The sequence below is a fragment of the Dipodomys merriami genome, unplaced genomic scaffold (genome assembly GCF_024711535.1).
Source record: "Dipodomys merriami isolate MVZ:Mamm:240054 unplaced genomic scaffold, mDipMer1.0.p SCAF_20, whole genome shotgun sequence".
NCBI classification, from domain to species: Eukaryota; Metazoa; Chordata; class Mammalia; order Rodentia; family Heteromyidae; genus Dipodomys; species Dipodomys merriami.
This window is the reverse complement of record NW_027203382.1, coordinates 4,661,077-4,733,165: the sequence shown is the minus strand read 5'-3', so window position 1 is coordinate 4,733,165 and position 72,089 is coordinate 4,661,077. Positions and strand designations below refer to the sequence as shown.

Below are 72,089 nucleotides of genomic sequence, written 5' to 3'. Positions count from 1 at the left end.
CATAGCATTCACAGGTTTCCTTAAATACAAGAAAATATGAACCATTTTCTGAAGACTGTGTAAATGACTTTTAACTTTGTAAAGTTATTTATGCTCTAATAAAACATATATGTACTTTAAATGATACACTTGAAGAAATTTCATACAACTTTAAATTAATCCAGCCATAGAAAAAAGAAATACCTATGCTATAAGAACCTGACATTTATTCTGACACAGAAACTTCTCATAGTAAATTGGAAAACACTGCAATAGATGTCAAATACACACTGCCCTTTCTCTAGTATTGTTATGTGAATCTCCCAAATTCATGATTGCATTCCTCTGGGAAGCTATTTTTATAATGAAAGTTGGATAAGACTACTGTTTATCTTGTCAAGTTTTATAGTTTTTTTCTGAAAGTTCTCTTCATGCCTTCTAAAACTTTTTATGTATTATGCACTTTATTGCTAAGATGGAGCTATTTTTGTTTATTACTTTACTAGTATTAACGTACCTAGTGCATTTTTAATATTTTTTTTATTTCAGGTTTTCTAAAATGAAAGTAAGGCTGTCAAATTCTTCTAGGCTGACTATCGAGGCCAGTATACGTTGTAAACATTGCAGTCCATAGGCCAACTGAGATGACATGCTATATGTGTCTCTCATTATCCTTGGAAGAATGGACTTACCAGAACATGTTAGTTTTGTAGAAAGATCAGAGCTGCAAAAGAGCAGTTGAATTGGCTCACTGATATTCTTCCCCATATATTATTCACTAAAACAAGTCATATTTTGACTGGGTACATCCTTTTAACCCCAGCTACTCAGGAGGATGGGTAGGAGGATGATGATCCTGGCTAGCTGGGGGGAAATACAAGATCCTACCTAAAAAACAAACTCAAGAAGAAGGACTAGAAGCTGTTGTTTGTACTATGTTTGTACTGTGTAATATTTTAGACTGTACTGTGTAGGGGTTACTAAAGAAATCAATAGAAAAAAAACAAGTAGAGGTAATAACATTTAAGAAAAAACTCAAATTGCAATATAGATTTGAGCATTGCCACTAGCTAAAATTATTTCCTTTTCATTCTCATCAGTTTGTGTGATTTTTTTGATAATGTAGGTGGAAAGACAGTTTTTGGAAACCAACAAGTAAAAAATAAACCTGGCCAGGTCAAGAGGAAGCAGGAAATCTTCTTGCCTAGCAAAGCCTGAGGCCATTAATTCAATGGGAAATATTGCCCAAACAACCCCACAACCAAAAACACAAAAAGAACCTAAATTCATGTGGTTAAACCAAGTATTAAAACATGTGACACCCATTAAGTCCCTAGAAGCAGGAGAGACCTGTGAAGTTAAAGAGCATGTATTTTTGACTCAAGAGAAGTACTACCATCCATAGGGCTAATATGCCAGACTTTGAAAAACAAAAGGGAAACATCTATTAAACAGTTTATTGACACCTGAGATAAGAAGAAATGAGCAATATCTGTTTTCTAGCAATCCCAAAATTTCATAGGCCATAGGCTATTTCTTATACTAGTCAGGAGTTTATGTGGACATTTAAAGCATTTATTAGTTAGAAATTTTATTTACATTTAAATCGAACAGATTGGTACTTTCTACTTGCAAATAAAGATTCCTAGGTGATAAAAACAAGAAAATAAATTGAAGAATATAGAGTCTGTATAGAGACTTTCAGATTCTTTGTGTGAGATCTTGGCTTGAAAAACAATAAACTTCCCTGCAGCCTTGTGTTCCCCACACTGACACTCAGAATCTTCCAAATAATAGTTTCTAAATGTGTTTAGATTTTACCATTTTCACCCCTTATTTTCTTATACCAGGTCTTCACTTTTTGAGCTTGAGCCCGTAAGGAAGTAAGAAATATATTTTACAGTAGGTATACCCTGGAGACAATCTGTCTTTTGGAAAACAGGTGTCTTGCATGCAGCTGTCTGGCAGCTGTGCATGGTTGAAAGAAATTGGCCCATCAAAGGTTGCAAAACAACTTCAAGGAAAGATCAGGGTCCAGTAATGGTTAATATAAGGTTGGGACATGCACTAAGTTAGAACTTCTATGAAGGGTTGTCCCCCACTCAGATATTCTGTGAGGTTGATTAAAGTTCTTTTCTGCTTTCTACCTTCCCTTCCTTTCTCCCTCCCCCATTCTTTCCTTCCTTCCTTTCTTCCTGCCTGCCTGCCTCCCTGCCTCCCTGTCATCTTTCCAAACTTGCTTCTTGTATTCCCTGACAGAAACTTTGCTTGAGAATATAACCCAATATACTTCTTTCATACAAATCTCTGTTGTTCCATTTGCTTTGTAGGCAACATTATGAAATGATTATATGAAATTCTACCAGCTAATATTGCAAGGAAATATTTATTCAGATTACACAAGAAATGTCAAGGATCTATATAAGAAGGGAATTCATCTTCAGTTTGAAACCCCAAATCAAAGATACCTCTGCTCTTCACTCTGCACCTAAGATGGCCAAAGACCATAAAGGAGGTAAGGAATGACTGTATATGCTGCTGCCTGGAAGTTAGGCTTACACTAATCTTGTGGAAAACAAGCGAATCTGTCAGTCTGCATGTTTTAGAACATTTCAGAGGGAAGCAGGCTTTGCTACGCATTTTCCTAAGTGAACTGTGGGTTTTGCTTTATGATTCCAAAGGCTAAGTGTTTAGTGGTAATGGCTCATAAAAATTATTGTAAATGGAAACAGATTAGTGATGTTAGGACTATTTAGTCAATTTTAATTAAGGAAATACAACATTTTTTCTATATTAATAAAACCTCTGTTAGATGCTGGGGACAAAACAAAGAAATGTAATTTAAAACAAGAACAAAATTAAAGAAACCTGTGCTTCACGCTGGGCCTGGTGGTGCATGCCTGTTTCCTAGCTGAGGTGGAGGATCCCTTATGCCCATTTGTGTAAGTCCAGCCTGGATCACAGAGATTGTTTGATTTTGTTTGATTCCATCTCATGAATCAAATAAAAACAAAACAAAACACGGCTGAAAACAATTTCTGTTTTATTACTAATGCTAAGCATTACAGAAACAAAATAAGACAAAGTCAGGAAAGTAATAGATAATTCAGGGTAGAGTTTGTAATTAAATTAGCATGAAGATGGGGAAGGCAGGACTTGAACTAACACTTAAGTGAGTTGATGAATATATGTAAAATAGAAAGTAAACTAAAAATAATTACCATAAAGATTTAATGAGAGGACATGCTAAATATTTTTATTTCTTGGTGAGGTAGAATAGAGTTCCCTACATGTTTATCTCTCTCTACCTGTCAAAATCCAAACCTTTGCTTAACTCCTATCTAGTGCTCCAACAGCCTTGTCTTCCATCCTTCCTATTCTTGAAGCTTGACAGCTAAATTTAAATCCCATGTTATAACCAAGAATGAGCTATTTTTGTGTGACTATTCAACCACCTCATGATGCCATAATTTCATTGTCGGAAACATTTTGTGAACATGTGTGAAATGCTTCTCTTCTGTAAATTTGTTTTAACTTTCTGGTATGATGGGGTGGATTCTAAGGTTTTGTTACCCTGAAATAAATATGTAGAAATGTGTTGTGTGACCAACTTAATGCTTAGCTTCTGAAAAAAAATGTCAATGCATTTTAAAGAGCACACATATAATATTTATTCCAATAAGTTATGTGTGGGTATCACAAAATGGCCTTCTTGCCATTTTGTCTTATTATTTTTAATTTTAATTCCTCTAGTCACTATGCAATGTATCATATCAAACTATAGTATGCATCTCACAATTACTGATGATGTTCATCATGTTTTTATTTGTTCATTGGCCAATCACATCTTCCTTACTAAGTTAACTACAAATCTGTCATCCTTAAGTTAATTTATTTACTTTCTTATTACTGAAAACTTTTTCCAACTATATTATGATACATATATGGCTATGTGAGATATATTATACAAGTATGTATGTGAATATATATCACAATATTATAAGTACATAGTGTTCTATGTACATATTATTGTTATATAATGTATAAAATATATTAATGGCATATATAATGTATGTTTATATACATACTAGAATATTTTTTCTATTTTTAAGCTATCAGATAATTTCTATACAGTTTCCCATGATTATAATTTTAGCTTGAATATCTCCATAAAAGGCTTGGAGAATCCCCACAAAAGGCTCATCTTTTGAAGGCTTGGTCCTAGATGCTAAGGCTCTCTAGGGATCAAGACAATTAGACTTAAGAGTGTTGTAAGTTCACACTGAATCAACCATGAGGATTTGAAGCTTGTTCTGAGGAAGGAGGTTACTGGAATATGCTTTGGAAGGGTTTATCATGACCCTGCTCTCTTCCCTGTCTCTCCTTGTTGCCTGATTACTCTGAAGTAAAAAACTCTACTCCACACTATACTCTCCATATTGACATTCTGTCATATTACAGGCCTATAAACAATGCAACCAGCCAATTAGGTACTGAAACTGTGCATCAGAATCAATCTTTCCTTCTCAAATCAGAATAATGAAAGAGAGACCTACCGAGCTATATTACCGTTGCTTTGTTTTCTTTTGTTGAATGTGGGTCCTGAACTCTGGGCCTGGACGCTGTCCCTCAGCTCTTCAACTCAAGGCTAGAACTCTATCACTTGAGCCACAGTGCCACTTCCAGCTTTTTCTGCTTATGTGGTACTAAGGAATTGAACCCAGGGCCTCATGTATGCAAGGCAAGCACTTTACCACTGAGCCACCTTCCCAGCCTTGTTCATACAACAACAACAACAATAAAAGCCAGGGACACTTTGCTATATAAAACTAGTCAGTGTAGCCTGAAGGTGAAGATAAGACTTCCAAACACAAAGTTAAAAGCCCTTTCCTCTAGGCCTCCTTTTCCCACTGTCCTCTCCAACTTCCCTGCTTTCCAGGGTGCCCCTCATGGTGCTCTGACTGTAATGTCCAGGTACTAATCCTGGCTGTGCTGATTCATGTTTCATGTGACCAGGTACACCTTAGGGAACTGAAGGAGGGAAACAACAACAACAACAACCCAAAAAAAGTGTTGAATATTCTGCTGCTGTTACTGTGGCCTTGAATTTTATGTCTGGATCCTGTTGGGGTTAGAGTTAGAAGAAATGAAAATTTTCTGCCTGTGGATACTGATATATCTGGAAGTCAAAAGTGTTCCATTCTGCAGTGGCATTCCCCGGAGTAATAAAGGATACCACTTTACTGCTGATACTTAATTGAATTAGGACTTGGAAGGCCAAAAGAGATTTTCCACTCCTGGAGGGAGGTAGTGTGGCATTTACTTTGGGTAGATGACACTGTCAAAGCATCCTTGTCACTGTTGTTGGAGAATGCCAGGAACAAAATGGCACTTACCTATGGTTTAGCTTGAGGAAAAATGGCTTAATTCTGCATGGGCTTCTGCCAAAATTGCTGGTACCTGCCATGTTCTTGATGAGGAAAAACAAAATAGTTCTGGCCTTTGGAGGCTGTCATGGCTGCTGAAAACAAATTCTGTTGGTCTTAGCTCCAAGTGAGATATTTGTGCCTTAAATGAGGGCAGTTTGAAAGAGTAAGCAGGATAAAAGGCAGACCGTAGGAGGCAGTGAACAGAAAGAGTGGAGTCGAGATAACTCCCTATGAAATTGTCTTTCTGGGAAAACAAGCTATAAAGGAAAGAAGAAAGGCTCCACAGAAATTCTGTTTGTGAGAGGAAAAGAAAAGAACAATGTTAGAGGATCATAGGTAAGAACTGGTTGATAGGACTTGGGAACCAAGGACACAATTAATAATATATAATTTAAGATTCACCCAGAGCAGACAGGGAAGGAAAGCCTGGAGCCCCAAGGAAAGCTGAGCAGAAATGGAACAGGCATTGTACATATGACCATACAAAATTGGAATTTTCTAACTAAAACATTTATTTGCAAATTTAGGTTTTTTTTCTGTAATTTTCAGCAGTCCAGATGCTCAAGATTGGACCATTTTGAGGTGCTATACATGAAAACACAGAAAGAATAAAAAACTCAAGATATCAATAAAAAGGTTAACTGAAGATCATGAATTAAGATATGAGAAATAAGTGAGATATTCTTCTACTACTACTATGTGATATCAGAAATTTCATCAGAAATGTGTGTATAATAAAACCCTGTACTTCTGGTAAAATATAAACACAGCCTAAATTCTTTCAGATTATTACATATAAAGTAAAAAATTAAGTGTCATAAACAGTAAGATATTTCACTTCCATTTTGATATTATATAAGAGATTTAAGTGAATAAATAGCTTGTTTAAAGAAGAGAGGATTTTTATGGCTAGAAAGAAAAAGCAGACAAGAAGTAGGGATAGAAATTAGACTTTATCCAACTATATTAAATGATGTGGCACAAGACAGAGAGAATCAGAAGAATGACATTACCCCATTTGTTACGAAATGGAAAGACTTGGAAAAAAAATATTAAATGAAGTAAGCCAGGCCCAAAGAAACATAGGTCCCATGGTTTCCCTTATTTGCAATAACAAGTATATGTCTGAAACAAACAGAAACGGTCAGATAAGTTGATATTAGGTGAAATGAACCCCAACATAAGGACACAAGTGTTTTTTTTCTTTCTTGCTATTGTTTCTAAGGTGTTTCTAAGGTGATTATTTTGTTGCTTTGTATGTTTCTCCCCCACAGTATAACCCCTGTTTTCACTGTTTTCGATGTTGGTATAATTTGGGGAGGGAAAAGGAAGGGAAAAACAAATTGTTTAAATAGGGATACAGGTAGACCCATTGCACCAATGAAATGTACAAGATGCTATGTTGAAAAATGAACTTTACAATTTAGGTAATGGGGGAGTGAAGAGGTGGGAAGGGCGTGTAGTGGTGGAGGTGGGAGGGAAGGGATGGTAGTAAAAAGCAAAAGAGTAGGCAACAATGCTTGATAAGAAATGTACTCATTACCTTGCTCATGTAATTGTAACCCCTCTGTACAGTATTTTCTCAATAAAAACATTTAAAAAAAGAAAGAGAGCTAGAGAGAGACAGACAGACAGACAGAACAGACAGAGAGAATCTGATGGACTTGTACTTCCTGGCTGATCTGTCAACCTCCTGAATTGCTCTTCCTGTATTTGATTGTGTGAGAATCATTGCTTTAGATTATAAGTATTTCAGGCTTTTCTCTTGAGAACATGTGGTTTAATGTGTTAATGGTGCCAGAAATTTAAATCTGCCAAAGAGAAGCAATAAAATGTTGTATATATTATCAAGGATTCAGTACTATCTGTGGTTTCAGACACCTACAGAAGGATGAATCTCTCACAGTTAGGAAAGGATTGCTATATTATTTTTAGTGCTACAATTATTAATATAGATCATGATGGAAGTCCTAGAAAAAATAAAATAGCTATCAGAGGACTTTTAAGAGGAAAAAACTCTGGATAAGCACGGAAAGTCTAGTAAAGAGATGAGGAGTTGAACTAGCAAACAACTATGAAAAGAAGCACCCAGCCTTCTCTTTTTTTGTTTTTTTTTTCAACATTCCTGACCACACTCCAGGAAAATACCATCAAAATTGAGCAATCTATTCTCCCCTAAGCAAAAGAGATTTAATCACTTTCAGAAATGTGGCTGAAGGAGAGAATGAGAAGAAGAAGTATTCCATCCCCATCTTCTGTCTTCCTCCTCTTTCTCAATTTCCTACTCTTTTGCCTCTGGAGGGCATGAGCCGAGGGACCTGGGAACATTAGCCCAGTTAACTGCAAGATTGAGAGTCAGGGGAAGGTGAGGAGGCATGTGAGCAGTACTAACTATAATTAGATTGACTATTATATTCCTGTGTATTAACTTTTCAAAATATAGCAGCTTCCTCATTCCTAGAAGATTTTCCTAAGTACTTATTAAAAAGATTAATGATACCAGTCTCCATACATACATCCATACGTGTGTGTGTGTGTGTGTGTGTGTGTGTGTGTGTGTGTGTGTGTGTGTTCTCAGGTCTTTCTATATTTGTGGTAAAAATTTGTTTCTTTATGATTTCCTGATTCAACTAATTCCTCTAGACATAATTCTGCATATTTTTCATGCTATTCATTAAATATTTTTGCCTCTTCACAAACATACCTGAAATAGACAAAACTAGATTGGTAGAAGGTCTCATATATGACATACTAATTCAAACTGTTGTTGTTTCCCATGAATATATTAATGTGAGCTATATATTTTCTTTCACAATATGCCCTGCACCATGCTGTCACCTCTATAATCTTCTGTGAGTGATTTTGCTTCTTTAGTGGATACTATTCTTGACACTTTCTTTTTTCATGAACTTCTTGTTGGCTTGTGGGCCAGGAGACAGCAAATAAATCATACTAGGTTTTCCAATGATATTTCAGAATGTCTAAATTGAATTTTGACATAAAATTGCCACACAGTGATAGAATGGCAGCTCAGTGTTGTACTTGGAAAAATAATCTAGTTTAATCTTTTACTGTCTAAAGAGTTGAGAACTAGATAGCTCTTATCAAACTCATTTAATTTTTTATTTCTATATTCCTCTGTATATGGTATTTATACCATCTCACAAGTTATTTCCTCTGTATGTATACACACAAAATATTATCTCTAAAGATTTTTGTACAAAAGTGTTCCATTTCAATGTGTCATTTGGAGATACAATATATCTTGATTGGAATCAACCTGCCCCTCCTCCTTCTTCCTCTTCCCTCTTCCTTTCCCAAACAGCCTCATGGAGATTCTTTCTTCTGTTTTCACATAAGATTTTAGAGTTTATTATGGCTATATTTAATGTTCTTTCCACTCCCCATTTTAATCCTTTCTTCAATTACTCACATGCCAGTCACATTTTTCAATTTGCGAAGGGTCTTTTCATTTCACTGTGTTAATTGTTCAAACAGGTTTTACCATAGTACCTCACACTTTCAAATACCATGTCTTAGTAAAATGTGTGTTATCTTTTGTGTGTTTTCATATATGTTTAAATTTTAGGTCTGATATCCGTATATGAGAGAGAATATGTGAGCATTGTTCTTCTGAGTCTGGCTTACTTCATTCATAGTATATTTTTTAGATCCATCCATTTCCCTAAAACGATATAATTCCATCATTGTTTATACTGAATAAAGCACCATTGTATATATACAAAGTGTATTTTCTGGATCCATTCATCAGTTGTAGGGCATGTGTTCTTTTCCCATACCTTGGCTATTATGAATATTGCTTCAGTGAATAAGGATGTGTAAATGTCTTTATTCTTCCTCCATTTATTTTTTTCCATTCATGTTTTTCTCCTTAATTTCAGCATTTTTACTTCTTTCTTTTCCATTTTTTCCTCTCCTTTCTTTTTAACAAATTTTTTGGAATATCCTTACCGAAATACTGAAATATAAGCAGGAACTACCAGTATTTTATTATATTCTTTATTAACTTTATAGTTTAAAATGATTGTTGCCTTGTGGAGATTTCTTCCTTAGAGTAGCAGGTAAAAATGCATGACTAAGTATGAAATAACAGATTTCAGTTGCCTTACACTACTTCACACATAGCTAGGATTACAATCATGAAACAACATACCTAGTTTCAATATAATATTTTTATATAGTTATATTTACATCAATTTTGTTCATGATTATTGCTTTTACACTATTTAGAGAGGATTGTTGGTTATCCATGAACTGTAAGAATATTTTAGTATACCTTTATATTTCATTATCTAACTTGAATTTAAACTTATTTCTTAAGTATTATGTAACATGATATTTTTCTTGGATCAATATGCTGTATTTCTGAAAACACTCGTATTGAATATTGTTTCCCTTATACTTTATTTCTGTGTATTATTAATTAAGCTTTTGCCTGAGTTTAACATTTTTCTTTCATTTTTTATTCTCTAGTGTCAAGTTGACTGCTTAATATGAAGAATATGCAATGAAGAATGTGTTAACAAGACAAATTGCTCTGTGCTCTTTATTACTAATGTATTGTGCTTCATTTTGTACACAAGCATTTGAAGATTGTTTTAATCCTAAAATTATTTTTCAATAATTAGCTTGGTAAGGCAAATATATGCATTCTAACTTGTGACACTTCTTCTCAGTTTGCTGTTATACCAGTATCTCCCCTTTAACTTGTAATTTTTGTCGTTATGGCTGCCTCACTACTGTATGATGGAGGAGAAACAGGACTTAAAAGTAAGATCCGTTTATGGATGTTTAATATATTACAGTTATGAAGATTGCCTGCAGTCACATTGTAAGCCCTCCCGGTGTCCTGGGCAACAATCTATGGATCACTAGAAATGGGTAGCTATGTTTATGCCCTCACTGATTACAGGTTGAGAGCAGTCCACCAGTGCTTTTCTATTTGGAACATAAATTTTTCATTATATTTTTCTGTTCTATTGAATTATTTTTCTTCATGAAAATACAACTGCAATAAATTATGAACTCACTTAGCATAGAAAGGATGGCACTGTCAAGCAATGCTGTATAAGTGAAAATATAATTACTGAATCTATTGACAAATTGTTCATAATCATACCAGAAATTGTGCATCTGAAAAAGTATCATCCCAATGTTTCTTAGATGACATAAACATTGTAAACTCTTATAAATACATGTGAAGAAAAATTAATCTGTTCTTAATATGTTGTTATGCATAGTTTTCCTTGTGAGACAATGTTTACTGTTTTACAAATTAATAAGAGTCTTTTATGCTGCTATTGTTGGTATGAAAGCCCTGGGTTAAATCCCAACATTATACAAAAATACAGAGCAAGAAGCAGAGTAGGAAAAGAGAGGAAGGGAGAAAGAGGAGGAAAAGTAGGAAGAAAAGGGAGAGACAAAGGAGGAAAAGAAAGTAAAAGAAGAGCATAGAAGAGGAGAAGGAGAACAGACAGAGGAAGAAGAAAAGGGAAAAGGAGGGAATGGGGGAGAAGAAGAGGAGACAAAAAGAGAAGGGAAGAGCAGATAGAAAAGGAGAAGAGAATATGTAGGACAAAGATGAGGAGGGATTGTAGGAAGAAGAGGAGAGGAAGAAGGAGAATGGGAAGAAGAGGACAAACAGAAGAAAAATAAAGTCAAAAGAAGTGCATACGGGGCTTAGGGGAGGCTGACAATATGGATGTGAAAAGCTGAAAATGATTTAGGCAAAGTTGTAAGTTTACAGCCAGAGACAATTCAACCCATAGTCCCTTATTTAACCTCTGAGCCTCTTCTCACACACATTGTAATTGTAAATGATAACACCCATTTGGATGTGTCGGATCTGTTCAGTTTGTGTAAACGTAAGTTTCCATGTTTCACTCCATACATTTTTATAAAATATTGATATATTCAAAGGAGATAAAACCATTTCCAGAAATTATTTTGCCTTTTTGGTATGTGAATTGATAATTTACTGTCCAAATCATGTCAAATTTGTCCAAGACAAGTCACACAGAAGGTGTGCTTTGAGAGGTAAGTGAAATTGGTAAACTGGTAAACTAGAAGATACCATCATATGTTCAATGCATTTCTCATTGCATAAGGGATTTTTTGTTTTGCTTTGTTTTCAAACTACATAGACTACTGAGGGAACATGAAGAATTGATGGAGGAAGGTATCTAAAGTCTTCCCATTAGATGCATCTATCTGAGACTGGTATGCTCTGCGATCAAGAACATTGGAGGCAGTATTGCCTGGTAAGCAGTTCATGTTTCAGAAGGATGCAAACTTATAGATTATTCATTACTGAGAAGAGATACCCAGCTTTCTCTTATCTAAGCTCTTTGCATCATAATTTATCAGCTTATTACCAGTTCAGGTGATATAAATCAGTAGATAATTCTTTTTGGCCTTTTCCTAACCAACACAGCACTTTTAGGATTCCAGGGACAGAGATAAATGTGGACTTGGAAAAGCAGTCCCTAGAGTTATTACAAAGAGATAAACAAGCACTTTAAGTACTTACTTTCTATTTGCAATTTTGAACCATAATTTCAATAATGTGAAAACAAAACATAGGCAAAGTTCAGGGTGCCACTGTGTTTAGAAGCACCTGGGAAGACCACAGAAATGGTCCCTTTCCTACAGGAAAACAAGCACAAATACATCCTAATGGACTGTGTTCCAGAACAAGATTGTTGTTGTTGTTAGCAACTGGTAATATCTTGTAAAACATCTAGCTATAGTAATTCCTGTAACTTCTGTTTTGATATTGTTTTCACACCAAAGAGATCACTCAAAAATATTTGTGTTCATTTGCAGACATGTTAGTCCTTAATTTATAATTTATTTTTTAAGACATTACTTTACTTTTAATAAATCGCATCATTATGTGACACACCATCGCCTGGGGTCTGTAGGACTCAGTAACTCAATACAAATTCTATAAAGGAGAGTTAACATTCATTTCAGCCTTAAATCAATATGTTTTCCTGATTCTGTGGAAGGACAAATCACATAAAATCACTTAACCAATCCCAGAAGTTCTACAACCCTAAATGAATAAACATTAAGTTCAATATCAGTTTGTTTTAAGAAATAGAAAACAATCTATTAAAAAAAGTTGACTACTTAAAAAAAAGTTGACTACTAATAACATTACACCATTTTACAGTGAGTTTGGAATAAATTATCTTCTAAAGATTAGAAAATAATAATAGGTACTTAAACATGGCATTGTAGTACATACCTATAATATTAGCTACTTGGGAGTTTGAGGCAGGAGAAACAAATCAAGGATAAAGGACAGCCCTGGCAAGTTATTGAGATCCTGTCTCAGAAAATCAACCAACCAAAATCAACCAAGTAAAAACCAGGACTAGGTTGTATGTAGTTCAGTGATAGGTAAGGAGCAGATATCAAACCCCAAGTACCCCCTCTCCTCTAAAATTGTACTTAAATTCCTTCAGCAATATTCTAACTTACTTTTAGTCTTATTTATAATTAATAAGCCATTTAAAAACCTTTTTGGATGAAGGCTTCATGGATAAATGCGTAAGTAAGAAGAGTTTCTTATAAAATTAAAATCAATATTTACTGTTCTATTTATAGGCATTGTTCAAATTTTTAAGTGCTGACTGGACAACTGAGTTGATTAGTCCATAGTGCCAACTAAATTAAACTTTGATGTCATGTTTGTTACAAAATCCTGTATGAAACTATTTTAATATCCAAATTAATTCTATAAATTTTTTTAAAAATGCAATTCATACTATGTTGTATGGAAACATAATAATAATGTACTGTGTACATGCCAAGAAATTAATTCCACAAATTTTCAAAATAATTGGTATTCAAACTACGAATGTTCATAGATCAACAGTATTTTTTGTGTAGGTATGCCTTTCCAGGCAAAATGTTTATTTTAAAGAGAACCCTGAGCTTATTATGATTGTTACTCAAGCAAAACCTTGTAAGTTATAATTTTTATTGAATATGAGTTTTGTTCTGTGAGTTTGGAGCCAACTATTAGCTGGGCTCAACTTCTTGCTTCTTTTGTGGTTACTGCCTGTTCCATTGGGTGTGTAACACATCTGCTTATCTTTTATAGAGAAAATAGTTATATTAGACTGATGAAAATTAAATTAGCCACTGTCCATATTCTATCATTGGCTAATTTAGAATTAAAAATGATATTAAGTTGTTGAATAAAAAACAAAAACCAAAAAGAACAAGTCCAATATACAAATTCCATAGATTTTTTTTCCCCCAAAACAATCTTGAGTTGAGAGCTGTAATGTCCAGAACTTGTATGTCCAGACCCTTCTCATGATTGTTCTGGACTGCCTAGGTGGTGGAGCAAGATAACACTTGTATTCATCCTTCTCATTGCAATATCCAGTGCAATTAACTTTTAACTGAGTAAGCATGCACTTACTCACTCCGTGGAACTTGCAAATAAACGCTAGCTTCTTTTTATTAGCATCAATTAGTTGTTCAATGCTGTTTCAAATGTTGGATGTCTGATAGAATTTTGTTCCCCATGGAACTTGAAAAAGTTTACCATTCACAAATATGAAAGGCAGATTTATGATGTTAAATATTCCTCAGATAGATTTTGAACTTGATGAAAGCTAAGAATTTAAAATTTTAATCCATAATCAAAATTCAGTACTGTGTTTCTCTCTGGAATATGTATATATATGAAGGAATGGATGACAGAATACAGAATATAGGAGAGTTATTTGGGCTCAAGAGACATTAATTCAAGGAGATGGTTTAACAGCTAACCACAAATACAAATATGATTCATGATAGCCAGGGCTGGCTGACCTTGGTGGATACATTAAAAATCATAAGTTAAAAACTACAGGACAGATCTAAGAGGTTATTTATTACCACCTAAAAAGGTTAGAAGTCAGAAAAAAGCAAAGTTTTACATATATATATATATATATATATATGTTTGTGTACATACATGAAAATACAGTCATACTGAGGAATCATACAGAGATTTAGTGGGAGATATTTAGGAAGTATTATTTTACATTTTTTCAAAATAATTGAACAATATTCAATATGATATTTACCAATTAGAATTAAGTTACCCACATCAATCATTCTCATTCATACAGTACCTCACTTATTTGTGTAGATTTTGATTTTCATCAGCTCTTGTCTTCTTTCACCCTAAGAGAATTTCATTGAACATGAGTGCTCTTAGGTTTACTCTGCTAGCAAAACTGACCTCTTCATTTCTATGTCATGATGACATAATGTAATCCTAGCTACTTCAGGAGGCTGAGAGCTGAGGATTGTGGTTCAAAGCCAGCCTGGGCAGGAAAATCTGTGAGACTCTTATCTCCAATAAACCACGAGAAAACCGAAAGTGGCGCTGTAGCTCAAGTGGTAGAGAGCTCGCCTTGAGCTGAATACTGCAGGGAAAGCACCCAGGCCCAGAGTTCAAGTCCCATGACTGACAAAAAAAAAGAGATGTTTTCTTTATCACAGATATGAAACCATACTTTTAATGATATTTGGTGTTTTGAGATTGTGTTCTTTGTGTTTGACCTGTGTAAATTGAGAGTGTGAATCTGGGATATTATAATTGTCTGGAGATTTTGAAAAAACATTTATTTTTTATTTTACTTTTTATTTTCCCATTTCCTTTACTTTCATGATAACCCTATTTCAGGTTGTCTAGGCTATTTAATATTTCCCCACAGGTCACTGAGGTACCATTTTGTCTCAGTCCTTTTAATCTCTTTGTTGTATAGTTATATAGAGTGTTACTTTTCTCCAGTGCATAATTTGGCTGTGAATCTCATATATTGATGATTGAATTATATATTTTTATGTTTGAAAGATCTTTTTGGCTCTGTAACACATTCAAATGATCATTTCATAAAATTTTCTCAATATTCTTGAGCAAATGGATTATCTTTATACTATCAATTTATAGTGTTTATGTTTATTATAGGGCTAAACCACTATTTACTAATTTCTCCAGACTTGGGGGAAAAATAGGCTGTTATCAGCTTTTAAATTTGTTTCTGGTGCATCATTTTCAAACATTAATATCTTTCTCCTGGATTTAGCAGCACTCATCGCATTGCCTAAGATCAATTCTGAACTGTGCAGCAAGGTTCAGGAATGCCTCCCAGCAGAAAGCTGTGTGATAACAGAGCTCTCCCCTAGTCCAAGTCATCACAGCACTGTCCTCCATATTGTAAAATAACTGTAAACCTTGCTTCATCTATTTTGTCCATTTTTGGTTTTGCTGTTCTTTGGAAAGGATATGTTGCAACAGTAAATCTATTGTACCTAGAAGGCACTATAATATTCTAAGTACTTGGAACATAATGAAAGGTAAGAGAGGGGAGATACCTTTACTTTTACATTTGAGTTTTGGTCAAGTATAAGAAACAATACTGATTAGCTTCAATTTAATTCATAGGTAGTGAGTGGAATATGACAATACACTGAAAGTTAAAACAGAAAGGAATAGTAATCAGTGGGATTAAAAGAACAAGTAAAGGGACTTACTTACATTTGAATGACTTTTACTAGATTCAATATATCTATTTGTCTGCATATCTGGTGTTTATGTCAGAGGTTGATAACAAATATGGTGTTTTGTTTGAGAACCTTATAGGCCAGAAAAGCAGAAATAGAGTTATACACTTTTACTTTACAGTTATTTTTTTTAAAAAAAAAAAAAGCAACGTGGGAAGGAAAGCTGGCCTCTGGTAACTGACACTTGTGATCTCAGCAACTCAGGAAGCTGAGTCATAGAAGACTGAGGTTTACTACCAGACTGGACAGAAATGTTTGCAAGACTTTCACTGCAATGAATAAAAAAAATGTTCTGCTGGAAACATGATTCAAGTGGCAAAATAGCAGCAGAGCCCGAAATCTGAGTAAGAGACCCTGGGATTAAGGCCACAAAACTAGCACACACACACACACACACACACACACACACACACACACACACACACATACACACACACACAAACACACATGCCTACACACACACAATATGTGAATGAGAAACGATTTTTTCAAAATATTTAATTTTAAATATCTAACCAATTCTGGGCACAGGTGGCTCATGATGTAATCCTATCTACTCAGAAGTCTAAGATTTGAGGAACAAGGTGAGAAGCTAATCTACCAGGAAGCCAATCTGGGCAGGAATGTCCAGATTGTCATTTCCAATTAACTACCAAAAAGCTGCAAATGGGACTAGACTCATGTGGTATATTGCTACCATTGAGCAAAAAAGCAAAGACATTGCCCAGGCCCTGAGTATTAGCTCCCAGTCTGGCACTAAAAAAATTATTTTTTAGGATCATTTGATAGGTTTATATTTTATTTTATGTATAGTTAAAATAAGTTTTTACTGCATTAGATTTGCTTCTTTTGCATTTAAAAAATGCAATCATGAATTTAACTGTATTTTGGTGCATAAGGTTTTTAGTTATAGATAAAATATTCATCACTGTTTGCAAATATTACCTGGCAAATGCTTCACTATTAAGAGAGAATATTGAGTATTTTAAGCTAAGGAGTTATTCTTACTGGCCAATTTCCAAACAATTTCTCACTTAAATGATTCATGTTATTCAGAATTAGTTATATCATTAAACTTCTTTGAATCTTCTGAAAGCATGTTGAGATAAATATGATATGAAGTGGAGTTCATTGTTCTCAGGATGTTCAGATTGGAAGTATGAATTATAAAGTCAGTTCATGAAAGGCCAGAAGTATGAAGTATAAATAATGTAAAATATAACAATAATATAGAGTAAAATAATGTAAAAATATAAATAAATGTCAAATTATTCATGAAAGTGTTCAACATCATGAAGTCAGCAAACTGAAAGAACAATTTTCACATTATAGTTTAATATTTTACATATAACACCATTGCAACTATATACATGTTTTGCATACATATATATGTAAAAGTATACATGCATGTGTATGCATATATAAATAATATAATAAATATATTTGTATCTATAACTTGCATGGTATGCAAGCTCATTAAGACTGATACTATTTTAGTTTAAGAAATGATTGAATCATTCATTTATTTTTTATTCTTTAAATAGTTCATATTTAACTTTTTATAAAGTCACCCTTTTAGGGTTAGGAAGTTGGCTCAGTGGTAGAATGTGCTTGCCTTACAAGCATGAGGCCTGGGTTCAATTCCTCAGCACCACATAAACAGAAAAAGCCAGAAGTGGCGCTGTGGCTCAAGTGGTAGAGTGCTAGCCTTTAGGAAAAGTAGCTCAGAGACAGTGCTCAGGCCCTGAGTTTAAGCCCCAGGACTGGCAAAAAATAAAAATAAAAAATCACCTCTTTTAGACACTAACTGCCAGTTACATAAAGTAGACAAAAACTTATGATGTTAAATAACTTATATCCTAGTGAAAAAATAGCAAAAAAAAGTTTATCGATTGAGTAATCAATCAACTCATCTTACAAATGGTGATCAATACTGTGCATAAAAGGGACTTAGGACTCTAATATCATTTACCACATCTCTGAGACATTAAAGGATTTAAGGTATCTGGAAGATTTTTTATTTGGGGTTATGATCTCTAGACTCTGTCTTTCATTTTCCTGGATCATTATTTGGATCAATCTTTAGTTATTGTTATTAACTCATTATTCAAAATAATTGATACTAATGGCATTATTGATAGTAGAAAGTATATCATTTTACCTTATGACAACTCTTACTTATCTATTAATGGAATTTAATGCATAAAATATTTTTTATTTCAGCATGGAAATCTTTTAAGAGAACTATATATTATTGAAAAGAATGATTTTTTTTATTTTTTGGCAATTATTAACATAATTGTAGTTATAATATTACTCTATGTTATTTTTCTTGATATAATAAGAAAGCTTTCCTGGATTTGACTGGTTAGCATGATACTTCTGTTCCACTTTGACCTGTTTTCACACAAGGACATAGTTTTATAAGTAGCTTCTAAGTTTTGTAAGAAGCATATTTATTAACAATGACATATTCTCAACAACTGTAATGTGATATCACTTAAAACCCATCAACAATTATTTCTGGAAAATGTATTGTAAATAGTATGGTTCCAAGTAAATGCACAGAAGATGAAGGATAATTTCTTTCTTGTTTTGTTTTGTTTTCTTTTGTCATGGGGCTTGAACTCAGGGCCTGGGCGCTGTCCCTCAGCTCTTCAGTTCAAGGCAAGTACTCCACCACTTGAGCCACAGCGCTACTTCCGGCTTTCTGGTGGTTAGTTGGAGATAAGAGTCTCATGGACTTTCCTGCCCGGACTGCCTTTGAACCATGATCCTCAGATCTCAGCCTCCTGAGGAGCTAGGATTACAGGTGTGACCAATCGGCTCCCTGTTTCATTTTTTTTTTTTTTTTCATATTTTGTCTTTAACTTGGAGGGAAAAGTGACAGTCTTGGTAAGGAGAACCACAGGAAACACACTGTGCCCAGGAAAGACTTAGGTAACAGGGGGAGGCTCCTTGGGGCTCTTGGGAGGAAAGGAAAAGGAGGAGCAGGGTACCCCTCTCCAGTTCTGAGCCATAGGCACTTGGCTCAGTCTTCTGCCCCATCTATGGAAAGCTGGGACATCTCGGTGCCTCCTTCAGTGGCCCAGAGGCTGCTCCTGGTTGGGCCTCCAGATGGCAGCTACTGTCCCTGAGATGCCACCAGCCATGAAGCTCATGCCCAGAGATGTCTGGTCCTTTGGCAGGAACCTATTCAGCCGGCTCTTCAGCAGCTCAGAATTAAAGCAGTAGAGAGCTCAGAAGGGCCCATCTCGAAGGACTGTGGGGCTCCAGCCCCCAGTGGGCGCCAGCCACCTTTAGCCACTGCAGCGTGGACGCAGGTGGGTAGCTCATGGTATGCGACATATGCTGAGCCTGCAGCTTGTCCTGCACAAGTTCCAGGGAGCTGACCACAGTCCCAGTGTCCATGAGGGCCAGTGCGCCAGACTCCATGGGCGCGTTAGATGTCAGAGATCCGGGCTTGGCTGTGTAGGAAGGCCTTGAGTTGGTTGCAGGCAATGAAAATAGAAGGCTGTCACTGGCACAGCCATGACCAGGCGGGGCAGAGAGGCCGCTCCATAGGGCCCATGTGCCCTCATGCCTTACAATCCTCACAAAGGCATCCAAGGTGCCAGTGAAGTGGGTACGATCTCCAAACCAGGTGGAACAGTGCGTACCATTTGGGCACAGGTATAAGGACTCTGGGACACCATTGAAGTATAGGAGGCACTTCCCCGGGTGGATTGGAAAGAAGAGGCTGATTTGGTGTAGGAGAGTCTCCAGAGTGTGGAGGGAGGCATCAGCTCGCTGGCTACAGGGGGGCGCTGACACTGCACGTGGAACTTGACCACATCCAGAGATGTCATGAAGAGGGAGGTGACCACAGCCCCAGCCCCTGAGGCCATCATTTGTTCCAGGAGGCTAATGCCCCCTGGGTTCTGGGTGAGACAGCTTGCAGCTTCAATTCTTGTTATAAACCGGTTATAAACCGGTGCGATGTCAGGGACCCAGAGGGCTCACAGCAACTCTGCGATGGGTGAATGGTCCCTGAGCGGCGGCTGCGCACAGAGGCTGATTCCGAAAGCGAACTACTTGGCCCTGCCCCGGATGGGACTCCTCAAATGTGTTTATATTTATGTTTTGCACTTGCTTCATCTTTCATAATGAACATTCATACTCAGATACATGAAAGTAAAAGATCATTTTCACATGAATTGGCACATGATTTGAGAAACTGAAATTTGAAATGATTGTGTGATGTCAAAAAAATCTAGTATCTTTTAAATCTTTAAGAAGTTGTGTTATATCAAGTTTCACAATACATGTGAGCTCAGTATTTGCATGGCTAAGATAGAAGAATTGTGAGTTTAAGGCCAGTCTGAGATCTATCACATGACCCTGCTTTTTGAAAATGGTAACACAAGATTCTGTTAAAATTCTTGAAGAATGACCAGATTAGATACCCATTGGTTTCTCCAAATGATAGCAACAACAATCTTCATACTATATTACCTGTATTAATCATGAATATTTATAAATGCTGAACTATGCTATTACTATGATGCACATCAAGTTCATTCTCATCATTCTATTCAAATTCATATTTTTGACACACACAGGGAATACTGAAGACTCCATAAGATATGTTATTGGATAGGAAACCAAGTCACTTTTGCAAGTAGGTATTTGACACAAAGTCAGTGTTTGTACTCACTGGGTTATTATACAAGATGTATGATTAAATATCAGTAAATACCTGGTGAATTGAATAATTATTTCAAATCTGTAATGTAAATGAAATAAGTTAACTATTACTTAAGACTTTTTTCCTTTTATTTTTAAATATTATATATATATGTATATAACAGTTTTGCATAGAGGGCATACTCTTGATGGGCTGTGTAAATGATTTAAAAAATACTCAAAGTAAATAGTTTTTCATACTCAGAGTAGAAAAGCAAATTAATTTTTAAAACCTGCAATGATAGTGATTGATCATTTAGTTGAGGCCATTAAATATTCACAAAAGTATTTTCATGTCAAATTTAGATACGTAGCTATCCTTTAGAAACTCTTCAAATATTAAATAAGCCAATAAGGGTCTTAAGTCTATTAGGCTTTACAGCAAGCACTATTGTTCCTTAAGTTTTCTAATCATTTTTTTTTGTCTTTGTCATGCAGTGATTGCAATCAACCCTGGTAAATTTAAACAGGAAAAAAATACCACAAAAATTTATTCTGCAAATTTGAAGTATGGGAATGTATATACTAGAAAAGCAGGTATCAGAAAGAATGGATTTGAGCAAGGTGCAGGTGGCTCTTAGTTGAAATCTGTGAATCAAAGTTCAAAGCCACCTGGAACAAAAACAATCTATGAGACCCTCATTGCCAATTAGCAAAAAAGTTATACCAAAACCTGCATGTGTATGATTTTTTTGTTTAGTTATTGAAATCAGCTGGCTAGGATTTTAAGAAGTTTTGTGTCTACATTCATCAAAGAGATAGGTCCATAGTTCTCTTTCTTTAATGAGTTCTTACCATCTATTAGTGAACATGAGCATTCTATCAATCTTCTACAACTGCTATCTTTTTAAATTAAAAAAAGAAATGAAGGATAAAAAACAAACTGTCTTCCACATAAACTGTTATCGATATTTCTATAATAGTTGTCTATTAAAAACTCATATATCCACTTTCCCAGCCCCATAATTTTCTTAATCCACTCATTTACTGAGGGGCATCTCGGTTGGTCCATATCTTAGCTATGGTAAATAATGCTACAATAAACATACCTGTGCTGGTAACTTTAGTATGGTCTTGTTTGTGATCTTTTGAGTAAATGCCCAAAAGTGGGATTGCTGGGTCATAGGGGAGCTCTATGTGGAGTCTTTTGAGGAACCTCCATACAGATTTTCAGAGTGGTTGGACAATTTTACACTCTGACCAGCAGTGCAATAGGGTTCCTTTTTGGCCACATCCCCTCCAGCATCTGTCATTAGATTTTTTTTTTTTTATCATAACCATTCTAACTAGGGTGAGGTGGAATCTCAATGTTGTTTTGATCTGCATTTCTTTTATGACAAGAGAAGTTGAGCATTTCTTTATGTGTCTATTGGCCATTCTTATTTCCTCTTCAGAGAAGTCTCTCTTTAAGTCTTTAGGCTACTTGATGATGGGGCGGTTGTTTCTTTGAGGATTTGTTTTTGATGCTAAGTGAAATGAACCCCAAGATATGGACACAAGAGTTCTGTCTTTATTGTTATTTTTTTAATGTACCATGTGATTTTTATTTTTTGTTGTTTCCTTTGTATGTTCTTTCCCCTATGGCCTATCCCCTGCTGTTACTGTACTTGATTTAGGTGCCCTGCATCTTGTATATACATATGTCTAATCTGGGTAGGGGAAGAGGAATAACCAAGTGCTCAAACAAGGACACAGGATGACCCATTGCAACAAGGATACTCACAGGACAGTACATTGGAAACCAACCTTACAACTTTGGGGAGAGGAGTGGGGTAGGGTTGGAAGAAGTGTGAGAGATCTGTGAGGGAAGAAATAGTGGGACAACAACAAGGAAGAAAAGGGAAGGGATAACAATGATTGATAAGTAATGTACTCATTGCGTTACTCATGTAACTGTAACTCCTCTGTAAAGCAAATTTACAAAGAAATAATATACATAAAAAAACTCTTTCAGAAAAAAATGCAATTTGTATGGTCAAAGTCTTTCCTCTCTTCGGTTAAGCTTCTTTCTAGATATATTATGAATGCCATTATTTTTCTGACTTTTTCTTAGCCTCTTCATTATAGAAAAACTACTGACATTTGTATGTTGACCCTGTATCCTATTACATTACCCAAAGTGTCTATTAGATCTAGGAGTTTTCTAGTATAACCTTCACAGTCCTTTTAGTATAGAATCATATCTTCTATGAATAAGGATAATTTAATTACTTCCTTCCCCATTTGAACTCTTTTTTTCATTTTGATAAATATTATTTCATATTTGATCAGAGGCTCAAGATTTTGGAGTTTTTGTGTTCCTCCACTAAGAGCATCCTCCTTTGGTCTCACTGTGTATGAATGCCTAGAATCCCGTGTCATTTATCATGTCCCCATATATTTTAGATCTAGCTTCTGCATATGACACAAAACAAAATCTTATCTCCAATTAAATGGAAAACATCTAGAAGTGGAGTCATGGATCAAATGGCAGAGTACCAGCTGTGACAGGGAAAGAACAGCAAGAGGATCTTGATGAGTTCAAGCCCCAGTACAGGAACATAAAAGAAAAAGGATTATCAAGAAAACTGGATAATCATATCTTGTTCCTAAATTTAGAGGAAAGGATTATAGACTTCCTCATTTAGTGCACTGCTGGATCTGGGTTTATTATTGCCTTTATTATGTTGAGGTATGTTCCTTCTTTTCCTAGTTTCATAAGGTTTTGTCATAAAATAGATGTTGAATTTTGTCCATACCTTATTTTCTGTATCAGTTGAGGTGTTCATGTGACTTTTGTACTTGATTTTGTTAAAGTGCAATATTATATTTATTGACTTCTGCATGTTAAACTTCCTTGTATTCCTAGAATGAAATCAACCGGATAATAATGTGGTTTTTAAAATATATATTTCTGGGCTGGGAAGGTGGCTCAGTGGTAAAGTGCTTGCCTTGCATGCCCAGCACCACATAAGCAAAAAGAAAAAAAAGCCAGAAGTGGCACTGTGGCTCAAGTGGTAGAGCGCTAGCCTTGACCTGAAGAGCTGAGGGACACCTCCCAGGCCCAGAGTTCAGACCCCATGACTGGACCCAAAAATAAAATAAAATAAAAAATATATATATATTTCTTATTGTAAAGATACTGTACAGAAGGATTACAGTTAATTAAGTAAGGAAATAAGTACATTTCCATTGGAGCACTGTTACCCCCTCCTTTATTTTTCCCCTACCAACACTTCCTTCTCTACCTCCCCAACAACTCCCCCCAACAAGCTGTAAAGTTCGTTTTCAACACAATGTCTTGTGCATCTCATCGTTACAATGGGTCAACCTGTATCCTTATTTCAACATTTTGTTATTTCCCTTCCCCTCTCCAAATAGAAACATGTATATACAATATTACAAGATGCAGGGCACCAGAATCAAATACAGTGAAAACAGGGGTTAGAACATGGGGAAGAACATACAAAAGAAACCAAAAAATCACATAATACATTTTAAATACATTAAAGATAACAGCAAGAAAGAACAAGTTTACACACCCACCAAAAATGCATTAGGGTTCCTTTTTGCCAACATCCCTCCAGCATCTGTTATTACATTTCTTGAATATAGCCATTCTAACTGGGGTGAGGTGGATTCTCAATGTTGTTTTGATTTGCATTTCTTTTATGGCTAGAGAAGTTGAGCATTTCTTCATGTGTCACTTGACCATTCTTATTTCCTCTTCAGAGATGTCTTTCTTCAAGTCTTTAGCCCACTTATTAATCAGACAGTTGTTTCTTTGAGGATTTGTTGTTGGGGGATTTAATTTTTTGAGTTCTAATTATATTTTAGATATGAGGCCCTTGTTCATTGTATGGTTAGTGAAGATCTTCTCCCAATCTGTGGGCTTTCTGTTAATCTTGCTAGCTATGTCCTTTGCCAGGCAGAAGCTTTGTAGTTTCATGCAATCCTATTTGTCCAAACTTTCATTGGTTAGTTGTGTTTCTGGGTCCTTTTAAAGAAAATATCAGCTAGTGCTAAGGAGCCCTAGAGTTACTCCTATTCCTTCCTGTAATGTTTTTAGGTTGTCTGGTTTTACTTCACAATTTTTCATCCATTTGGAGTTGATTCTTTTTGTGTGTGTGTGTGTGTGTGAAAGTACCATATAGAGGGGTTACAATAACATGGACAAGCTAATGAGTACACTTCTTATCAAGCATTGTTGCCTCCTCCTTTGTTTCCCCTTCCCATCCCTTCCCACCTCCCTGTCCCCTACCGCACATCTCCACCCCCCACCTCCAGCCAAAGTTGTAAAGTTCATTTTTCAACATAATGACTTGTACATCCATTGTTGCAATGGATCTACCTGTATCCCTATTTAAATTATTTGTTTCCTTCCCCTCCCCAAATTATACCAACATCAAATACAGTGAAAGCAGGGGTTATACCATGGGGGAGGGACATACAAAGCAACAAAGAAATCATCTTATAAATATGTTAGAAACAATTGCATGAAAGAAAAAAAATTGAATACTTATCTTGGGGTTCATTTCACCTAACATCAACTTATCTGACCTTTTCTGCTTGTCTCAGACATATACTAGTTATTGCAAATAAGGGAAAACATGGGACCTCTGTTTCTTTAAGCCTGGCTTTTCTGTAGGCCAACAATGAGAAAAGCATGGCTGAAATCAGGAAAGCAACTCCATTTGTAATATAACTAGGAATTAACTTAACCAAAGAAGGGAAGAACCTTTATAATGAAAACTTTAAAAACCTGAAAAAGGAAATCAAAACAGAACTTAGAAAGTGGAAAAACCTCCCATGCCCCTGGATTGGAAGAATCAACATCGTGAAAATGGCAATACTTCCCAAGGCTATCTACAAATTCAATGTGATACCTATCAATATTCCAACCTCATTCTTCAAGGAAATAGAAGAGGCAATCCAAAAATTCATATGGAACAATAAAAGACCCCGAATAGCAAAAACTATCCTTAACAGAAAGAACAGTGCAATACCAAGTTTCAAACTCTACTACAAAGCCATAGTTATCAAAACAGCTTCATACTGGCACAAAAACAGACCTCAGGACCAATGGAATAGAATTGAAAACCCAGAAATGACCCTACAGACCTATAGCCATCTAATCTTCGATAAGGGAGCTAAAAAAATAGAATGGAAGAAAGACAGCCTCTTCAGTAAATGGTGCTGGCAAAATTGGTTAACTACTTTTAGAAAACTAAAACTAGATCCTTATATGGAGTTGACCCTGCATCAGAATCAACTCCAAATAAATCAAAGACCTCGGAGTCAAAGCAGACACTCTGAAAACATTATAGGATGGAATAGGAGAAACCCAGGTCTCCTTGGCACAGGCCAAAAGTTTCTTAATGGAGACCCAGAAAGACAACAAATCAAAGAAATGTTGGACCAATGGGATTGCATAAAAATGCAGAGCTTCTGCATGGCAAAGTACATAGCTAGCAAGATCAATAGAAAGCCCACTGCTTAGGAGAAGATCTTCACTAGCCATACAACGGACAAGGGTCTCATATCTAAAATATACCTGGAACTCAAAAAATTAAAGCCTCTAACAGCAAATCTTCAGAGAAACAACTGCCTAATAAATAAGTGGGCTAAACACTTAAAGATAAACTTCTCTGAAGAGGAAAGAAGGATAGCCAATAGACACATGGAGTTGATTCTTGTGCAGGGTGATATATAAGGATCTAGCTTTAGTTTTCTACAGGTGTTTAACCAATTTTGCCAGCACCATTTACTGAAGGGGCTGTCTTTCTTCCATTCTATTTTTTTTAGCTCCCTTATTGAAGATTAGATGGCTGTAGATCTGTGGGTTCATTTCTGGGTCTTCAGTTCTATTCCATTGCTGAGGTCTGCTCTTGTGCCAGTACCATGCTGTTTTGATTACTATGGCTTTGTAGTACAGTTTGAAGTTTGGTATTGATATTCCTCCAGCACTGTGCTTTCTGCTAAGAATTGTTTTTGCTATGCAGGGTTTTTTTTTTATTGTTCTGTTTAAATGTTTGGATTGCTTCTTCTATTTCATTTAAAAAAGAATGAGGTTGGGATATTGATAGTTGTCACATCAAATTTGGCAGTATTACAATTTACACGATGTCAATCCTCCCAATCCAGGGGAATGGGAGGTTTTTCCACTTCCTTACTTCTGCTTTAATTTCCTTTTTCAAGATTTTAAAGTTTTCATCATAGAGGTCCTTCACTTCTCTAGTTAACTCCTATGTATTTTATTTTTTGTGGAGCTATTACAAAAAGAGTTGCTTTCCTGATTTTCGCCATGCTCTTCTTGTTATTGTCATACAGAAAAGCCATTGGTTATTTATTTATTTATTTATTTATTTATTTATTTATTTATTTATTTATTTATTTATTTATTTATTGTTGGCCGTGGGCTTGAACTCTGGGCCTGGGCGCTGTCCCTCAGCTCTTCAGCTCAAGGCGAGCGCTCTACCACTTGAGCTACAGCGCCACTTCCAAGCCATTGGTTTTTGAGGGTTAATTTTATACCTTGCTACTTCACCACAGTTTCAGATCAGCTGGAGTAAGTTGGGAGTGAAGTCCATGGAGTTCTTTAGATACAAGAACATGTCATCTGCAAAGAGGGAGAATTTTACGTCATCATTCCCTATTTGGATTCCCTTTATGTTTGTATCTCATTGCTCTAACTAGGCATTCTAATACTAAGTTGGAGAGGAGTGGAGAGTGTCGGGTGCCAAAAGTTGAGTCTCTCAACATAATAGGCTTGACTATCTCACTGGAACATCTTGAGGCTGAGTTTACAGAATCCCACCCTCACCCTGCCCTAAGTAAATATCCTGCAATTGCTAACAACCACCCTTTCCCCCTGCCCTAAGCAAACATCCTGTACTGCTATGGCCAATGAAAAAGCTTCCTTAACAGCCAATGAAAAAGCTTCCTTATTTCAAGCATATAAATACCCCTGTGTGAAAAATAAAAATTTGCAGCTTGATCAGAATCCCTGTCTTGCTGTCATTCTTCGTGTCTCTTGTCCCTTCATTCCTTCTTGCTTAGGTTCACTGCCCTTGTTGACATCCTGCGGGTCGGGACAACTGGTGCCCAATGTGGGGCATGAAGCTCTGACTAAGGAATAACGCCATCCTCCGGGGAAACTTGGCCAAGTACAGTCCGAGATCACCTCAACAGACCCCACCGAGAGACAGATCCAGGAGGAGAGTGAAGACAATGCAAGGTGAGTGACCCACCAAGGGACAAGCAATGTCATCACATGATCTATTTCTGTCAGACCTCAAGGAGGCCTTCAAGACACGGGGAACGAGGATTAAGAAAAGGGATTTACAATTATTTTTCTCATTCATAGAGGACATGTGTCCTTGGTTCCCCTTTGAAGGAATCATAGATGCAAAAAGATGGTAAAGAGTAGGAGATTGTTTAAAAGATTATTATGAAACCTTTGGTCTGGAAAAGGTTCCTGCTACCACTTTTTCCTATTGGAATTTGATTAATGACATTTAAAATGTTCTTTATTTGATAGTGGAATTTTAAAACTTGTAAAAACTGGAGAAGAGGTTCTCCAACATGCCTCTCGGCCCCCCTTGGCTTGCCCATCAGTTGTATTAGATATGCCTTCTGGTCAATTTACTGAAAATCCTGTTCAAAAATCTAAAACCTCCCTAAAATATCTTGAAACTCCCTCTCAAAAGATAGATGAACATTTTTATCCTGTATTTCAGGCTGCCCGATCCCCTCAGGATAATTTAAGTCCCGAGGAGGAGGCCACCCTGGAAGAGGAGGCGGCCCAATATCGTCAGCCTGATTGGCCCCCTTACTCAGTCACCCCTACCTCAGACTAAACCCTCTACCCCAAATATTCCGCATCCCTCCTATGCATCCCCTTCCTTTTGTGGCCCGGCCCTTCAAGGGCCCACTGCCCCTCCAGGTGTTTTTTCTCTCCCCCCTTTACATAACCTGACCCCTTTACACGAGACCCTTCAACATAGGTGAGAACACCTTCAACTTTTAAAAGAACTGTGGTCCCTTGATTATGGCCGATACGCCAAAACCGCCTAATAAAATTAAGGTTAGATCAGGCCATCAATCATTCTTGCCTTTCCAGTAACTCGGAGCCAGACGGATAGGACCTCAGAGGGTGAGGAAGATGAACCAGAAGAGGAGGAAAAGGAGGATGAGGAACAGGATACTGGGGATGAAGAGGAACAACCCACCCAGGGAAAAGGCCAACAAGCCTCCGGTTTGTTGAAAAACTTAAAAATGCATGTGCCCCAATATGGCCCGACTGCCCCTTATACCTTAGCCTTGTTAGAAAACCAAAGTGCGCGCTGCTGGCTCACCCCTAATGATTGGAAGTTTCTGGCCCGAGCCACCCTTAGTGGGGGTGATTTTGTTTTATGGAATGCGGACTTTAAGGAACAATGTAGAGAGACCGCGCAAAAAAATTTGGCTAAAACATCTTCAAAAACCTGGACCTATACTAAACTTTTGGGTAATGTGCCCTTTGATACCAATGCTAAACAGGCGCGCTTTCCTACCGGACTTTTGGCACAAATTCAAAATGCTGGCCTTTATGCTTGGAAGCGTCTCCCTCAAAAGGGATCGGCTACTACTTCCCTGGCAAAAGTTAGACAGGGGCCAGATGAACCCTATAGTGACTTTGTCTTCCGGCTTAACTTGGCCATAGAAAGGCTTCTTGGGCCAAGTGAAAGTGAAAGTGCCTTTGTTAAACATCTTGCCTTTGAAAATGCTAACCCGGCATGTCAAGATGTCCTCTAGCCACATAAAAACAAGGGTGACCTCTCTGAGTTTGTTAGGCTTTGTGCTGGAGTAGGAACCGCTCACACCATGGGGCTCGCCATAGGTGCTGCCTTTACCAAGGCATTTCAAAGTTCAGTCCCTGGCTCATGTACTTGCTTAAATTGTAAGCAACCTGGTCACTTTGCACGTGAATGTCCCTTTGGCAAACAAAGCCAAGGGGCAATGCCCTCCAAAGCTATAGGTAGACCACTCCCTGCCACTCTGTCCCAAATGTGGTAAGGGCCATCATTGGGCCAACAAATGTAGATCCAAAACAAATGCCCTTGGGCAACCCATTCTCTCTTGTTTTTCGGGAAACTTCCCTGGGGGCCAGCCTCTGGCCCCGACTATCCCCAAGACAAGCCCAGGGGCAATAGGGTTTGTCCCCTCTCAAACTCCCGGTCCAACACAAGCCCCCTACCTCTCTCCACGATTGCCTCCCTCCAGCGGGCAACCCCAGGCAGTGCAGGACTGGACCTCTGTGCCGCCACCGACATAGTACTAGACTCTATACAAGGACCTCAAATAATATCCACTGGGACCCTGGGACCCCCTCCATCTCATATGTGTGCCCTTATTCTTGGAAGAGCCTCTGCTACCTTACAAGGTGTCCAAGTTTTTCCTGGTATTATTGATAATGATTATACAGGAGAAATAAAAGTTTTGGCCACGGCCATTAATGGAATTGCAGTTATTCCAGCTGGAACTAGGCTTGCACAATTGGTACTGCTCCCATTAAATTCAGGGGGTTCTTCCACTGCTCAGACCACACCACGAGGAACTGCTTCTTTGGGGTCTTATGATGCGTATTGGGTTCAGCCTATCACTCATAAAAGACCCACCCTCACCCTGCGAATTGAAGGAAAGGAGTTTCAGGGAATTTTGGATACTGGTGCGGATGCCACAGTTATTTCCCAAAAATATTGGCCGCCAAGATGGCCCCTTACCTCGTCCCTAACTGACCTTAAACAATTAGGGCAGTCAAAAAACCCTTTGGTCAGCTCCAGGGTTCTTAATTGGACTGACAAAGAGGGCAATAGGGGAACTGTTACTCCTTTTGTTGTTCCTGACCTCCCTGTCAACCTATGGGGCCGGGATATCTTGACCCAGATGGAAGTTATTCTTGCTAGTCCCAATTCTGTGGTTACACATCAAATGTTCCGTATGGATTTTGTCCCTGGTATGGGTCTTGGAAAATCAGGACAAGGAACCATTGAGCCCATCCAAGCTACCCAAAAAACAGATAAACATGGGCTTGGGTATTCAGATTTTTAGTATTGGCCCCTGACCCTTCTGTGCCCCATGCAGATAAAATCATTTGGGAAACCCAAACCCCTGTGTGGGTGGATCAGTGGCCCCTTACCCAAGAAAAATTGGAGGCTGCCTCCATGTTAGTACAGGAACAGTTGGTGGCAGGCCATGTAGAGCTCTCTACTTCACCATGGAATACTCCTATTTTTGTTATCAAGAAAAAATCAGGCAAATGGTGCCTCTTACAAGATCTACGCACCATTAATAAAGCTATGCGCCCAATGGGAGCACTACAGCCAGGCATTCCCACACCGATGGCTATTCCCAGGGACTATTACAAAATGGTTATTGATTTAAAAGATTGTTTTTTTACCATTCCCCTACATCCTGAGGACAGACCCTATTTTGCTTTTAGCCTTCCTCACATTAACTTTCAAGGCCCCATGCAAAGATTTCAATGGAAGGTACTCCTCCAAGGTATGGCTAATAGCCCTAGGCTTTGTCAAAAATATGTTGCCCAGGCAGTGGATCCTGTGAGAAAATGATGGCAGCGCATCCATATATTACATTATATGGATGACTTGTTGCTTGCTGCACCTAACACACATGAACTTAGAAACTGCTATTTAGACCTTTTTAAAGCCCTTACTGCCCTGGGACTACAGGTTGCCCCCGATAAAGTTCAAACACAGGACCCCTATACTTATTTGGGTCTAGAACTCCAAAATAATCAAATTTGGATTCCTCAAATTCAACTTTGTTTAGACCATCTTCACACCCTTAATGATTTTCAAAAGTTGCTTGGAGATATTCAATGGCTTAGGCCATACTTAAGGTTGCCCACCAGCGTGCTTTTGCCTCTTAATGATATTTTAAAGGGGGATTCTGACCCCTCCTCTCCTTGTGAGCTTACTCCCAATGCGCGAAATGCCTTAACCCAAGTTACTGAGGCCATTGCCCAGCAGTTTGTTACACAGATTTCCTATAATCTTCCTCTGGTCTTAATTACTTTACATACCTTTCATACACCCACAGGATTGTTTTGGCAACGAATTCCCCACTCCAATAATAAGGGCAGCCCCCTGCTTTGGGTCCATTTACCCACCACATCCCCCAAGGTTATCGCTGTTTACCCTGCCCAGGCAGCTTCTATCATTATCAAAGGTCGCTTGCTTTCTCGACAATATTTCAGTAAGGACCCTGATACCATAATTCCATACACCAAAGACCAGACTCGATTTTTACTTCAGACTGGGGATGAATGGGGCATCGTCCTGTCAGGAATTTTAGGACTAACTGACAATCATCTCGCCAATGATCCCCTTTTACACTTCGCCCAGCTACATCCATTTGTTTTTCCCAAGGTTACTCAAAGGCTCCCATTCCTCAAGCCCTCACTGTCTTTACAGATGGCTCAAGCAATGGCCTTGCGGCCTTTGTTGTTAACAACCATTCCACCACCTTTGATGCCCCTTACCAATCAGCCCAGCTTGTGGAGTTATTTGCTATAACACAGGTTTTTATGACGTTTTTTTGATAAGCCTATTAATATTTATACAGATAGTGTTTACATCGCTCATTCTGTTCCCTTGCTAGAAATTTAACCCACTATTAAAGCTTCCTCCAATGCGGCATTTTTATTTACTCAGCTTCAACAGCTAATTCAGGCCAGGAGACCTCCGTTTTTTTCTGGGACACATTAGGGCACATTCTGATCTCCCTGGCCCTCTTACACAGGGTAACGCTCAAGCTGATGTGGCCACTCGTTCCATTTTTCCGGTTTTTGTTGGGTCTGTCCAAAAGGCTACAGAATTACATAATCTCCACCATCTAAATTCCCAGAGTCTTCCATTGCTTTGTAAAATTACTAGACAACAAGCACGGGAGATAGTAAAGGCATGCCCTGCCTCTGTTGTCTCCCTTCCTGTACAACACCTGGGTGTTAACCCCCGTGGACTGCTACCTAATCAAATCTGGCAAATGGATGTTACCCATTTTCCTGAATTTGGAAAAACAAGATATATACATGTCTCCATAGACACATTTAGCGGGTTCGTTTTTGCTTCACCACACTCAGGAGAAACTGCCAAAGATGTTCTCTCTCACCTTGTTTTAGTCTTTTCTATAATGGGAAAATCAGGCCACATAAAGACAGACAATGGCCCTGCCTATACCAGTGCCAAGTTTAAACAGTTTTGTGCTATTTTTCAGATTTGTCATACTACTGGGATTCCCTATAACCCCCAAGGTCAGGGCATCGTAGAACGAGCCCACCACACCCTAAAAACCTGGCTTACTCGCCTCAAAGCCTCTGCCTTTTCATTTTCCACTCCTAGGGATCGCCTTAGTCACACATTGTTCACCCTTAATTTTCTAACTCTGGACAATGAAGGCCACTCGGCAGCTGACAGGCATTGGCACCCATCTTCCAGTTCTGCTCGCCCATCTGTCATGTGGCGAGACCCCCTTACAGGCCTTACAGGCCCAGATCCTGTTCTTATCTGGGGGTGAGGTTCAGCCTGTACTTTAGATCAAGAATAAGTGGCCCCAAGGTGGCTGCCAGAATGCTTGATAAAACAGGTGAATGGCTTACCACAATCCAGGGGAAACCTTCCCCCCGAGGATGATTCCTTTTCTTTTACAGATGCAGCTAGAACTCCAAACGTGGACCCTCCTGTTTGGAGTGTTTCTTTTAAAGGAGTTTTGTATATGGTGGCCTTGGCCCCCCAGCTACAAAAAATCTCATGACCACTCTTTTTGGTGTCCCCTGCGAATGAAAAGGGGGATTTTATTCAGCCCCTGGTAGCTGGAGCCAAACAGTTGACTGTGGAAACAAAGTGGCTTACCTTCATGCAACAGTACAGACCAACATCGGAGGATTGCTTTAAATAGGTTTGTAACTTTTATTAAACAACAGATTGATCTCTTGGCTTCTAAGCCCATACAGGTTCATCACCATCACCTTGATATGGCAGACTAAGGCATTAAGATCTAGGATTTATCCCAGGCTTTTAATTAGTGTTTTGCCATGAGCTTGTTCCAGTGGGAACCCCCCCTTCTTTTTTCTTATTTAGAAAAACCTTCTCCTTATTCATAACTCCTGACCATTCAATGGGCAAGACCTATTGCCATAAGGGATAGGTTCGCCCCTCCTCCTATAGGCCCCTCCGCTTGGGGGAGGATGCACCTATGGGAGGAAGAAAAAATGCTCTAATCAAGGGTGCAGGTAAGACTGCAGGGGGATGGATCCATGAGATCCCAAAACCCAAGACCCCTGGGTGGCAAGCTCTGGTGCATGACGGTTGGCATGCATGCCCACAAGCCGTCTCCTCAAAAAACAAGCCAAGGCCTGTAAAATTCCCCTCCCTGAGTGAGGACGCTTGCTCAGGAGCAGAGAAAAACCCTGGGCCCTTAGAGGAACAGAGCCTCTGTCACCCCCTTAAAAAGAGCAGCCAACAATTGATGGCCAATTTTCTAAATAAGAAAGGGGGAGATGTCGGGAGCCAAAAGTTGAGTGTCTCAATATAATAGGCTTGACTATCTCACTGGAACATCTTGAGGCTGAGTTTACAGAATCCGACCTTCATCCTGCCCTAAGTAAACACCTTGCAACTGCTAACTACCACCCTTTCCCTGCCCTAAGCAAACATCCTGTACTGCTATGGCCAATGAAAAAGCTTCCTTAACAGCCAATGAAAAAGCTTCCTTATTCCAAGCATATAAATACCCCTGTGTGAAAAATAAAAATTTGCAGCTTGATCAGAATCCCTGTCTTGCTGTCATTCTTCGTGTCTCTTGTCCCTTCATTCCTTCTTGCTTAGGTTCATTGCCCTTGTTGATGTCCTGAGGGTCGGGACAGGAGACAGTGTGCATCCTTGTCTCCACCATCTTCTACTGGACCCATGTGATTTTTTTGATGTGCTGTTGAAATCTGTTTCCAAGTATTTTACTGAGGATTTTTACATCAAAACTAATAAAATAGAACAGTTCCTTTTAGTCATGTGGAAATTTTGTCTGGCACCACTGGCTCATATATAATCCTAGCTACTCAGAGGCTGAGATCTGAGGATCAAGGTTCAATGCCAGCCGGGGCAGTAAAATCTGTGTGACTCTTCTCCAATAAACCCCCAGAAAACCAGAAGTAGCATTGTAGATCAAGTGGTAGAGTACTCACATTGAGTTGAAAAGACCAGAAACAGTGTCCAGGCCCAGAGTTCAAGCCCCAGGACACACACACACACACACACACACACACACACACACACACACACACACACACACACAGAGTGGAAATTTCATACATCATTTTGCATGTATATCAAAACTAGAGGCACACACATACACACACACACACACACACACACACACACACACAAAAGGTAGGGACACATAATTTAGCAGGACAGGACATTTTAAACATGCCAACTTTCAGCCTATTGATGTTTCTGAATAAAGCTTTTATCTGCATTTGAAACTGAATATTTGTTAAAGGTATATGTATATTCACATTATCAATTTCCAGATAAGATCTAGGGGAAAAAATAAAATTAGAAAGGAAGAAGACAAATGTTCACTGCGCAATGATATCCACAAATGGCACTTGGCACTTTAATGTATTATCTGATTGCATCTTACTCCTATGTTCATGTTATGGTTCACTGCCTCTTATATGGAATAGATTCACAAGGTATTAAGTACTTTACTGAAAAAGAAGACACCAGTATTCATATCAAAGTATACCTCCATTTTTCTCAGTATGCTCAACAAACCATGCCTTTGAAGATTTTTCTATAGGATTAATGGACTTTCTACTTCATTTATTTACTTGTTAATTCACTCAGCATTTATCAAGTGCTATGCTAACCATATATCAGGCTAGAGAAACAAAGACAAGGTCTCTAAGTAGCATCCCCAGCACAGGAAATGACAAACAATAGGCAAGGAAAGTTTAACTATTGAATGAATGAAAATGCTACCACCCTTACCTACACTCAACCCTCTCAAAATCCAATTACAACTGCATTGTACATAGCCGCCAGCCCTGGTACTATTCAGTATTTAAATATATTTAGTCTAAACAGAGGTAAACTGAAAGTATAAAATATTTCTGAATACACAATCATTTTCATTGGAAGTGGCGCTGTAGCTCAAGTAGTAGAGTGCTAGCCTTGAGCTGAAGAGCTGAGGGATAGCTCTCAGGCCCAGAGTTCAAGCCCACAACCGACAAAAAACAAACAAACAAACAACAACAACAAACAAACAAACAACAACAACAACAAAACACAATCATTTTCATATGATCAAAAGTTGAAAATATAATAGTTTGCTTTAATGTACTAAATAAAATATTTTAAGACAAAAAATGAATGCATTGACTGGCTTCGCAGAATGCTTTTGGTAGTGTTATTTTCCTTAGAAATCCATGGAAAAGTTTAAGTATTGATGGTAGTTCTTTAAAAGTCTTGGAAAATTTGACAGTGAATCCATCAGGTACTGAGAGTTTTTCTTCAGTGAAATTACAATATTTGAATCTCATTGTTTAGAATATATATGCATATATACACACGTAGACATATATGTGTATGTATAAATACACATATGAATATATATGATAATGATATATACACACATATATATCATGTATATGCAATCTTTTAAACTGTATTTATTATTTTCTTTAGGTTCTTAGGTACTTTTTATGTCTCATATATATAAATGGTATATATATGCATATATATATATATATATGGTTAATTTTGGCAAATCAATTCCATCTAGAAATGTATCTAATTCTTGATTTTCTAGTTAATTTTTATTATCTCTAAGTAATTGTTCAAATGGGGTTTAATTAAATTTTTCTATAAATATAATGAATCTTGATCAATGTCACCACCTTCCTAAGAATATTGATTTTGAAATTATGTCTGACAAGCCTTTGAATTTCACTGGTTGGTATATGTTGTGGTATACTTCATTCATCTCCAATTTTGTTAAATTGAGTCCTTTTACTTCTAAGATTTGAGTTAGGGTTTACTGATATAATTCATGGAGGGAGGTTGGAGAAAAATAGTAACCTCTTGATGTCTTGATTATGTAATTTCTTTTCTTTTGTGTTATTTATATTAATTACTGTCCTATTTTATTTTTTTTATTGTGAAGGTGATGATTCAGGTAATGAGTACATTTCTTTTTGAACACTGTCAACCCTCCCTCATTATCACCAATTTTTCTCCTCCTGACTTCCCTCCCCACAAATTTGTATACTTAATTTACCATTTCTGTGCTTCCCTTCCTCTCCTCAAATCAGATAAACTTAGGGACAAGACAAAGGGTACAGAAATCAAAAAGAGCCACAGGAGGGAATTAACCAAAGAAAATAGGAAAGAAGAAAAGAAAAAAGAAAAGAGCACTACAAATAATAATAATAATAATAATAATAATAATAATAATAATAATAATAACAAACTCCTTACTTCTTGGAGTTCATTTTGATGAGCATCATTTTATATGGTCTTATGCACATAGCTATTGAGTTCTTACAATCCTCTCCTAAGAATATCCTCCATTGTTCACATAGTGTGAATGTTTAGATTATTGTGTAATTGCTGTACAGATATAATGGTGTAATTATTTGTCTTTTACTTACCATTGGGTTTATTTATAGATTTATAGTCACATTCTAGTTACCACATATAAGGGAAATCATGCAGCCTATGTTTCTTTGGGTCTGGCTTACTTTGCTTAGTATAATTTTTTTCCAATTATTTCTATTTCCTTACAAATAGGGCAATGCCATTCTTTCTGATGGGACCTTAGAATTCCAAGGTGCATATATAATGCATTTTCTTGATCTATTCATCCACTGATGGCCATCTGTGTTGATTCCATATCTTAGCTACGGTAAACGATGTTGCAATGTACATGGTTCTGCTGGTGTCTTTAGTGTAGCCTGATGTGTGGTCAATTGGATAGATGCCCAGAAATGGGATTTCTGAGTTATAGAGAAGCTCTATGTTAGCTCTTTTTTAGGAACTTCCATACTGCTTTCCATAGTAGTTGAACAAATTTACATCCCCCCAACATTATAGGAACATCTTCTTTTGGCCACATCCCCAGCAACAAGTGTTATTGTTAGTTTACTTAATAATGGCCATTTTAACTACAATGAGGTGGAATCTCATTTCCTTTATGGCTAGAGAAGTCCAATCTCTCTTCATGTGTTCACTACCTTCCCTAGTTTTTTTTTTTAACTTTTTTTTATTGTGAAAATACCGTACAGAGGGGTTACAATTACATGAACAAGGTAATGAGTACATTTGTTATCAAACATTGTTGCCTCCTCCTTTGTTTCCCCTTCCCCTTACCATCCCTTCCCATCTTCCCAACCTCCCCCCACCCCCAACCCCCCACCTCTACCTCCCCATGGTCAAAGGTGTAAAGTTCCTTTTTCTTTTTTTTTATTGTGAAAATATTGTAAAAAGTAGTTACAATTACATAGGCAAGATAATGAGTACATTTCTTATCAAGCATTGTAGCCTCCTCCTTTGTTTCTCCTTCCTATCCCTTCCCATCCTCGCCCTCCCCCCGCCCCCCCACCCAATCCTCCTCCTCCCCACCACCAAAGTTGTAAAGTTCCTTTCCTACATAACATCTTGTACATCTCATTGTTGGAATGGGTCCACCTGTATTGCTGTTTAAACAATTTGTTTTTTCCCTTCCCCTCCCCAAATTATACCAACAGTGAAAACAGGGGTTATACTGTGGGGGAGGGACATACAAAGCAACAAAGAAATAATCTTATAAATACATTAGAAACAATAGCAAGAAAGAAAAACCACTGAGTCCTTATCTTGGGGTTTATTTCACCTAACATCAACTTATCTGACCGTTTCTGCTTGTTTCAGACATATACTAGTTATTGTAAATAAGGGAAAGCATGGGACCTATGTTTCTTTGGGCCTGCATTACTTCACTTAATATAATTTTTCCAAGTCTTTCCATTTCCTAACAAATGGGGCAATGTCATTCTCTCTGATGGAGGCATAGAATTCCATTGTGTATATATACTATATTTTCTTGATCCATTCATCTACTGAGGAGCATCTGGATTGGTTCTATATCTTAGCTATGGTAAATAATGCTTCAATAAACATAGTTGTGCCTGTGCTTTAGTATGGTCTTGCTTGTGATCATTTGGATAAATGCCCAAAAGTGGGATTGCTGAGTCATAAGGGAGCTCTATGTGGAGTCTTTTGAGGAACCTCCATACTAATACCAAATCCTCAAAGAAACAACTGCCCAATAAATAAGTGTGCTAAAGACTTCTAGAGAAATTTTCTGAAGAGGAAAGAAGGATGGCCAATAGACACATGAAGAAATGCTCAACCTCCCTAGCCATAAAAGAAATGCAAATCAATTTGTTTTTTCGCTTCCCCTCCACAAAGTATATCAACATCAAATGCAGTGAAAACAGGGGTTATACCGTGGGGGAGGGACATACAAAGCAACAAAAAAATCATGTTATAAATATGTTAGAAACAATCACAAGAAAGAAAAAACATTTGAATCCTTATCTTGGGGTTCATTTCACCTAACATCAATTTATCTGACTTTTTCTGCTTGTCTCAAACATATACTAGTTATTGCAAAATAAGGGAAAGCATGGGAGCTATGTTTCTTTGGGCCTGGCTTACTTCACTTAATATTATTTTTTCCAAGTCTCCATTTCCTAACAAATGGGCGATGTCATTCTTTCTGATGAGGCATAGAATTCCATTGTGTAAATAGAAATACAGGTGGACCCATTGCAACAAAGAGATGTACAAGACATTATGTCGAAAATGAACTTTACAACTTTGGGGCAGGAGGAGATGGGAAGGGAAACAAAAGAGGAGGCAACAATGCTTGATAAAAAATGTACTCATTACCTTGCCCATGTAATTGTTAACACCTCTGTACGGTATTCTCACAATAGAAAAAAATGCAAATCAAAACAACACTGAGATATCACCTCACCCCAGTTAGAATGGCTATAATCAAGAACTCTAATAACAACAGATGCTGGACAGGATGTGGACAGAAGGGAACCCTACTCCATTGTTGTTGGGAATGCCTTAGTTTTATAATGTATTCCCATCTTCTAATTCTGGTTTTGACTTGTTCTGGTTTATCTTGGAGCTTGAGGTGAAACAATAGATTGCTAACCTGAAAACTCTCTTATTGATGTAGATAGCCCACAACTTTACACTGTGGTGTCTTTGAATTATGTTTTAATTTGCATTAGCTTTTTAAGAAGTTAAATTTCTCCCTTTTCTTCTTCATGACCCACTCATCGATTAATAACATATTGCTTAGTCTTCATATGCTTGAATACATTCTGTGTGTTTTGTTGCTGTTGAATTCTAGCTTTTTTGTTGTTGTTTCTCATTTTGTTTTGGTGGTTATTCCATTTTCTTAAATATTCTAAGAGTTTCTTCATGTCCTAAAATGCAATCTATTTTGGAGAAAGTTCTCTTGGCTGCTTAGAAGAATGTATTTTGTGTCACTACTGGATAAAATACTCCATGGATGTCTGTTCTTTTAGTCTAAGTGCCATTTTAATTCTAAGGTTTCTTTTGGATTTTTAAAAAACTTTTTAGTCTAGTGAGTCTGGTGAGAATGGTGACTAAAAATTTCTCACTGTCATTGGTTTGGGAACCACCTGAACTTTTCAGTCCAGTAGATCACTATATGTGTTTGGATGTTGCAAAATTTGGTCATAGCCAGGCACTGGTGGCTCCCGCCTATAATTCTAGCTACTCAGGAGGCTGAGATCTGAGGATCATGGTTCAAAAACAGCCCAGGCAGCAAAATCCATGACCCTCTTTTCTCCAATAAACCACCAGAAAACCAGAAGTGGCACTGCAGCTCAGATGGTAGAGAGCTAGCCTTGAGCTGAAGAGCTGAGGAACAGCACCCAGGCCCAGAGTTCAAGCCCCATAATGGACAAAAAGAAAAGAGGCATAAGTGTTGACAATTATTTTTCACTTGATGCACTATTTTGCTTAATAATACAGTCACCTTTTTTCTCTCTTCTGACTAATATTAGTTTGAAATCTACTTTATCTGTTGAAATGGATGATCCTGCCAATTTTTACAAATCATTTACTTGGAATATACTTTTATACTTTCTCCCTAAACCAGATTTTGTTTTTTATTATTAACATTATTTTGTATAGACAAAAATAAGTGGTCAGCTTTGTCCTTAGTCCAACTCACCACTGGATTTTGCTCGAAGTGTTTAGTCCATAAAGGGTGGGTATTCACATTGAAAGGTAGGTGGAATTACTATCATTTTGTTGGGCTTTGTGTGTGTGTGTGTGTGTGTGTGTGTGTGTGTGTGTGTGTGTGTGTGTGTGTGTGTGTATGCGTGAGAAACAGAGAAAGAAGAGAGACATTATTTTCTATTTCTTATTTACATATCTGCTCATCTGTTGAGGTTAATGTTCTGTCCTATTTTCGACGTTTGAGTTTCCTCTTTTGAGTGTGGTATTCTGAAGTGTTCATTTCATGGTCATAAATTATTTTAATTTTTATCAGTTTATCTTTTTTTGTCTTTTGGTCATGAATGATAGCCTGAATGGATTATGTAATCATTTTTCCAAGATTCCCTTTTATCTAGCATTCTATGTGTCATTAGCTTCTATCTGTGAGATTTCTTTTAGAGAATGAACTTGAAAGAAGACGGGTCAGTTTATTTAAATACTGCCTGCGAAGCAGCTGGGTGTTGGAGTAGAAAGTGGCTGGTTGCCATATTAAAATTGCTAGCCTAGCCATTAACCTGGAGTGTGTTGTACTTATACAGATGAAAGTGACAATAACAGCAAATAGTAGAAACAGCTGCACTTTCTCCTCCACATTTACAATTGCATTGCCTTTCAGACTAAATGCCACTTACTTCTGCATGTCCACTGCTTATATGTGAATAATAGCCCCTAATTTTTTGTCCTATCAATATATCCTAAGTAGTTTCAGTTCCTTAAGCTGAGCCTTGATTAACATTACATATCTATATATATGAAGACACACATGCCTATTAGAATATATGCAATCAAAATAAAAACAACATAGTGGTGAGTGAATGTGTGTGTGTGTGTGTGTGTGTGTGTGTGTGTGTATGTGTGCATGTGCATGCATGTGAGTGTTCAGACAAACCTAGAATAATTCTATACTTGCCTTATTAAATATTCCAACTTGTACTTGCTTGAATTTCTTCAGCTTCTAAAATTTATACAGTATATGATAAATCATTGTAAGGATAAAATTATGGAACATGTATAAAGCAGTAAATAAGCTGTGACAGGCAGAAGAGGCTCAGTTGTTATCATGTTATGACAATTGAACTTAAGATAATGTTAATTAGTTTCTTTCTGTTCCTATAAAAATAATCAATTTTGTTTGTTTTATGTTGTTGCTCAATCTTCTGACATACAATACTGCATAAAAACAATAAAACACAAAAACAGATGTGTGATTTTCATGAATTCTAGAATATCATTATGACAGTAATAAATAACTTAAAGACAGTGAGCAAGAAAATAGTACTTAAGCAAGTATACAGAGTTTGGTAAATGTGCACTCAAATGGCTTCTGTTGCTAGACAGTGAGCCACATTCACCTTAAATGTAATAATTAAATTGAATAAGCATTGAATTCATGGAAATTAGGTGGGGTTAAGAAAACGCTTTCAGTTTATAAAACAGAAGGTAATCAAGATATACTGCTATTCTGGGTAAATTGAAATAAATTAGTCTCAATATTCAATTTATTTGTAAATGTGCTGTTTGTTTCAAAAACTGTCAAGATTTTTCTTAATTTTAACCAAGGCTGCACTGGAAGAATATTTCTATTTATATAATCAACATTTTTCCTTCATTTTTTGTGATGAGTTTTAAAGAACACCTGCATGAATTAAATTTCTCTGAACTAATTTCACCTCAAATATATTTTACAGATAGTTTTACCGATTTTCTTTGTAAACAACTGTCTTTGGTTGACAGACCAAATGAAATAAAATAAGATGAAAATTTAGAAGTTTATTCATTATGACAGAGAGGAAATATGAATATAATTTCCTAAGTTGCTGAAATATTATTCTATAGTAAAAATTTTCACTAAAGCTATTTTTTTCAGTCATGGGACTTTATCTCTGGGCCTGGGCACTGTTCCTGTGTTCTTCAGCTCAAGGCAAGTGCCCTACCACTTGAGCCACAATGCCACTTCTTTTTTTTTTTTTTTAGTGGTTTATTGGAGGTAAGAGTCTCATGGACTGGCTTTCAACCATGACCCTCAGATCTCAGCCTCAGTAGCTAGGATTACAGCCATGAGCCACTGGCACCCAGTTGCAAATTTTGATATAGTATTCTTTAATGGTCCAACATTCTCAAAAGTATTACTAAAATAATGATATAAAATAATATAATTTTAATGAGAATATTTAATTTTAAGTATTCTTGTCTTAATAAATCCTTTCAAATTTTGGCTTTGACTACTCATTTATATTGTAGATTATCAAATTTTTATATATATCTCAAGTCAAAGAATTTTAAATTTCCAAGTTTTGAGTTTTAATAATTCTGCTATTTTTTAAAGTTGATTCTGATAAATGGGGATTGTCAGGGATTTAATGTAGTGCTATAGGGCCTGCTCTATTGAAGAAAATATTTTCATTCCTGACAAGGGCAAAGAAGGATGTGTTCTACCACAGGTTCTAATTTCCTTGATGCAACACATATCAAGTAAAATGAAGTGGTTACCGTCCCTGGAGTATTGCATGAAAGCTATAAAGCAGGAATGAGCCTGTCCTTTTAAAATCTATATTGTGTCTCTAGTTTATAACTTTTGAAATGACTATTGTACATATTACATTGTTATATTAAACACCATTGGTGTTATTATATGATTTAGAGAGGAAACTAAAAGTTCATCTCCCTTTATGGCTCTTTACACTTCTCTGTTAGCGATATGATTGTCTAATGTTCTCGCTATGGACTTTTGGAACCACTCCAAATAGAATTATAGCTCTTACTTTAACCTTAAACCTTGAGTAACTTAAAGCACTCAAGAACTGGAAAACCACCTGTGGATTATTTATCATTTTGCTTGCTCCTTATTTCTTTCTTTCCTGGAATTAGAATGTATATGTCCACAACACATTCTTATTCTTCTCCTTTTTTTCCTATCTCAGAATACCTCACTCTATCCTTTATTCCTGCAAAATACTTTAGTTACCCTACTCTTCTCCTTGTGGCTTGAACTAAGGTTCTGGGCACTATCCTTGAGATTTTGTGCTCAAGGATACCATTCTACCACTTGAGCCACAGCTCTACTACCACCATTTTCCATGGTTAATTGGAAATTGGAGTCTCACAAACTTTCCTGCCTAGGCAAGATTTGAACATCAATCTTCAGATCTCAGCAACATGAATAAATAGAATTACAGGGGTAAGCTACTGGTGGCTTTGATTTCTATGGACCTTAGATTGTTCGATCTTTGCAGTGTCATTTCTGTCTTGTTTTTGGTGAGAAATCCATGGTGATTGTATTTGCTTTCCTTTGTCCTTGAGTATATTTTATTTTCTTCTGACTGCCATCAGCACATTTGTGAGTGTGTATTCAGTTTTCAAAATTTAAAATTTATGCATTGTCACATAGATTTCCTTGAGTTTTGATTGTATTGTCTTTCTAAATTACCTGAATCTACTATTGTTATATTTGATCTTACTGACAGAGTGAGCTACTGAAACTGATGTCTTTGCAAGGATCCTTTACCATGGAACATCTTGTCCTGTTGTAAGAAACAATGAAGGAAGATCTAGCATAAAGCAGAGCATTTACAGGCTCAGCTGACCTGTACGCCCACACACTCCCAAAGTGGCTTCTGCCCCCTACCTCTAGATGGCGCAAGAATATCCCCTGAAGTCACCTCCAAAATGAAAAGGTACAAGATACATATTATGGCTTATATAGCCAATCTAGCTAAGCTGACTCATTCCAAAACCAATTCAGTGGTCTTGAAACGTAGTGAATCCCTTATAGTATATTGGAATAAAACAGAATATTAACCTGCAATTTAAATATTTATTTCTTCTAGATGAATATTGAAGACTGGACAGTGGCTTGTATGATAGTTACTTTTTAATTTTTTAAAGAAATGCCAGTTGTAATAAATGTATCACTAATTACAGATGGGGCTATATTAGGAGTATACTTAACATTCCTTTTTCTGTAAGCCTAAACTGGTTTAAAGTCTGTTAAAGTAAAACAAAACAAAATAAAACAAAACTGAAGACAATGAGGAACTTCAAGGTTTGCAGATGACAAGCTAAATATTAGGTGGCTGTCATTTTGCAAGATTTACAAAACTCATGGAGAAAAAGGATCTTTTCTTTGATCAAGTGATTTACCTACAAAACTATATAAAATGTAAACAGGAAAGAGATAGACAAAATTCTTTGTATTATGCAACTCAGTAGCATAATACCATTCCACTCTAGGGGTTTTGTCAGAGTATGTAACCTAGAAAATTGATGGGGTACATGGTAAAATGGAAAGGATTACAGTATAAAGGAGACAGATGCTGTTGGCTCATACCTGTATTCCTAGCTACTCTAGAGGCTGAGCTCTAAGACTCATGGTTCAAAGCCAATGTGGGCAGAAAAGTCCCAGAGATTCCATGTCTAAGGAATGAGCACAATGCTGAACTTGGAGGGACTCAGGTTAAAGTAGTAGTTGATTAATAATGCTGAACCAATGTGAAACCTTGAGTTCAAACCTTGGTAGATCCTCCCCTGGAAGGACAATGCTGAAACAATCCAGAGCTGAACAAATAGCAAAATCAAATCAGTATTACCTTTAGACTGGAGGTAACCTGAAGTATTATGCTTCCCTAAGACCCAGAAATGCTGGGGCAAAATTACTTCACAAAAGGGAGGTAAATATACAGTGAAGATTAGAGTAGAAATTTCCTGGAAAGAAGTTCTTATTACAGAATGGAAAGTTTTATGATTCAAAAATTAAATTATGGAGAAGAAACCACTGACTAAAAAAAAATCAGGGACAGAAAGAGAGACAGAGACACGAAGAGAAACAAAGATAGAGAGATAGAGGTGGGGGAAACAATTATAAGTATGTCAGAAATAAGTGAGGAGGGGCTATTTCATCAAAGTCATTTTACAAACCTTAGTAAAAACTACTACAGTTATGAAAAAACAAAATATTGTAACTTTACAATGGAAATATAAAACACTTGAAATGATTTTTACTTTGAGCTCAGTAAAGGTGCTCAATAGCAGAATATAAAGAAACAGCCAGCAGGGAGCTGGTTCATGCCTGTAACCCTAAACTACTCAGGAAGCTGAGATCTCAGGACCATGTTGGAAGCCAGCCGGGTCAGGAAAGTCTGTGAGATTCTTATCTCCAACAAATTACCAATAAACCTGGAAGTGGAGCTGTGACTCAAGTAGTAGAGTGCTAGCCTTGAGCAAAAGAAGCTCAGGAACAGGAACAGTGTCCAAGCCCCAGGAGTGGCACTATAAAACTATAAACTATGTATATTTATATAATATACTATATATATATATATAGAGAGAGAGAGAGAGAGAGAGAGAACAAATGAATAATTGAAGGAATCCTTCCTTTAAAATGAAGACTAGACTAGTGCTTGTGGGTTTCACCTTCTTTATCATTCTTCCCTTCCTGATTTCTTCCCCATATTCAAATCTCTAACCAAGGGAGCTGAAACAATAACCTTAGAAATGCCACCTGACCAGTCCCTGGAGTCATTCAAAAACAATTTTCCACACTAGGTGCTTAACTTCTACCTTCACTGTCTCTATTGAACAATTACTGGTAACAATCATGTTCTGTATCATTCATTAAACATAAACAAAACTGCACAAATGCTAAAGCCAATTTTTTTGTTGTTAATCAGTAATATGCTACTGTAATTGTGAAGAATCCAGCATTAATTCACATTCAATTTACATACAGATGACTCAGGGTTTTGAAGAGAAAATGTCAGAATCAAGAAGGAGATTAGCCGAGACTTAGAGTAAGTGAAGTAAAACTTAAAAAAAAAGAAATAGAGGAATGGGCATATGGGAGCCGACTGCTGTTTTTTTTGTTGTTGTTGTTTTGCTTGTTTGTTTTGTGGGGGCCTGGGCACTGTCCCTCAGATCTTCAGCTCAAAGCTAGTGCTCTACTACTTGAGCCACAGTACCAGTTCCGGTTTTCTGGTGATTCATTGGAGATAAGAGTCTCACAGACTTTTCTGCCCAAGCTGGCTTTGAACCGCTATCCTCACATCTCAGCCTTCTGTGTAGCTAGGATTACAGGTGTGAGCCACCAACACCTGGCATGAGAGACTACTGTTAAGTAGTGAGTACTCTCATGGTAAGTAAGGAAGGCAGACTTCGTTCCTAGAAAGAGAAACAGATAGGAATTTCCTTTTCCGTACAAATAGCTGAACAGTGTAAGTAGCCATATCTTTTTATCTTTGGGTAGCCTTTTTAATTTTTTTTAAGGTGGGCATTTTAATGAGGATAAAGATTACCCTGGAACAGTGGCTTTGTGCTATTAAAATTTTTTTTCAAGTTTTTGTAGAGAAAGATTGAGAAGATGAAAAGAATGCTCAAAGGATTGATTGTAACATTTGGTTAAGAAGAGAATCTTGTCAATATAAAAAAGATGTTAAATAGTACTGTTGTATAATTTTTTTCTTTAGAGATATGCAAATACATACTGAATGCATCATGAACGAATACATATGGTATTAGTTCTTTACTAAAATAGAAATAATGCTTAATTATGATAGTATTGAAGTATATTGAGGAATATAAAATAACACTTAAGTAATTGGAAATATCTGTAGAATAAATTTGAGTTTGAAATTACGCTATACTTTGATTATTCACATATGCAACTACTTTACTTTAAGACATGTGTTAAATTTAATGAGAAGAATAATTTAATATAGCTAGTGGATATATATATATATACATATATATATATAGCAAGATGTTGGTTGCATATGATGGAACATGCCTCTAATCTCAAATTAGCTCTAGGCAAAAAATATAAGCCCAATCTGGAAACAATCTAAGAAGTTAAAGATCCTGATATTGATTGTACTTTAAGTAAACTATTAAATGATAACAGGATGCTAATTCTGTGTTCATAAAACATATTGGGACCTTTTCAGTAGAAATTCAAAAGAAACATCTTTGTTTCATTGGAATGTTAAAAATCCCCAAATTAACATTGCTCATAACTGGCTTTCTGAATTTCACTCTCTGAGCCACCACCTACAAATATGAGTCATAATTTATCTGAGCCTCACAAAAATGCATAATTTGAGTGTAGAAATTAGGTAAATTGATCCCTCACAGGGCTCTAAATATTTGGTTGAACAATAAGCTTGTTATTTAAGACCAAACTTTTAACTTTACCTTCACAATATGAAAGAAATTGACTTTTTATAGTCTTTATATGGACTTTGCTACTGCTGTGAGGAGAAAGAAGGGTTTGCTCTTTGATTGTATTTTTTTAGAAATAATATTATTTTTATTAGTATATGCTAATTGTATAAAGAGGTTTCATTCTGACATTTCCAGACATACACACAGTGTACACTGATCATATCCATCCCTCTGCAATAACCAGGGGGACGATCATCAGTGGGAGACACGAAAATCAGCGGGTTGATAATCAGCAGCGTGGCCCCAAGGCCCAGACCTCTGGAGAGAGCAGGGCATTGAGAGGCTGTTGTTACTGCCCCACAGGACGTGCCGCTGGAGGGGCGGGGCATGCCACCTAAAGGGGGTGGGGCGTGCTGCTGGAGGGGGTGTGGCAACGAGCCCCACATGGCAAGCTGTCAAGAAATGATTGGACAGTGGGCAGCTTGGGGGCGAGGTATGAATGGTGGTTGGAAACCTTTAGGCCAATGAAACATGAGTCCGGTTAAAGTGGGGAGAGAGTCTGAGTGGGGAGTGGAGAGATACAGCAGGAGGCAAAAGCAAGCAAGAGGTGCCTACCAGAGCAGAGCAGGGCAGGCCTGTGGAGAGCAGGACAAGCCTCCTTCAGAGGCCATTTGGGACCTCTTCAGAGATCATTAGGAGCCTCCTAGAGGGGCCATCTGGGACCTCCTTGAGAGATCATTTGGGACCTCCTAGAGAGGCCAATTGGGACCTCCCTCTAGAGAAGCCAATGGAGAGGCACCTCCCCGAGCACAGCAGACCAGGGCTGTGAGAGAGAAGAGGCCTGCCGAGAAGGGGAAAGGAGAAAGGAAAGAAAAGGAAAAACCTTCCCTTTTGGAGCTTTGGAGCTTTGGAGCTTTGGAGGTCTGAGGTTTGGAGGTTTGTAGACTAACTAATTGGTGGTTTGCAGACTAACTAATAAAGGTTGGGGCTGCCCATTGGAGGCTTGGAGGTTTGGTGGTTGAGGCTGCTCTTGGTTCTAGGCCAGGACAAGGTCATCACAGTTCCCTTCCAGGTGTAAATAATGTAAATAAATTTTTTATCTTTCACTGTGCCTCGATGGATTGTCTAGCTCTTTAGAGGTTATAATTCCTCTATTACTCTTTCTAAACCCCCATTTTTAATCATGTTTAATGAGATTAACGATTTTATTTTATTTTTATTAACATGTGAAGTATATTCTACATTAAAATTAAAAAGTGAGATATTTCTTTTTTATGTGTTTCATTGTAAAAATACTGTACAGAGGGGTTACCGTTATATGAGTAAGGTAATGAGTACATTTCCTATCGAGCATTGTTACCTCCTCCTTTGTTTTTCCCCTACCATCACTTCCCTCCCCACCTCCCCAGCTCCTCCTTCTCCACATCCCCCCTCTAAGTTCTAAAGTCCGTTTTCAACATAGTGTCTTGTACATCTCATTGTTACAATGGGTCATCCTGTATCCTTATTTCAGCATTTTGTTATTTCCCTTCCCCTCCCCCAAATAGAAAAATGTATATACAAGATGCATGGCACCGACAAAAGTGAGATTTTTCTGACAGACCAAAGTAGTCAGTTTCCTACCAGGAGTGATAATGATATGTTCTCACTTGGTGTAACTATCAAACTCTGGATCAAGTGTGCCGGTGGGTCAAGCCTGTAATCCTAGCTACTCGGGAGGCAGAGATTTGAGAATCATGGTTCAAAGCCAGCCTGGGCAGGAAAGTCCTTTATCTCCAATTAACCACCAGAAAATTGAAGTGGGGCTGTGGCTCAAGTGGTAGAGCACTCTGCTTTGAACTGAAGAACTCAGGAACAGCGGCCAGGCTCAAAGTTCAGACCAAAAAAAAAAAATCAAAATATGTGATCATATCTAAAGTGTCCTTGTATTATAATGAATTTTTTCCATTTCTCTTTTAAAATATTATGACCACTTACCTCTTTGTTTCAAAAAAATCCATATTTTCATTTTTTAAGTCACATCTTTGCAGATAGTAATCCTTTATTCCACATATTTAACAGCACATTTAGTGTCAAGGCTTTACATTTGTTTCTGAGTTCTTACTAACTAGCAAGATGGTGGGCATTGTGGATTTAAAAATAGTGTGATATTAGACTAATGTGAACAGTAATACAAACAAATAAATGAGACTTTTTGGTTTAAAATAACTGTGGATTACCTCATTATTCTCTGAAATCTGTTAATTTCTTTATAGAAGTGTGTGTGTGTGTGTGTGTGTGTGTGTGTGTGTGTGTGTGTGTGTGTGTATACTGTACTAACGCCCATAGGACATCCCATTGATTTGCCATTAAAGTTGTAGATATTATAACCAGTATATATGCATTTATGCTGTTCTAGTTTAAAGGGTTTCTCCAAGATTTATCTCCTAAATCTTCTGATAAACGTTAAAACACTGTTTATAACTAGTACTTCAAGCAAAACTCAGAAAAGGAAGTTTGCTTGAATATAAGGTACTTGCTGATTGCTCAATTGCAGATTCTTGCCATGTAAGCCTGAGGTAGACTCTCTGAAAGTTTACAAATCATCCAAGTAATTATAATGCTGTTAAATTTTTGATTATCCACAGATAATCAAGATCTTAATATATTGATTTATTTTTACTACAGTCAATACAGCTGTTAGGTACAAGCTATTTTAATTTTGTTTACTTTATTAGAAAATAAATATATAACATTGCGTTATAGATATTGATTATTATAGTATTATTAGAGCTAATAAAATTATTATTGATCAATTTAATGTTCAGAGACATGTCATATACTATCTAACATTCAATAGTAGATGCAATGTTAACGTTATGGCTACTTATTCAAGTTTCACCTGTGAGATTGTTTTTTAGAATATTGTTTTTATGTTTCTCAGAATGTATTTTCATCTGAGTAGCAGAGCATTACTTTACTATGATATTTTTATAAATAGTTTTTCTGTGAAAGGTTTTGTGTAAAAACAAAGCGATACCATAAATTAAAGGCATATATTACAACTGTATTTGGAAAGGCTAGATGTAGTAGTGATAAAACTGTAAAAATACATATTACTCAGAGTTATATGGACTATCTCTGCCAGTCTACTTTTTTTCCCATGATGTTTTTTTCTCTTGTTGGTGTTCTTAGCAAATGATATTTAAATGATTCAATGGCTCAACAAGAAATCAGAGCTCCACCTAGGGGCAGAGTCCCAGACTGAAATACAAAAAGTAAGTTTTATAGCCTATACCACAGATTTCTTGGAATTTGCAGATAAGAAAGACATTTGATTTTGGTTCCCTGGGTATTGTATATATGTTTATCTGAATTAGGGAAAGGGAAGGGGAACAACAAAATGGTGAGAAAAAGGATAAAATGGGAACCAATGCAACAGCGATACTCACAAGACACTATGTTGTGAATGAACTGTACAAAAAACTTGGGATTTGGGGGGCAAGGAAAGAAGGAGAAAAATGAGGAAGGGAGTAACAAGTTACTTATCACAGTAACATATGTAACTATAAACCCTTTGTACATCATCTTGACAATAAAATTTTAAAAGAAAGAAAAGAGAACAAAACAAAAATTATGCTTAAGCATTTTCAAAACAAAGTACACTTCAAAATTATTAAAATAGTGAAAAAATTTCTTATCTCTAAAAACATCTTATTACTATTGTAAAGGTGATATATTGAGGGGTTACATGCACATAAGTCAGGTAATTAGTACATTTCTTTTGGAACAGTGTCAACTCTTCCCTCATTTTCTCCCATTTTTTCCCTTCCCACCCTCCTCTCCCACAAGTTGTATAGTTAATTTTCAATGTACCATCTAGTGAGTAGCACTGCTAAATCAATTCACCCTTTATCCTGCCATTTCTAACTTTAAGCTCATTCAACGCCCTAAAATTTTATGATTGCTAATGAATATTAATATTACAAAATTATAATTCAGAATTTGGTGTTGTTTATCCTGATACAATAATTTGTTTAAAATTTGTTTAAAATTTAACAAAAATAATTTGTTAAAATTTGTTTAAAATTTTTAAATTTAAAAAAGCATTGGATCTAGAGCTAAAGTTAGATTTATTAATTTAAGAAAGGTCAGGTAGTAATATAAATTATGGAGCAGATAAGGCTGTCAAGGCATTTTGTAGTGGAGACTGAAATTGAGCTGAAATGCAAGGAAAAACAAGGATGGATGAGGAGTGACAAGCAATGCCAATTTTAACTTTATTAGAGGAAAACAATTCCAGATTTAAGTAGTATAATCCTTTACAGAGCAGAGGAACTTTATATAGGAGTGACAAAAAATAGAAAGTATATGGAAGGAAGCTGAAAGAAAAGAGTTTTTCACTTTGGATGGTTGAGAGTGGGAAGGACAAATTCCTCTACATTAAATGGCACAAAGGAAGAAACAGACATCAAGTAAGATGTGTGTTTGGCCAGCAGTGGAGTAGGCATATCAAAACAGATAGAGATCATTTGAAAGATAATTGCAAAGAATGTGTGGGAAGTTCAATGGGTTCCCAAGAGCACTCAAAGTTGGAGTTAGGATAGACAGCGTTGCAGTTCAGATTCTGGTGAAAGTACACCTAACAGGCCATGTAAATTCATCTTGATTAGTTCCTTGGAGTCAGGTGTAATTTCTATTTAAAATTTGGGTCCATAATGATAGGGTGGTGCATTTTCTGTGGATTTTTTTCAACTAATTTATATTTTTAACCTAAGATTAAGAGTTTCATCCATGGTCTGACTGAATTAACAATAAGAACAAATTAATTTTAAGTAGTTCATAGGTGTATGAAGAAAGAACATAAAGAGAGCTGGGATTTCCTTAGTCTTATATTTCTTGCCAATGTTTGGCAAGACATATTTCACTGAAAATGTTTTATTTTCACACAGTGGAATTTATGATGCATGCATTTCATTTTCCATTCAAACAACTAAAAATAATTTATATTTAATTTACACTTGGTGATTAGTATGCATTATGGTAATTGTGATAAACAGATGTTTAGCTTTAACATTTGTAAGCTTGGTTTCTTTTTTCTTGTGAAAATATTATCACCACTGTTCTATCACAAACATGCCTTCATTTTAATAATATACTATATTAGCTATGGTGTAGTGATTAAGAGAATGGACTGCTTCCAATAAACAAACAAACAAATAAGCTGTACTTTTAATTAGATGCCAAGATGACAGGGTATATAGAGAAATCTTTAGATTGAAAAATAATTAGTACTATTAACACATCATGGTTGACTTTAAACTGGGTGAAGGAATACTAAAGCGAATATCTGTTGTTTGAATAACTTATGTCTCCTTTGGCAGTTAATGAAATATTTATATAAAAATGCCAGTAGGCAATAGGATTATTGTGCATTTATAAGCACCAGAAGTAAACACTTAAAAAAGAATTATATGCCAGGACTCACACACTACCCCTTGGCTGGGATAATGGTGGGAGGAACAAAAGGCCATGGGGTAGTCTCTCTTCATTTTTCTCACCCTATTTTCTTCAGAATTCACAAGTTAATCTCTGTGAAAACTAACCAAGTATCAACCAATACTTGTGCTTCATTTTTATCTCATATATTTATTTTTAAGAACACACTCCCAAAGGACTGTATAATCACTAGCACTCTGAGTTCATCCCTTTACCTCTCTTTTGTACATTATGGCATTTTATGAGCTTTAGACTTAAAAGGATCTATTGGTTTTTCAGATGTCCAGAACCTTTGTTCTGAAAGAAACATCTTAATAAACAAACTTGAAGTCTGAAAGTGAACACTTAAACAATGTTGTAATGTCAAGAAGAAAAATGGTCATATTTCAAAATTTTATCATTTGTCACCTCCCCTCTTATGACCACCCTAGTTGAATCTTTTATCTTTAGAAAGAAGTAACATTTTGTCATGATGATTGATCTCCTCTTATACAGAAATTAACTTTTTCATTGAAGATATAAGGAATTTCTGAGTATCTGCAGAATTTATTCTAGGGGTTTAGAAAGACGAAAAGGCACAGGGACTGACTAATATGTATATTGATTGATTATAATATAGAAATAAAGGTCTAAATGAATTTGGGAACTGTTAATATATTTGCTACCAGTTTGCATATTTGAAGCAGAAAAGAGGTGGATAGAACATAGTTGGTATGAGTACTTGTTTGTTTTGGAGAGAAAGGATAACTAAAGCTTCAAAGGCATAAAAAGAGTATATGGTCAGGGTAAGAAAATGATGAATTATGGATAAACCCAGTTTTCGCAGCCCCCAAGAAGGTGGATAAAATGCAGGAACTCCCAAATACCTCTCAGTCCTATCTCTTAACGTTAACGGACTGAACTCTCCAATTAAGTGACATAGACTGTCTAGTTGGGTTAAAAAACAAGACCCTTCTATCTGCTGCCTTCAAGAGGCACATCTTGCCCGTATAAACAAACACATTTTCAATGTTAAAGGCTGGAACAAAATCTACCAAGCAAACGGCCCCCATAAACAGGCTGGAGTTGCAATCCTAATATCAGATAAAATAGACTTCAAATTAAAATTCGTGAGAAGAGATAAAGAAGGTCGCTACATACTAATTAAAGGATCTCTCCTTCAGGAGGATATTACAATTCTAAATATCTATTCGCCAAACAATGGAGCACCCAAATTTATCAAAGAAACACTACTTTCCCTCAAATACCATATAGATCCAAAGACATTAATTGTTGGGGATTTTAACACACCACTCTCCCCACTAGATAGATCAACTCGGCAAAAACTCAACAGAGAAACCGCAGATCTAAAGAGCTGCATAGATCAACTAGACTTAACAGACATCTACCGAACATTTCACCCAGCAGCATCAAAATACACGTTTTTCTCAGCAGCACATGGAACGTTTTCTAAATTAGACCACATTTTAGGCCACAAAGCAAAATTGTCTAAATTCAGGAACATTGAAGTTATACCTTGCATTCTCTCTGACCACAAGGGAATAAAATTAGAACTCAACACCAAAAGCCACCAAAGAAAGTCCAGTATCACATGGAGGCTGAACAACACACTGCTGAATCATGAGTGGGTCATGGAAGAGATTAGAAAGGAAATTCAAATGTTCATGCTATTCAACAAAAATGAACACACAAATTACCAGCTCCTCTGGGACACAGCAAAGGCAGTACTCAGAGGCAAGTTTATAGCTCTGAGCTCCTACATCAACAAATTGGAGAGATCGGAAACTAACAATTTAATGACACATCTAAACCTCCTTGAAAAAGAGCAGCAAGATAAACCCCAATCCAGTAGACGGAAAGAAATAATCAAAATTAAATCAGAATTAAATGAATTAGAATCCAAAAAAACTATAGAAAGAATCAACAAAACAAAGAGTTGGTTCTTTGAAAAACATAACAAAATTGACAGACCTTAGCAAACCTTATCAGAAAAAGGAGAGAACACACCCAAATTAATAAACTCAGAGATGAGAATGAAAACATCACCACGGAAACAACCAAGATTCAGAACATTATAAGGGAATACTTCTCAAAACTTTATGCTAATAAGTTTGAGAACTTGACAGAAATGGACCTTTTCCTAGCAAATATTGACATGCCAAAACTAAATCAAGATGAGTTAAACCAGCTTAACAGGCCCATATCAAGCATTGAAATAGAAACAGCAATAAGAGACCTCCCAGCTAAGAAAAGTCCAGGACCACATGGTTTTACAGCGGAATTTTACAAGACCTTCAAAGCAGAGCTCACACCAATACTCCTCCAACTCTTCAATGAAATTGAAAGAGAAAGCTCACTACCGAACACATTCTATGAAGCCATCATAACCCTCATCTCAAAACCAGGCAGGGACTCATCAAAGAAAGAGAACTATAGACCCATTTCTTTGATGAACATTGATGCAAAACTTCTCAACAAAATTTTGGCCAATCGACTTCAACAATTCATCCAAAAAATCATACACCATGATCAAACAGGATTCATTTCAGGGATGCAAAGCTGGTTCAATATACGCAAATCAATTAATATTATTCACCACATCAAAAGGAGCAAGAATAAGAACCACATGGTCATCTCAATAGATGCAGAAAAAGCATTTGACAAGATCCAACACCCCTTTATGATGAAGGTTTTGGAAAAATTAGGAATCCATGGAACATTCCTCAATACAATAAAGGCTGTATATGACAAACCTACAGCCAGCATTATACTCAATGGTGAAAAACTAAAGCCATTTCCTCTTAACTCAGGAACAAGACAAGGATGCCCACTCTCTCCACTTCTCTTCAATCTAGTATTAGAATGCCTAGCTACAGCAATAAGAGAAGATGCAGACATAAAGGGGATCCAAATAGGGAAAGAAGAAATAAAACTCTCCCTCTTTGCAGATGACATGATCTTATATTTAAAGAATCCCATAGACTCCACTCCCAAATTACTCAAGCTGATTCAAAACTTTGGCAAAGTAGCAGGTTATAAAATTAACCCCCAAAAATCAAGGGCTTTTCTATATGCCAACAATGAGAAAAGTGTGGCTGAAATTAGGAAAGCAACTCCATTTGTAATAGCCCCACAAAAAATAAAATACCTAGGAATTAACTTAACCAAAGAAGTGAAGGACCTCTATGATGAAAACTTTAAAATCTTAAAAAAGGAAATCAACACAGAACTTAAAAAATGGCAAAACCTCCCATGCTCCTGGATTGGCAAGATTAACATCGTGAAAATGGCAATACTTCCCAAGGCTATCTACAAATTCAACGCAATACCTATCAAAATTCCAACCTCATTCTTCAAGGAAATAGAAGAGGCAATCCAAAAATTCATATGGAACAATAAAAGACCCCGAATAGCAAAAACGCTCCTCAATGGAAAGAACACTGCTGGAGGAATATCAATACCAAACTTCAAACTCTACTATAAAGCCATAGTAATCAAAACAGCTTGGTATTGGCATAAGAACAGACCTCAGAACCAATGGAATAGAATTGAAAACCCAGAAATGAACCTACAGACCTATAGCCATCTAATCTTCGATAAGGGAGCTAAAACAATAGAATGGAAGAAAGACAACCTCTTCAGTAAATGGTGCTGGCACAATTGGTTAACTAGTATAGAAAACTAAAGCTAGATCCTTATATATCACCCTGCACCAGAATCAACTCCAAATGGATCAAAGACCTTGAACTCAAAGCAGACACTCTGAAAACATTACAGGATGGAATAGGAGAAACCCTAGGTCTCCTTGGCTCAGGCCGAAATTTTCTGAATAGAGACCCGGAAACACAACAAATCAAAGAAAGGTTGGACAAATGGGACTGCATAAAGTTGCAGAGCTTCTGCAGGGCAAATGACATAGCTAGCAAGATCAATAGAAAGCCCACAGATTGGGAGAAGATCTTTACTAGCCATACAACAGACAAGGGTCTCATATCTAAAATATACTTGGAACTCAAAAAATTAAACCCCCCAACAACAAATCCTCAAAGAAACAACTGCCCAATAAACAAGTGGGCGAAAGACTTAAAGAGAAACTTCTCTGAAGAAGAAAGAAGGATGGCCAATAGACACATGAAGAAATGTTCAACATCCCTAGCCATAAAAGAAATGCAAATTAAAACAACATTGAGATATCACCTCCCTCCAGTTAGAACGGCAAAAATCAAGAACTCTAACAACAACAGATGCTGGAGGGGATGTGGACAGAAAGGAACCTTACTTCATTGTTGGTGGGAATGTAAACTTGTTCAACCACTTTGGAAAGCAGTATGGAGGTTCCTCAAAAGACTTCACATAGAACTCCCCTATGACCCAGCAATCCCACTTTCGGGCATATACCCAAATGTTTACAAACAAGACCACACTAAAGCTACCAGCACAACTATGTTTATTGCAGCATTATTTACCATAGCTAAGATATGGAACCAACCCAGATGCCCCTCAGTAGATGAATGCATCAAGAAAATGTGGTATATATACACAATGGAATTCTATGCCTCCATCAGAAAGAATGACATTGTCCCATTTGTTAGGAAATGGAAAAACTTGGAAAAAATTATATTAAGTGAAGTAAGCCAGGCCCAAAGGAACATAGGTCCCATGGTTTCCCTTATTTGTAATATCTAGTATATGTATGAGTCAAGCGGAAAAGGTCAGATAATGTGATGTCAGGAAAATGAACCCTTAGATGTGTATTTTAATGTTTTTTTCTTTCATGCATGTGTTTCTAACGCATTTATAAGATTATCTCTTTGTTGCTTTGTATGTCCCTCCCCCACAGTATAACCCCTGCTTTCACTATATTTGATGTCTGTATAAGTTGTGGAGGAGATGGGGAAAAACCAGTTGTTTAAGGATTCAGGTGGACCTGTTGCAACAATGAGAAGTACAAGTTGTCATGTCCAAAACGAGCTTTACAATGTCGGTGCGGGGGAGGGGGGAGTTGGGGAAGGGGGGGAAAGAGAAGGATTGGGATTTGGGGGAGGGGGGAGGCTGGGAAGGGATGTGAAGGGTAAACAAAGGAGGAGGCTGCAATGCTTGGTAAGAAATGTACGCATTATCCAGCCCATGTAATTGTAACTCCTCTGTACAGTATTGTCACAAATAAAATAAAATTAAATTAAAAAAAAGAAAATGATGAATTAATTTAGCTATGCTGAAGTCAAATGTAGGAGAATGTTAAAACATACTGGAAGGCATAGGAGGCATCAAGAACTACATTATGATGATATGATAAATTATTAAAATAGTATATTTTTACTGTTTACACGTCATCTATAAAACTGATATTTTATTGACAAATTAGCTTGCCATGAAAAAAAATAATCTCTGTAATCTGTATACTGTAGAGCTGATCTAAAATGCTACATATGTTGATATAGGATTAAATAATCTTAAACTTTTGAGTTTCTTCCTTTAATAACTATATGTAATTTTTGATAACAGAAATTTCTTCTTTCTACTGTCCAACACAAAATAAAGTGAATAGACATTCCCTTCCCCACTTTTTACTCATAGATTTTAAATATGTGGACAAGAGTATGTTTGGCTCTGTTAGTTGAGTTTTAGGAACAACAACAAATAAATAGTAAATCTGCCAAATACTGGATCTGGGTCCTCAGAATAGGCTTCTATACCTTTAACCATGTAGAAATTTTCTGGGATTAATTCACACAATGCCATGCTGTACCTTTGTGATAACTCTGCTCAAATATTGTATCATGGATTTACTACAAACTAAATATAATACCGTGTTTTGTAAACTACTTTCCCAAGGAAATCCAAAATTTGTCACATCTATTAATATTTTTTAAAAACTAATGTATTTTGCACAGAATTTTAAAAGTCCAAGGGAAAAAGACACTCCACATAAACTACTGTGTAATAAAATGAAGAAGGGTCACTGCAAAGGAGCAGGGAAGAATGAAGGTGTGGAGTTCTTTTGTAAATGATGTCACAATATACTTGCAGAGAATAAGAACAAAGGGCAGGACATATATAAAACTAGTGATCAGCCATACAAGAAGCAGATTTATTATTAAATACTTATTTCCTATCAAGGATACTCAAATTAGAGCTCTAAATATTTCTGGGCTCCATTTTTAAAAGTTGATGCCACAAAGGTAGTTATATATGATTGTGGCTGTCATGCAGAAATGAAATAATTAGACAAAAATCTAATTTAATTAGACTAAGAGTTAGGTGATTTATTTAACATTAAGTAAAACTGAAAAGAGAATGGTGATGTAGTTCAAATGTATATTCATAGAGTTCAATTTTATTCTATATGTATAATTAATACTATGCAATATATTTCAGAAATTGAAAGAATTTTTTCAAGTCATAATTCATTAAGGATACCTTTTGCTCTATCTCTAAGATAGGCAACATTTTTTAAGACAGTACAAAGACAATTTCTAAATGTTTACAGGTGTGATTGCTAGCACATAACTGCATAATTTTCCCAAAGTACAACTATATGAATTTTTAAAATATAGACATATTTCTTTTAGCTCAATACTTTTTAAAGTATTTTATAGCATACAGCTTTTCAAGTAAATAGTATCTATCTTCTATGCTAGTCAAGCATGTTATATTTAGGAAACGAAAACATTCGGAATTTTTTGTAGAAAAAAAATCAAAAGAATTTGAAATTACTTTAATGAGAATGATAATTTGTAGTCTTCTGAAAAATGCTAAAAATATAATTTTTTCTTTGTCCCTGGTTTTATCAAATTGTGAGCTAGACTTTCCCTGCCCCACCTTGACTTGCCATGATTCTGATGCTCACAGGAAAATCACTTCCATGTACCAGATTTTTCCTATTCAAAATTATTAGTTGAGAACTGCAATACCTTTCCACAAAAATATTCAAAAGCTAGGGAGACTCAGGAGGTTCTTGCAAGCTTTCTTACTTTCCTACTTCTGCTATAGATACAAAGGCTCATTCACACTGTGTGTGAACCAGCTCTTTCTTTGATGAATCTAATTATTATTTCCCTTCAGATTTATATAGATCTTAATGAAAGAATGAAATGAAGGCAAGGTGTAAGATTAGAAACCTTAAAATGACTAAGCTTTAAATCCTCCTCTTCCTTTTTGAATGCCCTGAAACAATTTCAAGGGAATTACCCGCACAACAAACCATTGATCTACTCCTAATTTTATTGTTTTTTAAATGTCTTTTACTTTTAATTTTTAATTTACAATTTCATTTTTAGTTATTTTGTGTTCAAAGCATTTGTTTTATCTTGCTCTGCTATGTTCTAATTTTGAACACTTTAACAATACTATTCTCTTAAAGATTGACACTGTCCATAAAGCAATGTAATCATTGACTTATGTAACTGTAACCCCTCAAACATCACCCTTACAGTAACTATATATATATAGTTACATATATATATATATATATAATACTATTCTCTTAAATATTCTTTTCCATTCATTTAGGGACATATAATAGTGATAATTTAATTTAAATAAACTAATGATTGCATTTATTATTATGGTTTATCACTATAGAGTACAAATAAAAAATCATCTATGCTGAACCAGCTCTTACAGATGCAGTTACTTTGTTAATGATGAGAAATTATTATTATTTTTTTTTGTTGGTCATGGGGCTTGAACTCTGGGCTTGGGTGCTGTCCCTCAGCTCTTCAGCTCAAGGCAAGCGCTCTACCACTTGAGCCACAACACCACTTCCAGTTTTCAATTGGTTTATTGGAGATAGTCTCACAGACTTTCCTGCCCCGGCTGGCTTTAAACCATGATCCTCAGATCTCAGCCTCCTGTGTTGCTAGGATTACAGGTGTGAGCCACCAGCACCCAGCAAATGATGAGAAATTATATCAAGTATAAATTTTGGTTCATGCCTTTCCAAAATTGAGTGCATATCCAGTAATGTAAATATGATGCTCAATTTAAAATGTTATTATTTTACAATCTTGCTTAATGTATTCTTCATGTATGGTTCAGCACCAAAAATCTCATATCTTCATGGCTAGAAAGATTAATAGAAAGTCTGAAAGAAAATGAGAAATATTTGTGTATTAATTCTATGACTTAGCAGATAGTGTCTTCATCTCAAATATTTATCTATCTGAGCATGAATTTTGTTCAACTTTAAAAATAAACTAATGTTTTTACTACCCATATTCACAAAGTCCACTTAAGCTTATATGTAAGTTCTCAATGAACTTTGGGCAAATGGGTGCAGTTGTTCTCTAAATATGAAAAGCTAGATATGAATCTAGATATGACAAAGAGAAAGTTTTGAAATCATAGAACAGAACAAGGAAAGTTTAGTTTGGCAGATGAGTAAAAGACTTACTACTAGGTCTTCATTCATAGCTAGGCTGTGGCCAGGCGTGAGAGAGTAGTATCCTTGTGTGGTAGCACAATAACGGGATACAGGTGGACCCATTGCAACAATGAGATGTACAAGGTGTTATGTCAAAAATTGAATTTCACAACTTGGGAGAGGGGGGAGTGAGGGAGGGGGGAGGGTGGAAAGGGGAAGGGAGGGATGGTAAGGGGAAACAAAGGAGGAGGCAACAATGCTTGATAAAAAATGTACTCATTACCTTGCTCATATAATTGTAACCCCTCTGTATGGTATTTTCACAATTAAAAAAACAATAATAAAAAAAGAATATGAGTCCATCTATTTGAAAATCTGAATTTGTATTGGAAATTGAATTTTTAATCTTACAATGTTATTCAGCTTTCAGAAACTAGTTTTTAAGATGTCTATATTTGTTTACTAAATTTAATATGTAAGCTAATAAGTCGAAGATAGAAAAAAAGCATAGTATAAATTGTCATCATATCTAATCAGCCCACTATCAGGGCTGGCTAGTATTTTTTAGTCCAAGGATATGAGTTTAAATCTTAGAGAGGCAGAAAATATCATTAGAATTTTGTTGTTGTTGTTGTTTTAGTTGTTTGTGGGGCCTGATTTCTAGGCCTTGGCACTGTCCCTGAGCTCTTCAGCTCAAGGCTAGCACTCTACCACTTGAGCCACAGCACCACTTCCAGATTTTTCTGCTTATGTGGTGCTGAGGAATAGAACCCAGGGCCTCATGCATACAAGGCAAGTGCTCTATCACTGAGCCACCTTTCTAGATGATCACTAGAATTTTTGTTCTGAGAGGGAAACCCATGAATCAGTGTTTTGGTGTGCTTTTACTTTGCCTCAGAATTTTTAAGTTCTCCTTGGCCTGGAATCAAAGTACGTGTTAGGTCAATATGACCATCCACTTCTCCTCAGCCAGCACAAACCACTAAAAATCAGGAATTGGTCAGATTGCTAAATATGCTTCCTCATTTTTCAAATTGCGTGGTTATGACCCACTATCTTAAAACTGTTCTTGAAAAATATATGCTTCTCATTATTTTATTATTTTATGTTCACTTCATGAACTCCAAATGGATTATGGAATAAACTTCCATGTGTACAATATATTTCAATGGCCCCTACCCAATGCATGTAAGCCAAAATGACTAATTATAATTGTATTCATTTTAAATAATAAATAAAACATGAAAATTGTACAAAAAATATGGTTCCATGTCATTTTTCAGTATATACACACTACATACTATTTAATTCAGGCTAATTACCTCCTGAAATATTTATTTCTTTATATGTGTAGCTTTGGGTAGTACATACATTTTTTCTATACTCACCATACTTAGCAATAGCACACCAGAACTATTGCTCTCATCTAGCTGTAACTCAATAAATACTGATCGATATTTCCAGCTCCTAACACTGAAGCTTCTGAGAGCAATGTCCTATTTTCAACTTCTTTGAAATCTTTATAGATTCCATGTGTTAGAGAGAATGCATGCTGTTTGTTTCTTCGTGCCTAGATGATTTCCCTGACAATAAATTGCAGTTTGGGACATGTTGTAACAAATGACACAATTTCATCCCATGACAGGATATTATTCTATTACATATGTGAACCACATTTTCTTAAGCCATTCATCAGTAGAGGGGATCCTTAAAGTTGTTTCCATTTCCTGGCTATTGTGAATAGTGCAGCAATGAACATGGGAGCACCAAAGTCTCTTCAACATACTGATTTAATTTAATTAATATTCAAAGATCTATATCTATCTATCTATCTATCTATCTATCTATCTATCTATCTATCTATCTATCTATCTATCTATCTAGTAGTGGAATTGCTGGATCATATTTCTATTTGTAATATATTGAGGAAACCCCTATTTTTCATGTGGTTCTATTAATTTATATTTCCACAGAAAGTTGGGAAAATTTTATTTCCTCTACATTCCTTGTTAGTACTATCTTGTTTAGTCTAAGTGATAGTGGCCGTATATTGTGATCATGCTTTTTAACTTTTTGGTACTGGGGTTTAAACTCAATGCTTACACCAGGCATTTGATACCTTTTGAACAATACATCCAACCTATTAGCTTAGTTTTTAGATAATGTCTGACATTTTTGCTCTGGACTGGTCTCAGCTCATTCTTCTGCTAAACTTTGACACTCCTTCATGTGTAATAGCTGATGTTCATTGTAAGCATCACCATACCAGGCCCTCACTACTCTTTTATGTTGATTTCTCCCATAATTAGTTCTTTTAAATATCTTTCACATACATCCTAACAATTTGTTTTTTTAATCTTAATTTTTTTTATTTAAATGCATTTCCTATATCAATGTGATCTTTTATTTTTGAAGGTTTTTGACCTAATGAAATTTTGGAGTTCTTTTGCATTCTGGATATCAAATTCTTATCATATGTATACATTAAGAACATTTTTCCTTCATTGTATAGGTTGTCTCTTTGATGCAATGATTGTTTCATTTGCTGTGCAGATTTTTAGTTTTAGATAATTGCATTTATTTACTTTAAACTTTCTTATTCAAAAGACAATAATAGTTGTCCATGACAATATCTTTCAAGTGTAATGTTTTCTTCTAGAAGTTACATAGTTTCAGGTCTGGCATTTAAATGGTGAGAAACATGGGTCTATTTTTGTCCTGAGACATGGAAATAATCATTTGTTGAAAAATCCAAAACATGTTCTTTGTGCCTTTGTGAAAATTCAGATGGTTGAAGGAATGTGGGTTTACTTCTCAGCTCTCTATTATACCTCAACAATCCATATTGTTGAGATACATTGTCTTTTATAAATACTAATGGCTTAATATACTGATTACTACAGCTTTGTAGAGTTTTTTCAAGAAATGGATTGTTGTGATTCCGGTTTTGTTCTTGCTGAAGAAAGCTTTGACAATGTATGTGTGTGTGTGTGTGTGTGTGTGTGTGTGTGTGTGTGTGTGTGTGTGTGTGTGTGTGTGTGTGTGTGTGTGTGTGTGTGTGTGTGTGTGTTTACATAAATCTTATAATTTTTCTTTGTTCTTTTTCTTTGTCTGGTTCTGGGGCTTGAACTCTGGGTCCTGGCATTTTCTGAGCTCGTTTTGCTCAAGGCCAGCATTCTACCACTTTAAGCCACAGTGCCACTTTTGACTTTTTTTGAGTAGTTTATTGGAGATATGAGTCTCACAGACTTTCCTGACCAGGCTGGTTGTGAACCTTGATCCTCAGATCTCAGCCTACTGAGTAGCTAGAGTTACCAGCGTGAGCAATTGGTGCTCAACCTTATAATACTTTTGTTTTTTGAATAATGCACATTTTAACACTGCACACTGTCACTTGAACAAAGCCTGTAGCCCAGTATTATTATTTTTGATTATTTTGGAGATAGAACCTGTAAGATTTTTTTCTACCAAGGGTAGCCTTGAACCATGTCCTTTGTATATCATCCTCATGAGTAATTAGGATTATAGGCATGATCCACTGTTGCCAGTACAGTGCTACTCTCATTTTGCTGTGGTTTGTGTGACTTTTGTATGATGCAATATTGTTGCTGAATTTTACTTATAACAATTTTCTTGGTAGATAAATCATTTTGAACATAGATATCAAGGTACAAAAATAAAATCATTCGATGAATTCCTGTACATAAGTGATAATCTTCTTTGCATCTTCATACATTTGGTAGGTTCTTATATGTGTTATTTGATATTAATCTTGCAAATAATTAATTATAAAAATAAATAAATAGAATGTTATTTGCATGAATAAATGGAGTTTGAGCACTATTATGTTTCTTACAAATATGCTAAAGATAGGAGCTTTATGTTCTCCATAACACTATTATTTGGAACTTTTTTATACATTGTTTATTGTAAAAAATGCTGTACAGAGGGGTTACAGTTACATGAGCAAGGTAATGAGTACATTTCCTATTGAGCATTGTTGCCTCCTCCTTTGTTTTCCCCTTACCATCCCTTCCCTCCCACCTCTACAACTACCCCCTCCTCCCCACCCCCAAGTTGTAAAGTTCATTTTCAACATAGTGTTTTGTACATCTCATTGTTACAATGGGTCAACCTGTATCTTTACTTAAGACTTTTGTTTTTTCCCTTTCCCGCCCAGACTTAGAGAAGTGTATATACAAGATTCAGGGCACCAACATCAAATACAGTGAAAATAGGGGATATACCATGGGGGAGGGACATACAAAGCAACAAAAAATCCACATGGTACATTATAAATACGTTAGAAACATTAGCAAGAAAGAGAAAAGATATTTGTGTCCCTGTCTTGGGGTTCATTTTGCTTAAATCATCTTATATGATTATATGTGCATGGCTTTTTGATCCTTTTCTGCTTGTCCTACACATGTACTAGTTATGCAAATAAGGGACCTATGTTTCTTTGGGCCTGGCTTATTTCACTTAATACAATTTTTTCCAAGTCTTTCCATTTCTTAAAAAATGGGGCAATGCCATTCTTTCTGATGGAGGCATAGAATTCCATCATATATATATATATATATATATATACATATATACATATATATATACATATATATACATACACACACACACACACACACACACCATATTTTCTTGATCCATTCATCTACTGAGGGGCATCTGAGTTGATTCCATATCTTAGCTAGGGTAAATAATGGCCAATAGACACATGAAGAAATGCTCAACCTCTCTACCCATAAAAGTAATGCAAATCAAAACACCATTGAGATTCCACTTCCCCCAGTTAGAATGGCTATAATCAAGAACTCTAATAACAACAGATGCTGGAGAGGATGTGGCCAGAAGGGAACCCTACTACATTGTTGGTGGGCGTGTAAATTTGTTCAAATACTTTGGAAAACAGTATGGAGGTTCCTCAAAAGACTCCACCTAGAGCTCTCCTATGACCCAGCAATCTCACTTTTGAGCATTTACCCAAATGATCACAAACAAGGCCATAGTATTTGGAAATTTATAAGGCTAAATTTCTCTCAAGTCCAAAGTGCACATAGAGCAAAGAAGGCACATCCTGGGTCTAAGTGTTATTAACAAGCATTACAGAAAAAATAAATCTAAATTCCCACAAACTTTCCTACAAAATATCTTCATTTTCATATATATTTATAATTTGGCATCCTGGTCTTCAAAGAAGAGACTACAGTGCCTAGAGACCATGCATAGCCCCTAAGTAGTCAACATTTTCCTCCTATCTCCTGGATGAAGGAACAAAAGTTCTGAACATATGCAGAAGCAAATAAAAAAAAGCCAAGAAAGAATAAGAAATGAGGCTGGGAATGTGAGTCAAGAAGAGAACATTTGCCTAGATTGTGAACTCAGATCATGGCTTTGAATTCAATCTGCAGTACCACAAAAAAGAAGAAACAGGAAACAGTAAAATAAAATATACTTAAATAATCATAATAACTCCTTCTCTGTCATATATCATTTTGTATACCTGCAAGATCATTAATGAGGTTAGGAACAATGTTAACATTTTCTAGATACATTCTTATCTCTGTAAACAAATGTATGCTTGTGAAATTGTCAAATTCGGGTGAATGAAACTATATTGGAAATGGACTAACAGTGTATGGAACTATGTGGATATCAACAAACCTTTCTGGGTCTTGGCTATGACCTCTTCAGAACAATAGGGTATAATTATGCCTAACTATCTAAACTGTTCTGGAAGTGCTGTGGAAATATTTTAAAGCCTTGAACTGCAATGCAAGTATAATATGATTTTTTAAAATTTTCTTCATTGGTAGCAGAGGCAGAAAAACATAGGACATAAACTATAACTTTGTTGACTAAAGTAAAATAAAATCTTATTCCCTTTTTTAGATTCAGAAAAGACCTAGAGAAGGAAAGGACATTATCAAAAGAAATGATGAAAGCAAAATTGCTTAAACAGACATTCACAAAGAGAAAAGGTTAAATAATAAGATATTCTATCTCATTATCAAAGCTATGTTGGGCCTGGGGAATAGCTCTTTCAGGATGAAAGCTAAATAAAAACATAAAAGGAAAAACTAATGAGATTGGAGACTGAAGTCACCCAATGTTCTAATGGTTGAAAATGGAAAAACAAGAACACTAAAAGAACAACTAAAACAAACAGAAACAAATAATATCCTTGGAAAGAATAATGGCCATAATGTTTCAAAATATAGTCACACAATTTTTTTGTTATTTGTGGAAAATAAGCAAAAAAACTGAAAAAAGGAAAAGAAAAGAAATTTTTTGGAAAATAAGGATTATGTTGTGGACCTTGAAGGTGTGTTCTGAGATTTATCTGGAGGAGGGAAGATGTAAGTCAACCCTGAAATGGCTAAGCAGGTCTGCATGAACACTGATGATAAAAGCGGCAGATAAAATCATGTGTGATGCTTATTGGATCCAATGTGTGATAGGAAATAGAAAGACACATAGGAATTCACCTGGCAGTTTGTAAAGGTAATCAAGATGAATTGTGTCAAGCACAGCACAATTCAATAATTTCTTCTTTATAGACTTGCGTGATGATTTGATGTTTCTAGCTTTAACTGAAGCTCTCACAAGGTTATTGTCACTGTTATTGGTATAGTCTTCTGAACACGAATAGGAGTTTCTTTTCATCCTGTGTCCAATAACTATGAAATCTCATAAATAGGAGAAGGAGACAAGAATTTATCAAATGTAGTTCTTCAGCAATTAATTGTGCATTTCCATTTCCATCATTGTCTTCCATGAAAATTACTAGCTGGTTTCTTACAACAGGAAACACATTTATCATGTATGTGGGTTTGGACAACATGAAAGTGGATCACATTTCAGGTGACTCCAAGGATTTAGCAATGTTTAATTAAATTTAATATTAAATTAGGTTTAATATTAAACTTGAAGTGGAACTTGGTAGCTTAACATTGATAGGTAGACAATCAACCACTTGATCTATACTTTAGCCACTTTTTATTTACTTACTTTTGGAATAGGGTCAGGAGAATTTTTTCTGGGCCCTTTTGGAGGACCAGATTCCTATTATGTTTACTGGGTGCATGACAGGTGTATGCTACCACAAAGAGGCTTTAATTGATATAAGATAGAAGCTCAAGAACTTCTTTTCAGCCTAGTCTCAAATCTTTATCTTCCTTTCTGCCTACCATGTATCTGGGACTACAGATGTGAGTCACTTGGTATTGACCCTAATTTTATGGAACATTTTGAGTACATACATTTACAGTCCTCTGTGATATTCCTATAATCACAGATTATTAATAAATGTTATTGCCTATAAAGAAAATACCAGTAAGCACAATGTTGATATACTAGTTGAGTGGTGACCAAATATAGATAAAAAATATTAAAACAGCTCCAGTTGGGACACTACACATTCACCTACTAATTTCATAAGGAGTTTAGGTTTGAAGTCAGGATGTGGAAAATCATTTTTAGTTATCTGTACAAGTATATGGATTTATAAATAAAATACTTTATTGTTTTAAAATAGTTTAGCTTCACAGCAAAACTGAGAAGGTTTATGATGCCTGTCTCCCTTACTACTACCCACGTGTATGAGCTTTCCACTTATCATCATCACATACAGAAAGGGGTACATTTGGCATGATCCATATACACTATACGGATTACACTAATACATCCTAATCACCTACTTTAAACTAGAGTCCCACTTAAGTCTATACATTCTATGGGTTTGAGCAAGTTTTAATGGCACACATCTAGCATTATAATACCAAAGTATGTGGATTGCTTACATCATCATAAGATTCAAGATTTTCTGTTTCTCTCACATTTATTCCTTCGCTTCTCTTTTTCAGTACTTAGAATTTAATGTAAGACTTGTAGTCTATAAAGAGAAAGATGAGACCTGGATACAAATGGAAACATATTTTCAAAATTGTTCCGAAATTGTACCAAGGAGCAATTAGAGTTAAGCATGAAGAATGTACTTCTCTCAAATGCTTCTTTTTCATAGCACTGCTTTTTGATGATATTTTTGTGTTTTATTTAATAAATTTAGTTTGATTTGCATAGATTAGATTAACCAAGTTTTGTTGTGGTATTTCCATGTGTACAAACAGAAAATCCACCTTGAATAAATTTACCTCTTCTCTTAAGTATGAGTAATTCTCCCCCTCCTTTTCTTTTTTTCTTTTTCTTTTCTTTCTTTCTTTCTTTCTTTCTTTCTTTCTTTCTTTCTTTCTTTCTTTCTTTCTTTCTTTCTTTCTTTCTTTCTTTTTTTCTTTCTTCCTTCTTGCTTACTTGCTTGCTTTCTTGCTTTCTTGCTTTCTTGCTTGCTTTCCTTTCTCTCTCTTCCTTCCTTACTTCTTGTATTTTTTTGTTCTTTCATTTTGTGCTTCTACTGAGGCTTGAATTCAGGACCTCGTACTCTGACTTTGTCCTCACATATGATATTGTACTACTTGAGCCATGCTTCTAGTCTAGGATTTTGCTGGCTAGATGGTGATGGAATTTTACAGACTTTCTTATCCAGGATAGCTTCAAACCACAGTCCTTCAGATCTCAGCCACCTAGGTATCTAGGATTGTAGGATTGAGCCCTGGCACTCTGCTCATCACAGCCCACCCTTCTTATAACAATTCCAATAATTTCACTGTTCTATTTTCTTATGTGTATATAATGTTATTGGGTCAGGTTTAGACCCATATACTCACTTTTGTCCTCATCCTTCCTCTGCTATCCATCCATAAAATCTGTTTTACCTTTCTCTTGTTCATTTTTAAGGATCATGCTCAATATACATAATAGCCAGTCTGACTGGGGTGAGATGAAATGCCAGTTTAATTTGCATTTCCTTAATAGCTAAGGATGTTGAACATTATTTATATGTTTATCACTTATTTATGTAAATTTACATTTGAAAACTGTTCAATTCACCTATTTATTAATTGGAACACATTTATTTGCTGTTCAATTTTTGGAGCTGTTTACAAATTATATATATTAATCTATCACCTGATAAATAGCTGACACAGATTTTCTCCCATTCTATAGGCTGCCCCTTTATTTTAGTGACTGTTTCATTTGCTTCACAGAAACTTATAAATCTAGTGTACCCCACTTTTTTTAGAAATTGGGGAGTTAATCAAAAAAGAATTACCCTTTTTCTAAGGAAATTAAAGCAGAACAAAGGGAATGGAAAAACCTGCCATGCTCCTGGACAGGGAGGATTGACATCCTGAAAATGGCAACATTGCCAAAGGCTCTCTACAAATTCAATTCAATACCCACCAATATCCCAACCTCATTCTTCAATGAAATAGAAAAGGCAATCCAGAAATTCATGTGGAACAATAAGAGATGCCAAATAGCAAAAACAATCCTTAGCAAAAAGAACAGTGCTGGAGGAATATCAATACCAAACTTCAAGCTCTACTACAAAGCCATAGTAATTGAAACGGCTTGGTACTAACACAAGAACAGACCTGAGGACCAATGGAATAGAACTAAAGACCCAGAAATAAACCCACGGACCTATAGCCACTTCAATAAGGGAACTAAAAAAATAGAATGGAAGAAAGACAGCTCCTTCAGTAAATGGTGCTGGCAAAATTGGTTAAACACCTGTAGAAAACTAAAGCTAGATCCCCACATATCACCCTTCACCAGAATTAACTTTAAATGGATCAAAGACCTCTAAGTAAAAGAAGACACCCTGAAAACATTACAAGAAGGAATTGTAGAAACTCTAGGACTGCTTGGCACAAGCCAACATTCTCTTAATAAAGCAGAAACGCAACAAATCAAAGAAAGGTTGGACAAATGGGATTTCATTAAACTGCAGAGCTTCTGCATAGCAAAGGATATAGCTAGCAAGACCAATAAAAAGTCCATGGTCTGGGAGAAGAACTTCACTAGTCATACAACAGATAAGGGCCTCATATCTACACTATACTTAGAACTCAAAAAATTAAATCCCCCCAAAAT

The 72,089-nt window shown here is 36.2% G+C and overlaps 1 pseudogene; it reads right to left on the bottom strand.

Annotated features, from left to right (window-relative positions):
- Nucleotides 1-19,087: 19,087 nt before the first annotated feature.
- Nucleotides 19,088-20,144, bottom strand: LOC138832795 (mitochondrial glutathione transporter SLC25A39 pseudogene; annotated as a pseudogene).
- Nucleotides 20,145-72,089: the final 51,945 nt, after the last annotated feature.